Source organism: Miscanthus floridulus, chromosome 4, assembly GCF_019320115.1.
Source record: "Miscanthus floridulus cultivar M001 chromosome 4, ASM1932011v1, whole genome shotgun sequence".
Classification (NCBI taxonomy): Eukaryota; Viridiplantae; Streptophyta; class Magnoliopsida; order Poales; family Poaceae; genus Miscanthus; species Miscanthus floridulus.
Genome location: NC_089583.1, coordinates 8,679,460 through 8,750,733, shown reverse-complemented (window position 1 = coordinate 8,750,733; position 71,274 = coordinate 8,679,460). Strand labels below are relative to the sequence as shown.

Here is a 71,274-nt window from a genome sequence, read left to right as displayed (position 1 = left end):
GTGAGTTCAGGGGTCATAGACCCAAGTGTTTGGAGCACAGTCGGAGCATAGACGGATGGAACGAGTTCGAGGTCGTAGACCCAGGTGTTTGGAGCGTAGTCAGAGCATAGCCGAATGGGGTGAGTTTGGGGTCGCAGACCCAGGTGTTTGGAGCGCAGTTGGAAGGGGTGAGTTCGGGGTCGCAGACCCAGGCGTTTTGTGTCTTGAGCCCCCAAGCCCAGTTGGGCTTTAGTAGGGGTCGGTGTGAGTTGTGTGCATTACCCTATCCTCGGTTCCTTACAACCGGAGGGGCTGAGTTTTGTCGCTTGTCTCGATCGCTCGGGCTCGAGTGACGTGCTCGGTGAGTTTGTTAATGGGTATGATCAAGTGGAATCTAGGTCCATCATTCATGACGGGGTCGGCATAGCCCTCTTATGACATTTCACTACTCCTTTACTTGCAACCCGGCAGATGCCTGGGTCATCCCAAAGACCGACCCGGGTGGCCTAACAGCCTCCCCTCGATAGAGATTCTATGGGCTTGGCAAGAGGTTCAGGATCGAACGAGAAGGTTTAGATGACCCTGTCTGCTAGACTGGGCGAGGACCGCATGGGGTTCATCTATGTTTTTCTCCCCTGGCTCTATTGTTGCTCATGTCGAATGAGGCAACTACCGCTTTGTGATGCAACATGGAGCGCTGTGATGCATTTCGCTGCACGTGCGATGCTTAGTTCTCGAGCCCCCTGGGTGGTTCAGGGCCCGAATCATCTAGGAGGCACATGCATATAGAATGAATGCGCGTATGGATATATGAAAATGATTTAAATAAAGAAATAGTGGGGGTTAGTAGTGTTACCTTGATGACTCGATTGACGGGGTTTGAAGAGCTATAGTTGGAAATGTCCGACCGGGACCCATGCTCGTCGTTCATGATAGAGTCAGCATGGCCTACATGAGGCATCCCTTTGCTCCCTACCTATCTCTCGGTGTGTTTTGCTGAGCCGTTCGATCGACTTTTAGAAAACCCAATGGTCTCTCCTGACGGAGATCCTGTTTTGGTTTTTTCCAAGTCCCGCCTACGTGCGGTGGCGCTTTGGTTCTTGTGCCCGACGTGCTATAGTGGCTGGTGTGCAGTAGTGGTGGGCCATACCCAGGCCATGTCCCATCTGATCAGGAGCTATTCTGTCGGGTAGGGCACGTCTCATCGGTTAGGGCGCGTCTCATCTGCACTAAATGGGAAAGAGAGAAGGTTTTTCGCTCTGCCATTTCGCCTTTTCTGATCGGCGTGCCCTCCCCAAACTGTTGTACCCTTTTCCTTAAGTAGGAGGAGGGAGAAGGTTATCGCTCCGTTCTTTCACCTATTCCTCATCTGTCGCCTCCTTTTCTCTTCCTTTTCGCCGAGAGTGTTCTTGAGAGCCACGGCGGTTTCTAGGAAAGAAAGGGGAGAGTGCGAGGGAGAAGAGAAAAAGAAACTCACAAATCCTTCTCCTATCTCGAAGCGAAATGTTGGACTAGAGGTCGTCCACCGTGCGGGAGTCGGTGTTGAAGGCCTTCATCGTGAAGGGGTTCCTACCGTCGAAGGAGGTGAAGCACTAGAGGGCTCTCGGGAGGGAGGAGTTCCCACAACCTTGGCCTGACGAGGTGGTGTCCTTTCTCACCTTTCATGAGTGCGGGTTAGGATACCCCACGCACTGGTTCTTGTGTGGGCTCCTTAATGAGTGGGGTCTAAAGCTACAGTACCTTAATTCAATGGGGATGCTACACATCACCGGCTTCATCACCGTTTGAGAGGCTTTCCTCGAGATGGAGCCACACGCAGACTTCTTCCAGCGGCTGTTCTCTGGGAGAGCTTTGACGGCGAGGAATCTAGCCGAGATCGCGCCGGTGGGAGGTTTCACCCTGTAGAGGAAACCGAGTGTGGGAGGTTCGTATCCCATGTACATCCCCTGTGACTCCAACTGGGGGTGGCATGGGGAGTGGTTTTATATCAGGAATTCGGCGGAGGCGCCGTTCCTAGCGTTCACCGATGGGAGGCCAGAGAAGCAGGATAGTTGGTTGTGGGGTTGTACCCGTAATGAGAAGAAGAAGGTGAAGGTCATCGAGGAGGAGCTCCGGAAGATCGTACGGTGTAGTCTTGATGGGGTGTGGGTGTTTCACACCCTCTATTGCCGCTGGGTTGTGCCGTTGGTGGAGAGGATGTGGCCAATGTGGATGTACAGCGGCCCGTCAGACCCAGACCATGCGTCGCCGGAGGAGCTGCTAGACAACGAGGTCTGGAGTCGCCTTGGCCAGGTGCTGCAGCTGAAGCCCAAAGAGAGGGTCAAAGGGAAGCCCGCACCTTTCAACTTCATGATCTTGTCCAGACTGGTATGCTCCCTTTTATTTCATCCGTGCTTCTTCCTCTGCTTTTCCTATTTTTTGATTTCAGACCACCCATTCCGTAGGGGCTTGGAGTTTACAAGTTTTGGCCGCACCTTCCCAAGGGACCGGAGGGCATGGCCTGACAAGTCACCTAGAAGGAGGCGACAGATGCCGGGAGGAAGAAGAGAATTAGGGAGGTTCAGTGGAAGCAAGAGAAGGAGCAGGAGATCGCCCGGCGCGTGAGGGCCAGGGAACATAGGAGCGACATTGAGTCAGAGGATCCCACGGATGTGGATGACATGGTTTTCTCCGAGGAGGAGGAAAGTCAGGAGGTCATTGTGACCTCAGCGGAGCGTCGCGACCCTATGGCGACGTCCGCTGGTGATGAACAGGAGGCAGAGCGGTGCATGGTGGTTCCCGCACCGAGAAAGCATGCGGCAAACGCGGACGCCATCGACGAACGGGAGGCGAAGCGAACGCGGTCACCATGCCCCTTGGTGGCATCGCCGGTCCTATCGCTGCCAGTCGTAGACACGGTCGAGCAAGCTAGGCGATCTGAGGAGTGGACTGGCACTTGTGCATTGTCGGGACCGGTGCCAACATGCGACTCGTAGCCGGAGGAAGCCACGCCTGTCGCGGACGCGGTCGAGCAAGCCAGGCGGTCTAAGGAGCGGACTAGCACCCATGTGTCACGCGACTCACAGCTGGAGGAAGCCCCACCCGCTGCTCTGGTCGGGAAGTCCCGAGCCAAGGGTCGTGGCAACCCACAGGCCAGGTAGGAGCCAGTTTGGGCGACTCCACCCCCGGCTGAAGTGAGGGGGCACAGGTCACAGCCCGGGAGTGGTCCTTGTCCTATAGGCCCGTCGACATCGGGTCTTGCCTTTAGAGTTGTACCGCTCACCTCCCGGTATGTTTTCCTTTGTTTCTTTTTTATCTTTTATTGTTGAGTCTTTTTGGAGTTTGACTTACCTACCCTTTTTGTCAGTGGTCGGGCGATGACGGGATTGAGCATCACCCCAACTCCCTTGCAGGAGGCTTGGAGGCCCACCCTGCAGCGTGTCATGGTGAACAGGCGGGGGGAACCGGGCGGCGGCGGTGAGTCCTTCCCTTCTAGGGGTGGTGCCCCCCGGGTCAGTTGCTGGTATGGTGGTAGTAGCGGCGGCGGCATTGGCGACAATCCTGGTGCTGACGACGAAGGTTGCGTCGGAGGTAACTCTCGTGGCCCCTCCTCCACCTGCCGTGGCGGAAGAGGAGAGGGAGACTGAGCTTCCTGCCTCACCGGTCGGGGAGCTGTATGGCTCACCCTTGCCGTTGGAGCCAAAAGTGCCAGAGGGAGACATGGCCGAGACGGATTCAGAACGCTCGGCGGTGGCCTACGCACCCGAGGTGGTGGATATCCCATCTGGTGATGAGGCAGAAGTCATGGTAGAGCCACCAGCGTCATCGCAGGAGCTAGCGGTGGTTCGGTCGAAGGTTAGGCCCTCTGGTGGGCTGCCAGAGGGTGACCTAGAGTGGCCCTGCCCTGAGGATCCAACAAAGGTGTGGTTCGTCCTTTGGGATTCGTAGGTGGGTTAGCTTTAGGACATCCTTAGGGAGCAAGGACATGCCATGGTGTCCAAACTCACCAACCTATCTGCAAAGCTTGGAGACGTCCTAGGAGCAGGTGAACTCCGCTCAACAGTTAGTCGAGGTCGACCTACAGCTTGCCACGGAGGTGAGTTTCCCGTACTTGTCCTTGACCTCTGAATCTTTTGTTGGTTTCCTTAGCATGCTCGTTTTTCAAAGAGTCTAAAGGGGATGTTGTCCCACAAGTCCCACTTCCTCCTAATGGAGCACGCCTGAATGGCTAAGCTTGAGCGTTAGCTAGAGTCCGCTCGCCGCGAGTCCTAGGACCAGGTGGCCAAGGTGACTATGACATGGGCGGAGGGGCAACGTGCAGCAGAGCGGGCGACCGCCGCTGAGCGAGGGCTTGAGGCGTGAAAGGATCTAACAATGCCAAGAGGGGGTGAATAGGCGTATCTAAAATTTACTGCAAATGCTAAGTTCAAATCTGTCAGTCAATATCGGAAGTCCTGGCGTTTGGGTCAGAACTCCTGACGTTGTCAGAAGTTCCGGCGCAAACATCAGCAGTTCCGACGTCTACGTGAACTACAAAAACAATGCCAAATTTAACTTTGCGGATAAATAATTTTACAACCTCACTTCCTAGCGGTATGGTGAAGATGTTGAGTCACTCCCTAGATGCCATAATGCCTCCAAACCATAGATCGAGTCCAAACCCTAATATGGAAGTTTGGTAGAGAAAGAGACAAACAAATACAAGTAATCTCTAGCAATCACAACAACAACAGCAACAAGCACTCAGGACACAAGGATTTATCCCAAGGTTCGGCTACCCCACAAAGGAGCTCCTACGTCCTCGTTGTTGACATGACCACCAAGGTCGGAGTCTCTTCCACCTCCTTGCCTCTCTCAAAGCAACCATAAAGGTCACTTGAGCTTTCCACTAAGAAATCGAAGGGTGATACAAACTTCCCAAGGCTCTTCCACCAGATGGAAGCTCTTGGGCAACGCCTAGCCGAGCTAGGGGAAAAGCCCCAAGAGTAATAGACACAAAATCAACCGGCTTGAAGAAAAAATCAAGTGCTCAAGCTTGCCAAAGTGATGCTTTCACTTAATCCACTCTCCTTTCACTCAAAACCCTAAGGGAATCAAAGATTAGAGCAAAGAGGGAAGGAGAGAGGTGCTTTAGTTGCTTGGGAGCTCTTAAGCATGAAGTGGGTCAGCTATAAAGCAGTCCGTAATGGTTAGAAGTGAAGAGAGTGGAATTTATACTCCAAGTGAAAATCTAACCATTCAGATCTACGTCGAAAGTTCCGACACAGATCTTGGTACTTCCGACGTTAATAGAAAACACAGTTCATACAGGGTTAGAAGTCCACGCGTGCAAGTTAATGTCAGAACTCCTGGCAAATGTTGGGACTTCCGACAGTCGGAACTTCCAATGTACGTCGGGACTTCCGACATGCGCAGTTAAACAACCAGCTAGCACCGCTGATGCCGGGACTTCTGGCTTGGGTCGGGATTTCTGACAATCAGAACTTCTAACGTATGTCGGGAGTTCCGATGAGCGCAGAGAGCCGGCCAGCAGAACCACCAATGTCGGGACTCCTAGCTTGGGTCGGGACTTCCGACTATCGGAAGTTCTAACCCACATCGGGACTTTCGACATCCATAGTCACCGCATAGGCTAAGTGACTGGGAGTCAGAACTTCCGGCAAGAGTCATGACTTCCGACTGTCGGGAGTTTCCGGCTTACGTTGGGACTTCCAACACCGATAGTCACAGAAAAATAATCTACGTGCTCATGGAGTGCTAGAGTATCTCTCTTTTGATTTTATTATTATGATTGAGCACTCTATCTTCCTCAGACCAAGTAAATTTGCATCCCTCTTTATAGTGCGGCGGATCCTAAACTCAAAAACAAAATTAAAACCTTTGGAGAGCGTTTTGAGTTGATCTGCCTTTTCAACTTCAAGAATTGAGGGATACCATTTCATCTTTATCAACTCTTTGATTCTTTCATGGGACTAATAGCTGCGACATGTCTCATTAAGATCACATTAGTCCCTAATTTGGATGTCATTAATACACCAAAACTCACATAGGGGGCACATGCACTTTCAATCTCCCCCTTTTTGGTAATTGATGACAACCAACTTAGGCTTTTATAAGAATGAAAGAATTTAAAGCTTTTGAACCCCAAAATTTATGAAGAGCTCCCCCTTGATGTATGCATGAATTTGAATATCAATTAGAATCATCTATACATGATTTGCATCCCTCAAGACAAAAGCTCCCCCTAAATTTTGCAATCCATGGGGTGCAACAAGTGTGTGTGAACAAATAGATATCCATGAAAAGAAATTGCAATATGACATGTTATTTCACACAACAAATAAAAAGAATATGATGGCCAATATTTCAAAGTAGAAATTTGAAGCAACACATGGCCATCAAAATTCATGTACCATCACAAGTAGAGACAAGCACAAGTTAATAAGATAGATAGATAATCATGACTTGTCCTACAATCATTCATCACAAACATATATAGATATTTGTCCATCACAAAGTGGCCACCACACGACAAAGTGCTTACATGCTAAGGGTTTAAAAAGTCTCCAAACAAAATAACTAACTTATTACAAGATATCAAAGCCTAACAGTCCCCCTTTGTCAACAAGTGCCAAAAGGGGTAGGCCACATGAAAAAAAAACCAACTACTCATCCTCGTAGTCATCATCCTCATCGTGGTCACTGTCATCACCACCATTGTCGTCTTCATCATCATCATCCTTGATGTGATCCTCATCTTCTTCCGTCGCCTTGCCCTTGCCATGAGGGTGAGAAGTTGCATCATCTTTGTAGGCCGCACAAGCCTCATCATATAGAGCCAACGGATCACGGGGAGGCACAAATGGCGGTGGAGGAGAAGAGACAATCCCTGTGTGCTATTCCAACCAATATAGCTGCTCTTGCATATCATGCTCATGTTGAGCACTAGCACAACACTGTCCAAACATGTATGTCATTAGGAACTTGAACTTGTTGGGCTTCTTTCTAGAGGAGGACGAAGAGAGGGGCTCGACACTAGAAGAGCGAGCAGCAGCAGCAGTTGTTGAAGCACCACGGCGAGAGTGAGAACCCGAAGCACCTTTCCTGTTAGCTTTGGCTGCATCAGAATAACCGTAGGAGAAGGGACCGGGCCGAGTAAATGAGATGGTGAAATGGTATGGCGTGGTCAAAATAGACGACACGGCGATCAAAAATCCAGATCTACGTTAGAACTCCCGGCTTACGTCGGGACTTTCGACGATCAGGAGTTCTGGCGTGAGCCGGGACTTCTAGCTATCGAGACTTCCGGCGTACGTCGGGACTTCCAACGCAGGGAAATAGAAAAACACCTCAACCTGCACTCACTCTACCATCTGGGGCAAAAATATGATGGACACTAACATTTTCACAAGTGACTAGATTTCATTCAACCAACACAAAGCAATAGTCACTCATGAAAATTATAAAATAGATTTTGAAAGTGTCACACAATGTTTTCTTAATTCTTTTCTCCTAACTAGATCAAACAAAATGTGTGTGCAAGGGATCAAGCCACGTTACGAGAATCAATGATATTTAATTCACTCCTCAAAGCACAAAATCTTGACTCATCTAGGGGCTTTGTGAAGATATCGGCTAATTGCTTTTCGGTGCTCACATGTTGAATGGCGATATCTCCTTTGGCTTCGTGGTCTCTCAAAAAATGATGCCGGGTGTCTATGTGCTTTGTTCGAGAGTGGTTTATAGGGTTGTTTGCCAACTTAATGGCACTCTCGTTGTCACACAAAAGTGAAATCTTGGTTAACTCACATCCAAAGTCCTTTAGTGTTTGCTTCATCCAAAGTAGCTAGGCACAGCAAGCACCGGCCGCCACATACTCGGCTTCGGCGGTGGACAAAGCAATGGAATTTTGCTTCTTAGAGCTCCAAGACACCAAGGATCGACCAATAAATTAGCAAGTCCCGGTAGTACTCTTTTGAGTTACTTTGCAACCGGCATAGTCCGAATCGAATAGCCAAGTAACTCAAAAGTGGAGCCCTTAGGATACCACAAGCCAAGATTAGGAGTGTGCACTAAATACCGAAAAAATCTCTTAACAACCATCAAATGACATTCTTTCGGATTAGCTTGAAATCTTGCACACATGCACACACTAAGCATAATATCGGGCCTAGATGCACAAAGGTAAAGAAGTGATCCAATCATGGAGCGATATACCTTTTGATCGACGTCCTTTTCTCCTTGATCAAGATCAAGATGTCCATTGGTTGGCATGGGTGTCTTGATGGGCTTGGCCTTGTCCAAGTTAAACTTGTTCAACATGTTGTTGGTGTACTTGGTTTGACTTATGAACGTGCCATCCTTGAGTTGCTTGATTTGAAATCCAAGGAAAAACTTCAACTCTCCCATCATGGACATCTCAAACCTATTTGTCATAATCCTACTAAATTCCTCACAAAAAGCCACATTAGTGCTACCAAATATTATGTCATCAACATATATTTGGCAAACAAAGATATCATTATTGACTTTGCGAGTAAACAAAGTAGCATCGGCCTTTCCTATCTCAAAACCTTGTTTGAGTAGGAAATCCTTCAAACAATCATACCAAGCTCTAGGGGCTTGTTTGAGCCCATAGAGCGCCTTGTCGAGCTTGTAGACGTGGTTTGGATACTTGGGGTCTTCAAAGCCCGGTGGTTGCTCTACATACACCAACTCGGATAGGGGCGTTGAGAAATGCACTCTTCATGTCCATTTGATATAACTTGAAGTCATGATGAGTGGCATAGGCAAGTAGAATACGAATTGATTCTAGCCTAGCCACCGGTGCATAGGTCTCCCCAAAATCCAAGCCTTCAATTTGAGTGAATCCTTGAGCCACCAACCTTGCCTTGTTCCTTGTTACCATGCCATGTTCATCTTGCTTGTTGTGGAAGACCCACTTGGTTCCCATCACATTTTGCTTGGACCTTTCCACCAAGGACCAGACTTCATTCCGAGTGAAGTTATTCAACTCCTCTTGCATGGCTATCATCCAATCTGGATCATCAAGTGCCTCTTCCACCCTACGAGGTTCCAAAGGAGAAACAAACAAGTAATATTCACAAAACTTGCTAAACGAGAACGTGTAGTTACCCCTCATCGAATGCTCCCCAATATGTTATCAACGGGATGATCCCGTTGAATGGATTGATGCACTCTAGGATGTGGCACTTGAGTTGATCTTTGGATAGGGCCATCATCATCATCACGGTCATGATCGATTGGAAGATCACAATCATGAGCTTGTGGAGGGTTGACTTCACTTCTTTCTTCATTGTTGAGTTGAGGGTAAACTTGCTCATTGTTGATACCATCTTCATGAGAATGACCTTGTGCTTCATTTGATCTCCCATCTTGGTTATTTCTTGTTGCAGAAGCTTCACCATGTTCATTTGATGGAACATGATGAATAGTTGGATCAAGATCATCATGCACAACATGGTCTTCATCTTTGTCTTCAATGGGCTTTACTTCACCAATAGCAAGCTTCTTGATTACTTCGTGTGGAGCTTCTTCATTATCTACATTCTCAACATTGACTTACTCTTTTTGAGAGCCATCGGTTTCATCAAAAGTTACGTCTACCGCGATTTCAATCAAACTGGTGGTTTTATTGAAAACACAATATCCATGTTCGTTAGTACCATAACCAAGCATGAAACCTTCATCAACCTTTGGTGCAAACTTAGAGCTTTTGGATTTCTTGTTAAGTATGAAACACTTGGATCCAAAAACTCTAAAGTAGTGCACCTTAGGCTTTTTACTAGTTAGAAGTTCATAGGCGGTCTGTTTTCTTTTCTTATGAAGATATAAGCGGTTGATAGCGTGGCATGCTGTGTTGACCACTTCCACCCAATAGTTGGTTGGAGTCTTCTATTCATCCAACATTGCTCTTGTGGCTTCTATGAGCGTTCGGTTCTTCCTCTCCACAATACTATTTTATTGTGGAGTATATGGAACCGAAAACTCATGCTTGATTCCTTCTTCATCAAGAAATTCTTTAATGTTTGTGTTCTTAAACTCTGTCCCGTTGTCACTTCTAACTCTTTTGATTTTGACATCAAACTCATTTTGGGCTCTTCTTGCAAAATTCTTGAAGATACCTTGGACTTCACTCTTTTCACGCAAAAAGAATACCCAAGTGAAATGAGAATAATCATCAACAATTACAAAACCATATTTATTATCACCAATGCTTATGTAAGCGACGGGTCCAAATATGTCCATGTGAAGCAACTCCAATGGCCTTTCGGTTGTCACAACATTCTTGATAGGATGTTTAGCTCCAACTTGTTTTCCCGCTTGGCATACGCTACAAATCCTATCTTTCTCAAAAGAAACATTTGTTAGTCCAAGGATGTGTTCGCCCTTTTAAAGTTTGGCCAAGTTCCTCATCCCAACATGGGCAAGTCGGCGATGCCATAACCAACCCATGCTATATTTTGCCATTAGACAAGTCTTAGGATTTACTCTATTTGATGTGAAATCAACTAGATAGAGTTTCCCTTTTAAATGACCCATAAATGCAATAGAGAAATCCTCCCTTCTATAGACTTCCACACCCTTATCCGTAAAGAGACAATTGTAACCCATCTCACAAAGTTGTGAAACAGACAACAAATTATATATCAACGAATTCACAAGTAAAACATTAGAAATAGAATTATCATTTGATATAGCAATTTTACCCAAACTGAGGACTTCTCCTTTTCCATTGTCACCAAACACAATATTTCCACTATGATCATGATTTGTTTGGAATGATGTGAACATGTCCTTCTCTCTGGTCATATGATTGGTGTATCCACTATCCAACACCCAACTTGTTTCACCAGAGGAATATTCCTACAAGGACAAATTAAACTTTTATTTTAGGTACCCAAAAAGATTAGGGTCCTAGGGGGTTAGTCACATAAAACTTGGGCACCCAAACACACCTCATAATTTCCTTTCTCTTTTAGGCACCAATATACTTAACCACAATCTTGCCATCCTTGCCCCAACAACACATATAGTCACTAGCATAGCACCATGGAAGTGGTGCTTGTGGCTTGGGGCCATCGAATTGCTTCATCTGGATTGTCTTGTTACTTGTAGGTTGGATCTTTGGAATGTAGACCTTGTTGTTGGCCTTGCATATTAGCTCATCAAGAGCAATGCCCTTGTTGAACTTCACATAAGGCACACCATTGATCATGTTCCTTCCATTGGCCTTTCCATCATACCTATTGTAGCCAATGCCTTCCTTGATTGATGGGTGCCTTGATGACTTGTATATAGTCTTGTTGGATTTCTCTTGACACTTGCACCCATTCTTTAATATCATCTTCGACCTATGAATCTCCTTGTCTTTCTTCTCTAACTCAACAAGGTTAATTGTATATGCATTCACATCAATTTTATAGCATCTTTTACAACCATCACTAGTGGAGACATTAGAGTCTTCGGTTGCCTTAGGAGAAGTTGAAGTGCTAGCCCAAAGAGTATTATAGTTTAGCTCAAGATTTTGATATTTTTCTTCCAAGCTTGTGAGGCTTTCTTGAGCTATACTCTTCTCATTCTTGAGGCTAGCTAATTGATCATTAACCAAGGAATGTTCCTTAGTCAATTTCCCAATTGAGTTATTGGCTAAAGATAATTCTATGGTTAACTTCTCAACCTTCATCTTTTCCTCGGCGATAGATGCTTCAAGTGCAAGATTTTTCTCTCTCTCTCTCTCTTGAGTGATTATATCTCCTTGCATCTCTAAGCATCTATCTCTCTTCTCTAATTTCTTCTTTAGCATTTTTATTTTAGAGAAGGCCTTTTTACCAAATTTCTTTATCATAGTTGCTTTAATTTCTTCTATGTTCTCATCACAACTATCATTCTCATCACTAGAGGAAACGGGTGTAGTATGCACCTTCTTCTCTTTTGCCATGAGACAAGTTGGGGTATAGTAGTCGTTGTCGATGAGGTTGGAGAAGAGCCTCGGTGGTGAAGATTGGTTGGAGAAGAGTTTTGGTGGTGAAGTTGAGTCGGGAAAGATCATGGTCGGTGAAGAAGAGTATTGGATGGCGATGTTTGTGACTTCCTTCTTCTTCTTCTCATCATCACTTGAGTCACTATCACTTGACTCCCATTCTTCCCTAAGATGAGCTTCACCTCTCTTCTTGCCTTTGTTCTTCTTGTCTTCATCCTTGCCATGCTTGTGCTTCTTTTTCTTATTAGGACAATCGGCTATGAAGTGACCGGTTTGACCACATCCATAGCAAAATCTCTTTTTGAACCTTCTCTTTCCATCACCATAGGTCTTGCGGTTTCTTTTCTTCTTCATAAACTTTCTAAGATTTCTAATCACAAATGCAACCTCCGCATTGGAATCTTCTTCTCCACTTGAGGAATCATCCTTCACTTTCTTCTTTTCTTGACTTAAACCTTGACCTTCATGTTGTTGAGTTGCTTTAAGAGCTGCACTCTTGTTGAATCCCATTGCATTAGAATTTTGATTGTGAGCATTGATTGCATCTTCATCTAGACACTCATGATGCTTGAGTTTTGAAAGAACTTCTTGAGGGGTCATCTCATCATAACCGGGCCTTTCCATGATCACGGACGCTAGCATGTTGTTCTTGGCTCTATAGGTTCTCAACATCTTTCAAGCAACCTTGTTGTCATCCCATTCGGTGCTTCCAAGAGCTCTTATGCGGTTGACCAATGCCATGAGCCTATCAAACATGGACTGTGTTGTTTCATTTTGCAAGAATACAAATCTTTCCAATTCGCCATGAAGCAACTTAATGTTGCCTTTTCTCACACTTTTATCTCCTTCAAATGACACTTTCAAAGTATCCCAAATTTGTTTTGCACTTTCCATTCCATTCACTTTTCTAAACTCATCCGGAGCTAGGCTTGACACAAGCAATGCTACGGCTTGTGCATTTTGATGGAGGTTGTGCACTTCTTCCGGAGTTATCTCTCTATGTTCATCGGTAGGAATCATCACACCAACATCCACAACTTCCCAAAGTCTTGTGGCAATGAGATGCATCTTCATCTTGTAAGACCAATCGGTGTATCTTGTTCCATCAAAGTGAGGTGGCTTGCCAATGTTGACGGATGGAGAATGTAGTGTTGAACCTTTCATGAGTTGTCCATAGTCAAAGCTCATGTTTGAATATATTCCCTTTCCATGAGCATGCTCACTAGCTCCAATATCACTAGCGGCATCTTTGTTTATTTCATTCTTGTCACTCATATCATTCTTGCCACTTATTGCATCATCAACCTTCTTGTTCAATTCTTCCTTCATCTTGCTCATCTCATCTTGCATCTTTTTCATTTCATCTTGAAAGAGCTTGGCTTGAGCACTCATCAACTCTTCAGCTATTTTCTTGGCCATTTCGACAGCAACGGCTTGCATCTTGTCGGACTCCGACATTATTTCTTCTCACATGGTGAAGCACAAAGAGAAGACCTCGCTTTGATACCAATTGAAAGGATCTAACAATGCCTAGAGGGGGGGTGAATAGACATATCTAAAAATTTACTACAAATGCTAAGTTCAAATCTGTCAGTCAATGTTAGAAGTCCCGGCGTTTGGGTCGGAACTCCCGACGTTGTCAGAAGTTTTGGCACAAACGTCAGCAGTTTCGATGCCTACATGAACTACAAAAGTAGTGCCAAATTTAACTTTGCGGACAAATAGTCTTACAACCTCACTTCCTAGCGGTTTGGTGAAGATGTTGAGTCACTCCCTTGACGCTGTAATGCCTCCAAACCGTAGATCGAATCCAAGCCCTAATATAGAAGTTTGGGAGAGAAAGAGACAAACAAATACAAGTAATCTCTAGCAATCACAACAACAACAACAAGCACGCTGGACATAAGGATTTATCCTGAGGTTCGGCAACCCCACAAAGGAGCTCCTACGTCCTTGTTGTTGACGTGACCACCAAGGTTGGAGTCTCTTCCACCTCCTTGCCTCTCTCAAAGTGACCACAAAGGTCACTTGAGCTTTCCACTAAGAAATCGAAGGGTGATACAAACTTCCCAAGGCTCTTCCACAAGATAGAAGCTCTTGGGCAACGCCTAGCCAACTAGGGGAAAAGCCCCAAGAGTAATAGACGCAAAATCAACCGGCTTGATGAAGAAATCAAGTGCTCAAGCTTGCCAAAGTGATGCTCTTACTTAATCCACTCTCCTTTCACTCAAAACCCTAAGGGAATCGAAGATTAGAGCAAAGGAGGAAGGAGAGAGGTGCTTTAGTTGCTTGGCAGCTCTTAAGCACAAAGTGGGTCAGCTATAAAATAGTCTGTAACAGTTAGAAGTGAAGAGAGTGGAATTTATACTCCGATTGAAAATCTAACCGTTCAGATCTACGTTGGAAGTTCCAACACAAATCTCAGGACTTCTGACGTTAACAGAAAACACTGTTCACATAGGGTTAGAAGTCCGTGCATGCAAGTTAATGTCGAAACTCCTGGCAAACATCGGAACTTTCGACAGTCGAAACTTCCGACGTACGTCGACACTTCTGACATGCGCAGTTAAACAACCAGCCAGCACCGCTGATGTCGAGACTTCTGGCTTGGGTTGGGATTTCTGACAGTCAGAACTTCTGATGTACATCGGGAGTTCCAACGAGCACAGACAGCCGACCAGCAGAACCACCGATGTCGGGACTCCCGGCTTGGGTCGGGACTTTTGACTGTCGGAAGTTTTGACTCACGTCGAGACTTTCAACGTCCACAGTCACCATGCAGGCTAAGTGACTGGGAGTCAAAACTTTCGGCAAGAGTCATGACTTCTGACTGTCGGGAGTTCTGGCTTACGTCGGGACTTCCAACTGTCGGGAGTTCCGGCTTACGTCGAGACTTCCGACATCGACAGTTATAGAAAAATAATCTACGTGCTCGTGGAGTGCTAGAGTGTCTCTCTTTTGATTTTATTATTATGCTTGAGCACTCTATCTTCCTCAAACCAACTAAATTTGCATACCTCTTTATAGTGCGGCGGATCCTAAACTCAAAAACAAAATTAAAACCTTTGGAGAGCATTTTGAGTTCGTCCGCCTTTTCAACTTCAAGAATTGAGGGATACCATTTCATCTTTATCAACTCTTTGATTCTTTCATGGGACTAATAGCCGCGCCATGTCTCATTAAGATCACATTAGTCCCTAATTTGGATGTCATCAATACACCAAAACCCACATAGGGGGCAAATGCACTTTCAAGGTGGCGAAGGCCCGCCAGGCGAAGACTGAGGCGGAGTTGTGGACATCCTTGGCGGACACTGAGGTGGCGCTCTAGAAATCTTTAGAGACCCTTGAGTTAGAGCGGAGCGCCTTGGCGTCAGAGCGGAATGCCCTAGAGTTGGCGCGGAAGGCCTTGGAGTCAGAGCAAAAAGCCCTGGAGTCAGAGCAGAAGGCCCGATCGGAGGCAGACCAGGAAGTGCTCATGCTTCAGGGCTGGGTGATGGGGACAGAGGAGGCGAGCACCCATCTACGTGAGCAGGTGGCCCGGTAGGCAGAGGAATTCTCCACCCTTGAGAACTTCCGCATTGGTACATACCTTTTCTGTTTTTCATCGTGATGGTTTTTTCCTTCAGCCTGTTTCTGAGCTTGTCGCCCTTCTTTCAGAGCTGGGTGGAAGGGTGAAGACGCTGGAGCAGGACTTGGAGATGATCAAGGCGACTTTCAGCTGGAATGCAAAGGAGCTGGCCAAGTCCCATGAAGAGCAACATGCTCTTAAGGGGGAACTTGACCAGATCCGCAACATTGCCCAGCTCATCATCTCAGAGGTCTTTGGGTCGGCGCCAAGTACTAGTGCGCTCGCCGTCCAGCTAGCGGAGGTCCTAGATGCGGTCCGAGACCCTATCACGAGCGGGCAGTTCTATGGAGCGTCGGAGGTGTTGACTTCGATTGCGATGCGTCATCCAAACATGGACTTTGCTACTATCTGTAGTGGGTATGTTGATGGCTTGAGACAGAGGACATCCAATCAATCAAGGAGAGCTTGCTGCCGTACTCAAGGTCGGTGGTAGAGCAAGTCTCTGCTCAGTGGGTGATGGATGTCCACCATGAAGACATGGCTAGAAGCATGCGTGGGGAGGACGTTGCCTAGCCTACAGATGGCATAGAGCCTGGGTCGGAGGTGGACATCGCCCTGGCTTTGACCGAGCCGAATGTCGTGCCGCTAGGGAGTGAGCAGCCCGTGCCTTCGCCGGTCGCACTAACAGCAGATGCCACTGAGCTAGCCCAATAGCTTGTAAAATATAAGTAGCTTAGTGAACGTAAAAAGTTTAAGTTCATGGGGGAGCCCCCGTGTAAATGTTCCTATGTGCTTAATGACTATAGTTGGTTTCATTTTTTGTGATGGAGTCACTCTGTTCGGGGAAGCTTGTTCCCTTTTGTTCCTTAGTTTTCCCTTAGCATAATTTTGTTTTTTATTCTTTCTTTCTCGTACCTGCCCATTTGTCCCATAGGCTGCAACCTTGGGGGCCCGGGGCATGGTCCATGAGGCTCAGCTGCTCGTAACAGTAGGAAAAGGTGAGGTGCGATCAGTCAGAATGTTTTAAAGCAAAGCTACGTAAGGCAAATTAAATGAACGAACTCCCCTTTTGATCGGGTAGGAAGGAATTTCACCATATGATAGTAAACAAAATAGAGAGGTGGTAGTGTCCCCTAGTGGAGCCACTAAGCGCCTTGGGCCAAAAAGTGTTTGGGTCAGGGTGCTTTTATGTAACACCTCGGGTGTTTAAATACTAAAACAGGACATGTCATCATATGCATTGCAAAGCATTTGGTTATATGGAAAACTTTGATATACATTCACTAAAACAAGTCTACATTTATGTTATGAGTGTTGCCTTGTATGGTTTGAATTGAGTTAAAAATTTGGTTTGGATTTTGAATTTTCAAGAAAACCTTGATTTTTCAGTATTTAAAGCCTACCCTGAAAAACTCATTTCAAAATCTAAGCATATTTTGGGGTTGTGCCTAAAAGCAAAAGTGTAGAGCTTGTCAAGTTATACAAAGTTTGTTTTTGGAGTTTTCAAAGTTGTTTAGAAAAATTTGAAGTAATTTGAAAAGGCGAGATTCTTTAAATGTTCCCTTTTCGAATTCAAATTTGCATTTCAAAATGTAGACTGAATTTGGGTATGGTTATAAAAGCAAAGTTGTAGAACTTTAAATTTGGAACAACTTTTATTTTTGGAGATTTTTGAGTTGTTACATAAATTTGGGAGTAATTTGGATTTTTAAATCGAATGGCAGTTTGGTAATTCTGATGAACAGTAACCGCGGAAGCCAAATCACCGTCTACGATCTTCCTTCTGCTTCCAGACGTGACTGTGGCCGTCCTTGGCTTTGCGCTGGCATGGGAAAGGCCCCTGCGTGGCTTCTCTTTGCTTCCTGGTCGTCCTATAAAGCCTGTGCAGTCGTCGTTCTTCGTTTTCCCTTCTCTGTTTTCTCCCGTCGCCATCGCCGCTGCTCTGTCGAGCTTTCACCGTCGATTCAGCTCCATTGCCATCCCAGCAAAGCCTGTCCTAGCTTCGCCTGATCCTTGCGCACCCAGCCAGCCAGTTTTGGTCACTTGATTTCATCGAGAACCCCTGTTCGTTGCTCTTCTTCCTCGCGGCCGGCAGCACCGCCGTCGTGAGCGTGTCGCCGTGGCCAGAGCTCTTCGGTGCGTATTTGTCCTTGCTCGGCGTAGCTCCAGCTTTGCCTCGATGCCGTGGTGCTTAATACCTTGTTTCTTGATAGTTTTGTCCACCGCAGTCGCCGGAGCACCGCCACCGTCGACGTTTTGCTCCGCCGTGGTTGCTCGGATCGTCGACCTGCTTCACCGTTGCTTCTCCAGCCCTGTTCTTTGCTCCATCGAGTTTAGGGTGAGCTACTGGTGCTTCCTGTGCACGTCGAATCAATCATCCGTTGCTCTTCCGATCCAGCTTTATGCTCCAGTGCGTTCAGTGTGAGCTCCAGGTTCTTTTTCGAGTTGTTTGTGTGAGCTCCAGGTTCTTTTCCGAGTTGTTTGTGTGAGCTCCAGGTTCTTTTCCGAGTTGTTTGTGTGAGCTCCAGGTTCTTTTTCGAGTTGTTTGTGTGAGCTCCAGGTTCTTTTCCGAGTTGTTTTTGTAAGCTCCAGGTTCTTTTCCGAGTTGTTTTTGTGAGCTCCAGGTTTTTTTCCGAGTTGTTTTTGTGAGCTCCAGGTTCTTTTCCGAGTTGTTTGTATGAGCTCCAGGTTCTTTTCCGAGTTGTTTGTGTGAGCTCCAGGTTCTTTTCCGAGTTGTTTGTGTGAGCTCTAGGTTCTTTTTCCGAGTTGTTTGTGTGAGCTCCAGGTTCTTTTCCGAGTAGTTTTTGTGAGCTCCAGGTTCTTTTTCGAGTTGTTTGTGTGAGCTCCAGGTTCTTTTTCCGAGTTGTTTGTGTGAGCTCTAGGTTTTTTTTTCCGAGTTGTTTGTGTGACTCCTGGTTCTTTCCGAGTTGTTTGTGTGAGCGGGTGAGTTCAAAATGGAATTTTTCCTTTTTCAGAAATGATTGAATAGTGCTGTAATTTGTTATTTTTGTGTAGATTTATTTAGAGCTCCAAAAATTATGAAAATTTTTGTGTGACCTCTCTGTGATGTATATTATTTAGGAAAAATATTAAATGTTACTTTTCAGTCATTTTTGAATGTGATAAAAATTGCTCAATTAATTAATAAATGAGTTTTCATGATTTTTCTAGGCTTAATTAATTATAAAAAAAAATTATTATGAAAATTGTTTTGCCACTTAGTTATCATGTGATGAACCTTTACAAAAGTTTTGAGTTCAATTGAAATAAGTTTTATGAATATGTTTAATTAGTTGTTAATCGGCATCCATCATCGAGCATCATATTTTGTATCTCGCATCATGTTAAACATGGCATTGTTACTACGTGTAGTGAACGAAGGTGAGCACGTGGTAGTTAATCAAGTTGTGGAGGAGGTTAATCCGTCTATTGAGGTCGGATCGAATACTTGTGTAACGTCGCAGGAGCCGGACTTTTCCATCAACGAAGGCAAGCCCCGGATGCATACAACCCTACCTTGTGTTTTACAAATTAATTTCGCTTTTGCTTTCCGTTACTGCATTAAGTGATTAGGAGTTAAGTGGAAACCTAATTGGTGCATTATCAACCTTGTTTTTCCATATCTACCTTGTTACCAGTTTTAATTCGAAAATGACTAGATATGCTTAGTCATGCTTAGCCAGGTGATTACCTGTCACCTGCAGGTTTTAAATGGATCTTTGGTTACTTATGTTATCATGAAATATGAGCATGTGGAGTAATAAATCTAGACCGGGTGGACTCGGTGTGTGTAAGCCACAAGACATGGAGGTCTCGTGAGCGGGTTCTTTCCGCCTGGGTCGATTAAGGCACGTCCGTTGTTGAACTGTGTGCGGTGAGACTTTGTAGTACTAACCACATACTCTGGTAAGCCTGAACTTGGCGATTCTATTACGAGAATGGCTACTCGCGCACTGGGAGTGGAGAGATGGCGGGAATAGCATGTACCCACGTGGCAATGGGCTGGATTGGTGGAGTACTATATTCTCGGGTGGCGCGGACCTGTTCTTGTTTAGAGGATCCGAGGGTAGGTTGGTATATGTAGGTCGGGGACCTGCATATATCGTGTGGTCTGGAATTCCCAGCTGGGTTTTTAATTGGTTCGAATCGTCGTTGCTCCTCGGTTATGGAGACTCACTTCTCTGTTCATCATCGTAGTATTAATAACTGGAACTCGAATAAGGCTTGTGAAGGTGTTGGATATGAAGTTTCATGATCTCAACATGGATCATGTCAGCTTTGTATATGTTTTTATGAAGTTTTCTATATGAAGAATTTTGTTAAAGAGCTTTTACGCAAAAGAACTTTGATTATTGTTAAAGCTATACCTTGAATCCCTGAGCCTGCATTCCTGAGTCTTCTCAATTTTGTTTCGGTTAAGTCTTGTTGAGTACTTTTGTACTCAGGGTTCGTTGACCCCTTGTTGCAGGTGAGCCTCATGAGCAGATCTGTTTTGGATCGTGCTGCATGACTATCGTTCGTTCTGACGATGAGAAGTAAATGTGTGATCCTTGGGCAAGATGTTTATTTTGTGTGTTATGTATATGTTAATTATGCCACTCCACTACTACTATGGATTGTAATAATTGTCGAACTTAGTTTGTAAGGTTTGAAACAACTGGTTTGTAAACTATGTTATCGTAAGACTTCCGTTGTTTTTACTCTGGTACTGATATTTGAATAAATATTGTAATACTGCAATGACTTTGTAATGTGATCCTCCTCGGAAATCGTGGATGATTCGGGGTTCCCCGAGGACACCCGACAATCTTTTTAAGTTCATGGAAACATATGCATAGATGTCAAAGGTCGTCAGACAATGACAGGTGCATGTGGGTCCTATAACTTAGGAGGTTCTGCCACATTTTATAGGAGCATACGCTAAGTAAACAATGGTAAGACTAAAACTTAGGGGAAGAAAAAAGACATAGTTGTTCCAAGTGTTCAGAGAGAATGTCGTCATTGTTGCCCTTCGGTTGGTAGGCGTCCGGTCAGATCACTTCAACCTTTAGTTGTCCAGATCCTTGCCCGCTATGCCCCCTTTCTCGGTCGTTGCTTCTTCGCCTTTTTCTTCCTTTGGCCTGTCGGCCTTCCACAAAAGGCGTTTGAGGAGTTGGCAATGCTTGTAGAGGTGTTTGACAGGGTAGTCGTGATTAGTGCATGGGCTCTCCATGAGCTTGTGGAAGTGGCCCGGAGGGTCCTGCTGGGGCCGCGTGCCTGCATGATCAGCCGTGGCGACCAACGCAGAGTTGGCCGGTCGGCGGCGATCCTTTCTGTTCTTTTTTCCCCTCTACGTGGAGGGGCCCTCGTCCTGATCCTAGCGCTTGGCCTTACCTTTGCCCCAGCCTCCGTTGGAGCACGGTGGGAGCAGCACTTGCTGGAGGTGTTGGACAAAGGTCTGTGGTCCTAGGCTATCAAGGCTGGGACTCTGGTCGCTGCTGCGTGTGTCTCAGTTTGGTCTGAGCCATGTGTATATAGGCGGTCGGTGTAAAGCGGTCGTCAAGTCAAGACGAGGTGCCAATGCGGTCTCCTATGCCGCGCTCGGTGGTTGTAGCGGTGATCGGGTAGAGCGACCCATCTGTTGCGTCCCTATTCCCCTGGTGGGGAGCGAGGCCGTGAGTTGGCATCGCGATATGGAGCTCTCTGCTTGTTGAACAGCGGCGGTCTCCACTAGTGCCCAAAGGTTCTGGTGGATCGCCTATTCATGAGGGTCGTTCGGCTTGGACGGGCCACGTAGAAGCATTGTCGTGGTAGCGATGTTTTGATTGGCTTGAGCAAACTATGGGGGATCGTTTCCCCTGTCCATGGTGTTGTGCTGGACCCGACGGGCATGACCCCGGGCACCGCTCGCCAGTCTACGCGCACGAGGCACAGTGTGGTGTGCCGAGCATGCTAGCGCAGTTGGTGGCTGGTGCAGCCACTGTTGTCGTGGTTCCTCGCTATGCTCACGTGTGAGCTTAGGGGTCTCTGCATGAGGATTCGGAGGTGGTTGTCCCAGATCGTCTGCCATAGTGCACTCCCAGGATGGACGGTGCCTAGGCGCCATGTCGCCGATGCTGGAGCCATCACTCTCAACATCATCATCCATGAGGTCAAGGAAACAGGTGGGGGAATAGCTCACCATCCCCGCGAATTTGGATGTGAGAGGGGGCGACGTCGGCATCCTTCGGAGCCCCCGAGCGTACGCTTCCACAGAAGACGCGAGGCCGTAGGGGAACCGGTCGTATGGCAGTTGTGTCGGGGACAATGGGGCCCCTCTGGGTAATCAGTAGAAGATAGAGAATAGTAAGTAAATAACAATATGTATATTACTCACAGCGGGGTTTGAGCAGAGAGTTTGCTCGGAATAAAGCGCGTATGCCATGTCCTCAAAGTCGTGCGTCCCAGAGTCGATGGAGGGCGCCCATCTGACAGGTGCCGGAATGAGTGCCTCCTCGCAAAGGTGTAGTACACCGAGCTGGTCGGCGATGAAGTCTAGGCTTCCAAGGAGGAAGGCCTAGGATGGCTCGAAGATGGGTGGAACCCACATCCCAACAGGTGGGAGTGTGGGAAACACCAGTGAGCCGAAGCGAAGCGAATCATCAGAGCCCACCACAGCGAGGGTGGTGGAAAAGTGGGCCATCCGATGACCAAAAAAGTGTTAAACGTACAACGTCTTCTCCACGGACGGCACCAACTGTCGGTGCAGAAAGTGACCAATAAGTAAATATTTGTAGTTTTGTTGTACGTTGTGATCGGAGGTGGCCTAGCACTCAATGACATAGGGTTTATACTGGTTCAGGGAACGTGCCCTACATCCAGTTCAAGTCGGTCAGTGACTTTATTCCTGAGCCTAGGTGCTCGAAGTTTGCAGTGGGGTTATAAACGAGAAGGAGAAAGAGGGGGTGCACGAGAGGTCTGGTCGGCTCTGGTCGAAAGGGCCAAGAGTGACAGGAGCTCCTCTATGAGCTAAGTGTTCAAACGTGTGCTTGAGATCCGAACCTAGTAGTTCTGTGGTTGTGAGCTAGTGAACTTGATCGATCTAGATAACTGGAATCACCTTTGTCTCTTGGGAGAGAGCACATCCCCTTTTATAGATGAAGGAGATGGCCTTACAAGTGAGAGGGAGAGAGTACGTATGCTTCTAAGTCTTGTTGCCCATGCCGGTGGGTACAGGATGATGGTAGGCGCCCACAACACTGTTGGATGTTAGATGCACGCGGGATGTTACATCATCTTGTTTCAGGTATGGCAGATGTCGGCACCTACATATACCGTTGATGCCCAGAGGCATATGAGGAGTTTTACCATGTTCACTCGGTACGGTAAATCTCGACGCCCACAACACTATCGATGCCCAGAGGCATGTGAGGGGCCTTACCATATAGGAGTTAACGGCGCCCACAATACTGTAGAGGGAAATGTTGGCGCCTACAATACTGTTTGTGTCAGGGCGGTTGTAGAGTACTATTCCTATTGGTGTATAGGGTACGGTCCCTGGTATCACGCTTTGACTTGAGCGCATTGCCTTGCTTTCTCCGTTCATTCCTTGGTCCTTTCCGGGTGGGCGTCCCCGGTCGATTGGTCCCAGTCGGCTCTGGTTGCGCTAGTTGGAGAAGAGCAGTGAGCAGGGTCTTTGCATACCCCCAGTTGGAGACGTGGGGTCGGAGTCGGAGGTAGTGCTTTGCCAGGCCTTCCGGTCGGAGAGACCGTCTGGAGGTGGCTGGAGACTGAAGTGAGCGCTCTGGTCGGAGAGGTGGGCCGGAGTCGACAAGCGAGCACTGTTCCTCCTCGGCTAAACCTTCTGGTCGATGACTGGACCGCCCTTCTGGCTTGTTGTTTTTAGACTCTTGGGCTGGCCCATGAGTTGCGCGCTGTCTACTTGGGCCGAGTTTTTGCGGGGAAGCCAGTCTGTGAGGGACCCTGGGTTTATGAACCCAACACCTTGTTTTTCTAAATAAAGTATAATTTGACTTAACTTAATGAAGGTATTTCTCTGAAGTATCTTATACATGTTTTATATAGCTAAAATAAATAAAGCCTATAGTTTCTTTTCGAAGCAAATCTATCGGTAGATGTATCTTTTTCACCGTAGCTTCGATTAGCATGCTTTTCGCGTTTGTGTGCTCATAGTAACGTGTAGAACATCTTTAAAACATTTTCACTTGTTGTTTCTTATGTTTGGTGTACTGTTCTAATTTAGATCTATTGTTTGCTTCGTGTATGATTGCATGGATGCTTGGGTGGTGCTTTATGATCTTGTCCAGTCGGTGAGTTTTATGTGGTGATCAAGAAGCAGTTCTTTGGAGGCTATGAATCAATAGAAGAAGGATCTAAGTTTAAGGCAAGCATAGCATGGGATCTTCCTTGTTGTCCTATACACCTTTAATCATTTAACTCATGCTACATGTGTCTACCTTGATTACAACTAAGGATTTTCTAGTACTGTGTACCTTGTTCCTTGATACCTTGGTGTATTGCATTGGGTAGTATGATGCTAGGGCTCAAACTAAAGCCATGATCTTGTAACTTGACTAATGGTATATGCAATAAACACTAAAAGATGCTTTTTAGCAACATGGAACAAGGGGGCTAGAGCATTGGGCTATTTTTATGGTGCTCTAGATTTCTCTCTCTAAGGACTTATCTGTAAGTGAACATTTGGGACTTACATTACAACTGTGAGGGCTACATGGCTCTGGCTTTAGCTCAGTATGAAGACCTTTTCTAGCTTATTAGAGGTTACCTTTATGGCATAAGAATGGCTTACCGAATCGGGTATAGGACAACCTCTACTCTTATGTGTATAGCCGTGATGGAATTGTGTCATTCGACAGGGGGTTCCTATATCTGTTTGCCAAGTGAATCTAATGGCCCTAACTTGTTAGATGAACCTTTGAAAGGCTTCATAGTGAACCCTATCGACCTTTCTTGGTAGTGGGTCAAGAGGTTGGCCGCCTCGGGCGAAAGGGTAAATCACGACTCACAGTGAAAGTGTACAACCTCTGCAGAGTGTAAAACTGGTATATCAGTCGTGCTCACGGTCATGAGCGGCCTTGGAACCCTTACGGAATAGATGATGGACACTGATGATACTAATGAAGATGCTCACTAACGATCACTATTTATGCTATTCATTATTCATGTTTACCTGATCATGTGTTTATATGGGCTAGAGGATAAACTTGCTGCCACCTAATTGCTAAAAGATAACTCATTAAAAGCTAATTGTAGTTAAACCAGTGTCAGCCTTTTGAGCCTTATGAACCCCATGTTATATTTGTTCAGTACAACATGTACTTACGTTTGCTTTTATTTTCAATTATTTGGATAAAAAAACCCGGATGGGTACCAGATGGCTAGAGTTTGGAGGAATTAGGCTTGTGAGCAACCAGTCAGTTGTCCCTGTGGAATTGGAGTCTTCACCCAAAGATCGAAGTTATCTTTCCACTGTTTTGCTATTTAAGGTTATATTCTTTATACTAAGTACATTATATATTGAGCATTGTCTATTGATATTACCCTTATTTGTAGTTATATATGAGATTTAACTTTCTAGGCTCATATATGGTGTGTATCTGGTTTTGTTGTTAAAACCGGGTGCTATAATCAATCACAATGAATACTACTGAAATCTTTAGAGACAAGATGATACAGTGATTTTTCATCGAGTTTTACTTACTTACCAGCAAGCTAGTCTCCGTTGTGGTGATTCACCTACTTAGAGGTTCACGCGCTAAAAGACATCACACGCCTAACCCACAATCGAGTGTTGCACAACCAACACAAGATGAGGATCCACAACCCACAAGTAATCCACTAGAGTACCTTTTGGCTCTCCACCGGGAAAAGGTCAAGAACTCCTCACAATCACCACGATCGAACCCGGAGACAAGCATCTTCCTTCGCTCGACGATCCTCACTGCACCAAGCCATCTAGGAATCAGTAAACTCCAAGAGTAACAAGCGAATCACGCAGCGAAACACAATCACCAAGTGCCTCTAGATGCAATCACTCAAAGCAATGCACTTGGATGCTCTCAAATCTCACTAGATGATGATCCAATCAAACAAGGTGAGTTAGAGAGTGTTGGCTATGCTCACTAGGATGTATTCTCAATATAAATGGCCAAGAGAGTGAGCAAGAGATGGTCATGGGGCTTAAATAGGAGTCTCCACAAAATAGAGCCATTGGGCTCAACACAGAGTTCAACTCGAGGTGACCGGACGCAGGGCCCCCAACGTCCGGTTGCAGATCTCCATCCACGTGTCCCCCTGGTTCAACGTCAATCACTGATCTTCAATGGTTAACTCGTTTGCACCAACGGTCAAGTGATGACCGGACACGCCATGCCAAGACCGGACGCACCCGATGCCATGTCCGTTTGAGCCCACGCCCGTGTGCTTAGTGCCACGACCTAACACGCTGCTCACATGACCTGACACTGTGCTACCACGCGTCCGATCATTTCTAGAGATGATCCAGAACCGCATATTTTGGATCAGACGCGTTAGATATCCAACCAGACCGGATGTACGCTAGCGTCCGATCTTTCTCCCGCTGCACGCCAAGTTCAAACGCCCTCACGTCATCATACGTCACACTCGACCGGACGCACCATCATCGCGTCCGATCAGCTTCTTGTGCCAGCGTCCGGTCACAAACCGACGTCGCACCCTTCTCTGCACCATTGACCGGACGTGCAGGTCCAAAGTCTGGTCCTGCGTCCGGTCACACCAGTGACCTCCTCGACTTCACAAGCTTCGCCACCCTTGCTCAAATGTGCTAACCACCAAGTGTATTACTTTGTACACGTGTGTTAGCATATTTTCATAAATATTTTCAAGGGTGTTAGCATTCACTAGAATCTAAATGCATATGCAATGAATTAGAACATCTAGTGGCACTTTGATAACCGCATTTTATGATGAGTTTCACCTCTCTTAATAGTATGGTTATCTATTTGAGATGTTATCACACTCACTAAGTGTCTCAATCATCAAAACAAAAAGCTCCTATCAAGTATACCTTTGCCTTGAGCTTTTTGTTTTTCTCTTTCTTCTTTTTCAAGCCCGAGCACTTGATCATCACCATGGTCTCCACCATCATCATGATCTTCACCATTTGCTCCACCACTTGAAATGTGCTTCCATATCTCATGATCACTTAGAGCAATGGGTTAACACTTGGGATTTTATCAATTCACCAAAACCAAGCTAGAGTTTTCACCAGACGGTGGCTCTGCCCCCACTTGCAAGCACATATAGTATTATATACTCTCTGGTTCCAAAATATAGGTCGTTTTAGTTTCGATCTAAGTCAAACTTCTCTAACTTCAACCAAATATTTATAAAAAAATACACTAACATCTACCTAATTATTAGTCTCATTCTTTACTGAAATATGATTTGATAATGTATTTATTTGCCATCATAGATATAAATACTCCATTCGTCTCACAATACATGTAATCGTGCAATTCAAATCTTGTCCCAAAATTCATGTAATCCTAAAGTTCAGGTTATCTTTTCGGATGAACCCACCAATAAAAATCATTGCACCTTTGAAAAACCAACTCATCCTATGTTGTATTTTGAAGGAACATTCTAGAATGTCCTCTGAGTTCTAGCACATGAGAAGAAGAATGTAGAAGGGGCACATGCATAATTTTACACTTCCACTAAACTTGCCTTAAAAAGTGAGATTTATATGTTGTGGGACGGATGGAGTATATTTTTCTATAAATCTGGTAATGTTGCCATGTTCGCTTGTACTTTTTCAGCGAAGGAATAGTATTTTTCTCTCGCAACAAATCAACCAACAATACTTTTCAGCTTGTCTTTTCAGTGTACAAAATTAAAACGAACTACATTCAGAAACAGATATCGGGTGTAACGAGACTTCAAATCTGTAACAACACCCTTCTAACAGCGCAGCGCGGCTCTCAGCCTTCCTTCAATTCTACCTAAGAATACACCTATTTTTGTGAACATTTCATCCTGTAAGGCTGTAACTGAATCGTACAATGCTACCCTACCGTGGAAAGAACATCATCAGCTGTGTACTACCATTGTTGCCAGGTCAGACAGCAGCACATGTTTCTCTCCTCCGATCATCAGATGAGAACGAGGCAGCCTGCCCCTATTTGACATCACTGAACAGAGGCCGATGTGGTGCGTACCAGTATTAATGTATTATAATGTCACTTGCATCTGTAAGTTGTACAGAGGACAGGAGGAGGTAAAACCGTAAAAAGGAGTCACAATGGGATTTACTAGCACATAATACTGTACGTACGTACGGCTAAAGTTTTGGGATATGGTGAATCTGAGTGAAAATTACGTGTAGTATCCCTTTTCACCATTTTTTGTTGCAAAGTTTTTTTCATTAAAGAAAGTTTTTTTGTTGATATCAAAACACAATTACATCAAGGTGAAACAATATCATGACATCACTCCCGGCTTGTGCACAGTGTGCAAGGGAGCACACGTACAGCCTACAAATATTGTTGCAAAGTAGTTGCAGTGAATCTTCAATACAAATATATATATATATATATATATATATATATATATATATATATATATATATATATATATATATATATATTACAGCAGTGAGTGAAACTTGCAAAGAACTGAAGCTATATGTGTGCCCGGGCGGTGGTAACTTAATTTCTTAGGAACAAAACTACCACATCCATGTAATTCCAAGGGAATAGTTGTAAGTGTACCCCCATTTTTTCCTCTAACAAAATATATGCTTCATTTGATCATCTAGAGCTGTTCATTTTGGATATATTTTTAGACATGTGAGTCTTTAGCTATAAATATTTAGGTTGAAAATTTGAAAATAAATTTATGAGTAGTTTTTGTCTCAAAAAGTGTGCATTCTTTCATGAATTTGTAATTTATTCAATTTTATGAACTTGTTATATTTCAAGTTAGTGGTCAAAATGTGTGTTTCATGGACTATGTTGATGTCCAAATTGAAATAATTCCCATCCAAAAAATATTACTGCCCTTATCCCAAAATCAATACATTTTTGCATCTCGAGGAGCCAAACAATTTTAAATTTAACCAAATCTAAAAAAATGTATACTAATATTTATGATAACAAATAAATATTATTAGATTTATTATAAAATATACTTTTATAGTACATATATTTACTTATTTAGAGACATAAATGTTGATATTATTTTATTTAAACTTGATCAAACTTAAGGAAGTTTAATTTACCCCAAACATAGATCGAATTGCAATCTTTTTAGAACGAAGGGAGCTAGTATTTTTTTTTATTTTTAAAAATCTAGAATTGTTTGACTCAGGACGAACTTAGAAGTCATTTATGTGTTGGGATGTGGGGGTAGATGGTTTTATAACCTGATGACGGTGATATTTATCGAATGGAAACTTCGTGAGCTGTGATTCAATTAGCTCATCTGATATCAACTCAACGAGAATGGAACAAACATAGGCAATGTATGCTATCTTTGAATTCGTGCTCGTGCCTTTGCATCGCCACCGCCCTCCAGTATTAGTTCAAGTTTAGGCAACAAGAATACAACTAGCTAACCACACAGCGACACTTAAGTGTAGGTCTAGTGGACTGCATTTGGATCTGAACCTACACTGCCATAGAAAATTAAGCCTTCAGGTTTGCATGCAGCAGCATCTTAACGGTCTTAATAATTGTTAGTTATAATTAACTTGACACTTGTGAGAACTATCAACCCCTAGCTACCTGTGTAAGATATTGTTTCAGGTGATGTTAGGTTCTCTTTTCATTTGTTTATGGTCACACATGAATGTGCATGCAAGGTGTAGGAGTGCCACTTTTCTTGTAAAGAGGGCCATCGCACAAATCTCCAAGCACTTTATCAATCGCAAAAGAATAAGTAGTAGCTACTAGATAGCAAACCCTATTCATAGGTTCCCATCTAGAAAGCATCTAAAATTGCTGGAATACAACTACAAAAGATATATATACTAGCTGAATACGCAGGGAAAAAATAAAAACAAAAAAGCACCAATGCTGGATGCAGTATATGTCCACAATTGCTGATTGTGACTCAGTTTTTTATTTGTAGTTGTACGCGTTCTGAAGTTATTATGATGTCTCAAAAATGTCTTATCAGAACATAATAATGTTCAATTACCATATTTATAATTATATATACACATATGCTACGTGTGTGTGTGGGTGGGGTGGGTGGGGGGGGTGGGGGGGGGGGGGGGGGGGGGGGGGTTACTGATTCTCCTGCACTACTATGCTATTACTACTCCCTCCGGTCACAACTCACAAATAAGTGACGTTTTCAAATTGTCTTTAGTCAACTACCCAAACTTTTGTTACCCGCATAAGTATAACTTTTAAATATTCTAATAATGCATGCATAAAATATATCATAGTGATACTTTTGTGGAACTTTTTCCCAAGACAGTAAAACTCTATTAAAAAAAGCAAGTTATATTCAAATTTTTAAATATATATGGTCGATTTCAGACAACATCAATACCAACTTCACTTTTTTGTTACTAGAGGAAGTGTATATTAACAACACGTCTATACCTGCCTAGTGGCAACAAGGAACTTATTTGGTTTAAAAAAAATCTAGCGCTTGCAACTAAAGCGTAAACATGACAAGCATGATAGTAAGTAATATCTGGATTGATCTTCACATATTAGTTTTGAACTGTTCGTTTTGGCTTGTTTGGCTGATAAGCCATGGTTGAAAGTATTGTTGGCTGATTTGGTGTGAGAGAAAAACATTGTTCGTTGGCTGAAAAAGTACGGCTTATAAGCCAACGGACACGGCGTTAGTTTGTTGCGTCTTACTCTATCAACAGATCACTTCAGAAAATTAAAACAGATTCCAATCCTACACCTCCAATGGATGGATGAATGAAACCTTTGATGAAGAAGCTAAGAGGGAGTGAGAAACAAATTTGACAAGCGGCATTTGTCCGTACAAGATAGGCATTGTAAAGATCGCCAGCTCTCATGAAAAGAACGCTATCCAAAAGCTGGAGATGCGGATTCTCGTACACTCTCTCACTTACCCATGACCACGAGGTTGTGTGCCCTAACAGCACCTAGCTTATTAATGACTATCTAGACTAGCCCCAAATCCACCTAGGGCCTCAGTATTATTATTAAGCCCTTTCTCGCCTCGCCGTGTCTCGCCTCCTGATGCAAATCCACGGCGCAGCGCTGTCACCGGAGCACCCGGCTAACTGCCGAGATTGGGCGCCCCGGCGACGCGTGGCCCGAGGTGCGGTGACTTTGCCGGAGGAGGAGAGGCCAGGGGGTGCGGAGGAGGACTAAACAATTGCTTTCGATTGATGGAAAAAGCTTGGCTCCAAAGCCTGCGCCTAATTTTAGATTAGATCCTAGAGGGAGCAGCTGGCCCGTGCACCCATGCACGGGTGGCATCATGAATTCATGAGTAATAATGTTGTTTAATCCGTGAGCAGATCCGGCGCCAGCAGGCTAAACATGCACACTCGATTAGTCTAATCGTCTGTAATTGTGTAGCTGCGTTTAACTAATGTGACAAGTGGGGCGTGTACAGTCTCCTGGTGGCCTCGCGCCACTTGTCCAGTTCCGGTTTGCTCCGCCGGGACACGTTTCGGGGAGCCAGTGGCTGCCTGCTGGGTACTGCGAGTTTAAAACTGGAGGGAAGCTATCTTATTTGGTGTGTTGCTGATGTTGGTTGTTAACTCTAAGGTTTAGTTTTGTGTTTGTAGCACCCTGCCGGGACCAATTACGAGTCTTAGTTAAAGGAACTCGGCACTTAATTAGGAGCACACATTGAAGTTTTGACTAATTTATAAAGTGGTAAAGGGTCGACTCTTTTTTGATATTATACCTATGTTTTTCCTCATAGGCTCTGTTCGGCTTACCTCATATTTGGCTTGTTCGGCTTCTTTTTTCAGTCGGAACTATGTTTTTCTCTCACAACAATTCAGCCGTAACAGTGTTTTCAGCCAGTTTCAGCCAAGTTCCAGACCAGCGAACGGGGCCTTAGTAATATAATTGGCTAGTATATACTTGTGGACTAATTACAAATTTTGGTTTCTTATTTACTTCTTAACCTTTTTTATGCTTACAATTTGTACACAGCTACTACCTCCCTCCAAATTCCATTTCTAGCATGTGTTTCGAGTCGAGCAACTTGAGCAAGGCTCTCCTACTTGAGCTCTCACCTACTTTTAAAGGCCATTAAGAAAAAAAAACTTAGCAAGGCCACTACTTGAGCCCTCAAAATCATTGTCCATGCCTCTACTCTTAGGGGATCCAACCCCCCCAAAAACCTTACTTTTATTTGTTTCCCCTTCTTTTCACACCCACCCCTGCATGTAAGCGCTCCCGCATATTGCAGCCACTTCGTCTATCCCGTCATACATATGCATGTGATGACTATACAATTGGTGCATTGGCCACCAAAATAATTTATGTTTTGGAATCGAGAAAACTTGATAGAGTCAGCTAAGTTTAAACATTAACAAGTCAACACTCCTTTTGACCTTTGCTCGCGGCCATCATATGTTTACCATTGTTAGTGATGAAGCAATGTGACACACTTTTTTGTGTGTTTTTATTTGGTTTTAAGGATATTTCAATCAAAAGGATGTAAAATAATTCAAGAGGTAGGTGTAGTTGATGCTAGTACAGGCGATGGCATCGGAGGGGAAAATTGAGCATTGTGGTGTTTTACGTTGTTTGTGGATAATGACGCGTGATGACTATATGATGTGATAAACTATATTGTCTAAATTTTAAATTTGAATTTTTGTATTCGAGCTCGTAAACCACAATGTAGTTAACTTGTATGATCCATAAGCATTTTTTGAATAGTTGCGGTGTCAAATAAATAGACTAGTTTGCAAAAGGAGAGAAATAGAAGCAGGGGGTCATAATTTATGGGCTCTTGTTGGAGTTTAGCCGCAAAAATAAAAGCATGCTTATGAAAGTAGGAGAAGCCCTCAAGTTAAAAGTAGAGACCTGATTTCAGTGATATTACTGAAAAAACTCAAAAAGAAGTTCTAAGCGTTGAGATTGGGCATCATAATATTTTCAATATGTATTTTTTCGCGACGTTTAGTGGTATTACTACCATTTTTTATTTTTCTATGCTTCGTGAATATTTCAATATAGATATCACGTGTCAAAGTTAGGTTTTAACTATGTCGATGTCGACGTCGACGTGCTGACGCCCCTTTAATTTTGCCACTAGATGATGCACAGCCATTTTTTTTACAAATGATGAGCAGTGATTTTTGTAGTAGTATATATTTGAGCAACCAAAAGGAATGGGGAAAAAAATAAAATTACCCTTTTTTGGTGCCCCCTCTTCGTGCTCAATGAGTGAGTGCGTGACCATGCGTGAAGTTAATCATACACGTATCAATCACTCACTCAATCAATCAAGGAGAACACACAGGGTCTTGTAACTGTAATCCGACACACTGAGTCCTGTAACCATCCAGTTATCAGTTATGATCAAATGCATCTCTCGATTTTTCAGGTAAAATTGGGATGGTTTGCCCCTACTCCGTTTTATGGTATTTTGGGCTCAAACTTTCTTTAATGATTGGGTGTGAGCCCATGAGCCGCAGAGCATACATGTTCAGGTTTTCAAGTGCTGTGATTGTGGCGAGCAAGTGCGCGGGGGGCAGCAAGTCATGGGCTGACCATAATTAAGTCTTCTGCCGCAGCGCGTCATGGGCCGTTTTGATTTTGCACGTCGTGGGCCGTTGCGGAGTGTTTGAGTTTGCTTGTAGTGTATAATGTTTAGACTGTTTTTGCAGTAAAGTATACGGAAATAATGTTTGTGCAGATTTTTTCTCTCGACTCTTTCATATAAGATGACCAGTCGGTATGCCCGTAAAAGTTCATACGTACACTGACTAGTAAAAGCGGGACGACCTCTCCACATGCATATGCCTACAAAAAGCGTGCCAAGCTTTTGTGTCAATAAAGCTTTAAAAATATTTAGTTGCTAAACCAAGCATCGAAGCTTAAATTTTGATCTCATCATTATGTTTATTATTACAATAAATCCATCAAACCGAGACCCCATATAGATATATTTATATGAAAATTTATTAATGAAATCTATCTCGTGAAGATAGAGTATTTTTTAAAGTACAGGAGATGTTCTAGGTCCAAGATAAGATGTTCCACACTCATAAAATAAATGTTCTAAATTAAAAAAAACAAATATTTCATATTTAAGATAAAAAACATTCTAGGTTCATAAGGAGGTATTATAATATCCGTGAAATAGAAAAATAAAACAAAAGGTATAAAATATAAATAAATAAATGACATAAATAGAATAATTAATAAAAATATAGAACAAAGCATAAGGGAAAAACCACACAATAGGAAAAAATTAAGTAACATCACGAATTCACAAATTATTTCTCCAAATGTTTTGGTATGTGAAAGTAAAAAATGATTCAAATATAAAAGGAAAATAAAATAAAAAGAGAAGAAAAGATTAGTAAAAGTAAAAAGAAAATAAAATAAAAAGGAAAATAGAAACAATAAGAGCATCACAAAATACATAGAACATCACATGTATACTACATGGACATCACGAAAATACATCATAGAACAATTTATAGTACGTGAACATCACAAAATATATATTAGAACATCAAATATATACTACTGGATAAAAAAATACATCATAGAATATTACATATATACTACCTGAACATATAAAAATACATCATAGAACATCACATGTATATTACATGAACATTATAAAATACATCACTAATCATCACGTGTAACAAAGAAAATAAAAATCACTAATCATATAAAAAATAATATAACAATAATCTATAATATACCTAATAAATAGTATGAGAATGGTCTTATTATGCTATAGAAGAAATCGTTTAAGTGAATATCACCACAAGATCATAAAAAAAGAGTTCCGCCTTCATACACAAATGTTCTAAGTTCACGACAACAATATTTTAGATGTAGGAAAAATTTCTAGGTGCATATGAATGGTATCATAATATCCGTGAAAATAGGAAATAATAAAAAAAACTATGAAATAGACAATAAAAGTTAAATACATAAATGAATGAACAAATAATATGAATGGAAAATGACAAAATATAGAATAAAGCATAATGGAAAACAAGAAATAAAAATCCACATAATAGAGGAAAATTTAAAAAAACATCATATGGATACTAAAAAATAATTATAGAATATCCTATTTATATTATGTGAAAATTATATATGGAGCATCATACATAGAAAACAAAAAATTCTAAAAATTAAAATTAAAAATAACTATAATAAAATGAAAATAAGAAAATATATTAAATACATAAAAGGAAAGAGAAAAGAAAAAGAAATAGAAGAAAAGAAAGAAAAGAAAAAAGAACAAAACATGGAAAGAAAAAATGAAATAAAGAAAATAATTAATTACTAAAAATAAAAAATAAACCACCACAAAGAAAGGAAAGAGAAAAAAAAGAAATAGAAAAAGGGAGAAAAAAAAAGAAAAACTCACCTACGTGGAAGGCGCGACGAGGTAATTGTAATGCGTACAGGGTAGGAATACGACGCTCGACGCGCGCTCCTGGGCCGCCGCGTGCCCACATGGGCCGCCCTCTGCCGCTCAGCCATCGCGCGTGCGTACGCGCTCGCATGTCCTGATGGAAGTGGCGAAAGGGAAAGAAACAGCTCTGAGCCGGGCCGGGCCATTTTTTATGGGCCAGCCGGCCAACAGCACCACGCGTGTAGTAACCCTAGCAGCCGCATCTTCGACCGCCGCCCCCGGCCCCTATCTTCTCCCCTCGCTTCCAACGCCGCCTTCTGCCACCCGCCACCTCCACTTTAGCGCCGGCGACATGCTTTCCGCGGCGACAAGGCTCGGGCTCCGCGCCCGCGCCCCCGTCCTCCTCCGCGCTCCCGTTCTCTTCCGCGCCCCCGTCACAACCATCGCCGCCGACCCTACCGCGAAGCCCACCACCACGGTCGCCCCGGACGCCACCACCGCAAACGTCATCTCCATGGAGAGGGCGGTCTCCGAAGTCGCTTCCTCACAAGCCGCCAGGTTTGATGTTCTTCATAAGGAGACGCTCAGCATGTCCACACAACTGAAGAAGGTACAGGCCGATCACGCGAACAATATTGCACAGTGTAAGCGTGACGTCTGGAGCACATCTTGGAGGGTTGGGATTGTGGGGGGCTCGTTCCTTTTCATCGTTCTCCATCTGTTCGATGATTAGTGAGTGTGAGGGATGTTGTAGGTGTACGAAGGATGTCTTTGTTTGATTGTGGCATGTCCTCGTCTTGACTATCGTTATCTGCAGGTCTGTGGTAGTAATGTATGTTAGGAGGTATTATTTTAAAAAGAAGTATTAGAAACATTATGGAAGGTGGAATTACATTTGTTTATGACGTTTAGGAATATTTCCAGAGGTTGATACATGCTGTTCTGAACTGCATTGAGATAAAAATGATGGCAGTATTAAGGAAACTGAATGGTTAGATATATTAATATGTATAAGTGCTACTATTTGTGGGGGAAAAGGTTCTTTCTGGTACAACACTAAAATTCAATGAATGGTTGTAATGAGATATGGGTAAATAATGGCATACCTGGGATCAGTGTTGTCTATATCCTTTTGGAAATGCAAGGTTCTCTTTGCAGTAGAGCTAGGTATACAATAAAAATTAAAATACTAAATTAGTAGTAAGTTCTTAGAAGGGTGGGCCTGGTGCAAGCGGTAGAGTCTTGCCGCCTGTGACCGGAAGGTCCCGGGTTCGAGTCGCGGTCTCCTCGCATTGCACAGGCGAGGGTAAGGCTTGCCACTGACACCCTTCCCCAGACCCCGCACAGAGTCTGGGAAGTACTAAGTTTTTTTTTTAGTAGTAGGTTCTTAGTAAATTCGGTGGAAAGTACTAAGTAACATATTAGTGAATCTGTTGGGAAGTACTAAGTTTGATAGCTGATGAATAACCTTGAAGAGTTTAGGTTGCTAGAATCTGGAAGTGGTAGAATAGGGCTGACAAGTGTAGATGGGAGCTGCAAAGTTCAGTGTGTTTATTAGCTGAATATAAGGAATAATGATATCTGAAAACAGTAGACTAACCTTTGTACTTGGCGGCATCAAAGATTTCGTTGTATTATCTACTTGAAAACTCTTGCGCAAGACATATTTGAGAAATTTGAGGATGAGTCTGGGCTCATTCCTATGTAAAAGAGTCTTGTTTTTCCAATTGCTGTTTCCAGAGAGACTGCTTGATCTGCCGCATCTATCTTCATGTTTTGAGAAGTTTTGGAAGCAGTACGCTCAACCAAATCTTCAGCTATAGATGAGAAAGCTATTGCGTCTATGCTTCCTGTATCATCATAATTGTAAGTGGAAGTTTGTACCTATGTGGTGCATTATTTGTTAGTTGTGTGCCAGGTATATATGTTTGGTGTGTTAATTTTAAAGTATTGAAGAAAAACTTATCACATTGGCACTGGATGTGAAACTGGACAGTCACATCGTGGTTATTCTATACTGCTGATGTATCCCATTTTGTGAAACTGGACAATCACGGCGACAGGCTTTGTAGTACCATTTTGTGGTTGTTATTATTGCGGTTATTTTTGCAATGCAACTATATGTAGCACCTCCCTAGTTTTATGGAAAGAAGAAAAATGAAGGAATTAGTAATTTGCTTTTCATATGGAGAGTAGATATATAGACTGAATTTTATTAGGAAAAGAGTTGAGAAGGTACCTGGAAAGATGAATTTGGTAGATTGCATATTTGATCAACTTTGTATAGTTTCCCAGCAGCTTCAATTGGTGGTAATTGCAACATTTGAGGTAAATGATGGCGTAGAGTTGGAGTCTCCCATTTGTAGCTGCAAATATATGGATACTTGAGTGGTATGTTGTTAAATAAGATAGGTGACAGTTTGTATATGGAGTACTATTAAAAACTGGTAGTAACCTGTCTCGGAATTTGTTAACTTCAGGAATGTCCAAGTCAATATATACTTGAGTTGCAGAACTTGATGCCTCTGTTTTGCCTGTATAGTTCATATAAAATTAGGGAATGCATAAGCATGTTACTTTGTTTGGTAGAGATTGGTAAGTTTAAATAGGTGACCTGAAAAGCTTCCGACAGTTAAGCCAGCAAATATTGCTACTACAGTTCCTTGCTGAGATTTTTCAGACAGGCCTCATCAAATGTTTCACCATATTCGCCCCACAGAAGCAGTTGTGTTTGTTCTCTGCAAATGGGTCTAAAGTTATTTATGCCAAAAATAATATCAGGTTACTACAAATTAGCTGAGCTGATGATACTAACTCTTGGTCTTGAATTTGTATTTTCCGTAATTTTTTCTGTGAGATGTTGCGGTTACAAAGGCATATAGCCCTACATTGCTTGTGACTCCTATTAAATCTGTAAGATGGAAGCAGGAGCAGGTCATATGAGTTAAAAAAATTAGAGATGAAATAAAAAAATGTAGGTATCTGTCTAGTGGATGGTAGCTGATCAAATGGGCAGAAATTGAATGCAAAGAGTGGGATGTTTCCTCTTGATTCTAGTCGGTGTACTTTAGTGGTGGACTGAAATTGAAGGATGTACTTTTGATGGTGATGGATGTAGGCCTTTTTTTTGGTGTCAACAGCACTGACATTTGCCATTTTGCCCTGCAAAAGAGGGCAAAATTACTGAGATATGGAAGGAAGGTAAACAATTGAGTAAGAAAAGTATACTTACGTCTTCATCCACAACATTCCATCAATGCTGATGAAAGGGTCTACAGCTCTGGAGTTCATGTTTTTGGAGTCCCAAAGTCTCGTAAGGCGTCCTAAGACCTTGCAGTTTTGCTGGCCTAACTAATGTCTTCTAGCTTCATGGTTGCAGTCATGTCTAAGGTCTTGCTGAAAGAGTATGATAAAGTTGCATCAGAAAGTGAAAAGAGTGCATGGCAGTTGATGGAAACAGATAAAATGACAAATCCATATGAAGGGAAATAAATTGCATGTACAAAAATGAGCACAATAACGTATGAGAGGAAACATGACAGAAGGCATAATAGAGTGGTTTTTTTAACAATATACCTGTGTACATTAACTTCTGTTGATATTGATTTGAGAGAAGACCTCAGCATATACTACATTGTGTGTGCAATCCTCAAAGGAGGAAGGACTGTTTTCAATTAGAACCCCCAAACCTTTTGGGGAAGTAATTTGTGAAAATGCAAAACATACAGTTGTCCATGCGAGAATACCGGAGATGGCAAGTAGACACCAACTATGTTTAGTGTTTGCCCTTGGTTTTTATTGATGGTCATGGCATAAGAAAGTCGTATTGGGAACTGGAGAGGGCCATTTGGTTTGAGCTGACGTTGTAACAATGCGCGGAATGTATGCTTTTGAGCCATTAGCTTTTCCTGTGATGATTTCACCCTCAAATCACACGACTTGTGAGTTGTGTTACAATTAGTCTAGTTCCATTGCAAAGTCCTCTAGAGGGATCTAGACTCCGTAGAAGCATTATAGGGACACAATTTTTCAAATGCAACACATGGTCTGGTAGGCCATTTATTGAGATTGAGTTCAGAAACTTAGTGGGATATAATGTCTCAAGAGTAGACTGGTTAGCAGAACTGTCATATATTGAATCTGAATTGTAGTATGACATTTCAGTCGTTGTTAGCTGAGCAATCATTTTTTTATTTATTTCCGAGACAATGTCATTCGTTGGAGCTAAAATTGCATGATCACAGAAGTATGATGTCATATTGGTTGGTTCAGAATTTGCTTTTCCTTGAGCACCGACCACAGGGAGAAGAGCGAGTGCTCCCTCGACAAGGAGCACAAGCGATGCAACCAACGGAGGACAAGACAAGCCCTTCCGAAAAGCTCATTTGCCTTTCATGTGAGCGAAGTGATTCTTCAAGGTCAGGTTAAACAAGTGAATCATCGGTTGCAAGCACGAGAGCAAGCGATCAAAAAGGGCTCATAAAGGAAGAGTAGCGCGCTAGCGCGGCTCGCTTCGCTTTTCGACGCGGAGCTCGCAGCTGTCGGAGCCTACTTCAAAACTACATGGCGTGTGTTAGCACTACGGCTTTTCAGCCTCCCTTTGCTGGTTCCGAACTTCATTGATCCCGGAGATCAACCTTCAAACCTTTTTCTTTTAATCTCAGGAAGGCTTTCTTGGGGAGAAAGCTGACTGGGGAACTGCTAAATGACCTAAAAGAAAGAGGATACTGACTCTGACCTTTCAAAGCCCTATCTCATCTGGTTGATAGTAGAAGGTACGTACGATGGTAACATGGACATAAACAAGGTCGAGCATATCTTTTCAAACTAAAGCGTACCTAAAGCCTGCCCTGGATATGAAAAAGGGATTTGAGCCAGAAGAAGATGAGGATCTATCACCAGATGAGAAAATGGAAACAACTAAGTATTAGTTAGGCTTAGGTTCCGGAAATGGATATGGTAACAGCGGCCCAAAACTAAAATGGTAAGATTTTCTTTACCTCTCCTTCCAAACAAACACTCTGATCATCGGCTCAAAATCGATCTGTAGGCATAGGAGAATGAATCGGATAGGGTCCCTTGTTGGAGTTTAGTAGAAAAAAAAACATGCTTATGAAAAATAGGGGGAGTTCTCAAGCCAAAAGTAGAGACCTGATCTGAAGGACATTGCTGGAAAAGCTCAAAAGAAGGTTTTACGTGTTGAGTTTGGGCATCATAGTGCTTTCAATAGGTCTTTTTTTGACAACGTTTCATAGTATTAATTACTGCCTTTTTTGTATGCTTCGTGAATATTTCAATTTTGAAATCACTAGTCAAAGTTAGCTTTTGATTATGTTGATGTTGACGTCATGACGCCCCTTTTGTCACTAGATGATACACTGCCAAAGTTTTTACAAATTAGGAGCAAGTGATTTTAGTAGTAGTAGTATATTTTTGAGCAACTAGCAGGAATGGGGAGAAACTAAAATTACCGTTTTTGGTGTCCCCTCTTCGTGCTCAATGCGTGATCATGCGTGAAGTAAAACATACACGTATCAATCACTCAATCAATCAATCAGAACACACTGTTTAATCCAACACTGCCGCCCAAATAAAGTGACCCATCAACAGATGATTTGCTTCGAAGACAAGACATGTCATATATGTGCAAATGCTCGCGCAGCAGCAGGACACTGCATCCATCCATTAATCTGGATGGTTTGCCCCTACTCCGTTCTATACAGTAGTGTTTTGGGCTCAAACTGTCTTTAACTAAGGGACAATTGGGCCGTGAACCCATGGGCCACAGAGCCAATGTGTTCTAGTGATTGTGGCGAGCAAATGCGCGGGCTGTTCTCTGTCCATAGGACTGCATACACAAGGGCTGAGAGCCTGAGACTGAGATAGCTTAGGATTCAGTTTCAAGGAAAAAAAAAGAGATAGCTTAGGATTCCAAGCGACAACTGAAACTCACGTAATGCTTCTTTGTTCTGCTAAAAAAATGCTTCTTTGTGTGCTGCTTTAGAAATTGGAATAGTGGAGACAAGAGAACACCAATGCGATTGCATCACTGCACCCAACCACGGCGCATACATACCCTAACACATGCCAACCAGATTAAGACTAAGTATAGCAATTCTCTAGTTTTGGACATCTTCAGCTCAAAAAGTTTATGGGAGTGGTGGTCCAACAAGATTGTTGTGCTGTAGGACAGGTTGCACTCTTGCAGTTCGGAAAGGTTGACGAATGATTAGTGAATTCCCCCTTCAAGCTCATTGTTGTTCAAGCGCAGTAGCTCCAAGAACTCCAAGTTTCCCAGCCGTGGCGGGATCGGTCCAACGAGATTGTTGAAAGACAGGTCACACTGAGAGAGGCCTGTAAGGTTACCGAATGATGAGGGAATTTCTCCTTCAAGCTCATTATTGTTCAAGTACAGCGCGTCCAGCAGCTCCAAATTCCCTAGCTGTGTTGGGATCTCACCTGACAGCATGTTGTGGCTGAGGTTTAGAGTATATTGAAGGCTGTTCAGCTGGCCAAACTCAACCGGGATATGACCTGACAGACGGTTGCCTCCGATCTGCAGGTAAATGACACTGTAGTGTACAGGCCTCCAAGTGTCCTCGGAATGGTGCTACTCAGAGAGTTTTCAGACAGGATCAGCTCCTCCAGGTTCACTAGTGCACCGAGCTCCTGTGGAATTTCTCCGGTGAGGGAGTTTCTGCTGAGGTCAAGTCTCGAAAGCTTTGTACACCGTGCTAGCTCCCGAGGAATCGGTCCGTTGAGCTGGTTCGACGAAATGTTTAAGAAACTGAGCTCTGTCAGGTTGCCGATGCTGGCAGGGATCTGTCCAACAAAGAAATTGCTTGACAGATTTAGCCGCTTTATGCTCCTCAAGCTACCGATCTCAGGTGGTATCGGTCCGGAGAAGCGGCTAGTGTCAACTTCAAGACACCACAGATTCTGCATCAGCGGCAAATCGAGGGGTAGGCTTCCGTTCAGCAGGTTATCCGACAACAAGAGCTCCTCTAGAGTAATGCAGGCCATCACTCATGGAGGGACGTTACCGACGAGGTGGTTCCAGCCGAGCCTCAAGGATTCAAGCTTCTGGTGCTTGCAGAGGTGAGGAGGGATGCTCCCCGTCAGCTGGTTTGCCGACAGGGCGAGCATGGTGAGGTTGCTAGCGTTGGCCCCCAGCAATCGAGGGATGCTGCCATGAAGTTGGTTGTCAGAGAGGTCCCAGTACTCCAAGCCTCTCAGGTTTTGAAACCCTATCGGAATGGTGCCAGACTGCCAGTGAGGTTGTTGCTGTAGAAGGCAATCCTTCTTATGTTGCTTAGCTGGGCGAGCTCGACGGAGATCACACCAATGAGGTTGTTCAGGGACAGGTCAATCACCCTTATGTTACTCAGTTGGCCGAGCTCCGGCGGAATTGTGCCATTGAGGTTGTTCAGGGACAGGTCAATCACTCTTATCTTGTTCAGCTGGCCGAGCTCCTGTGGTATGGTGCCATAGAGACGGTTGGCGCTGAGATCGAGGACCTCCAGCGAGCGACAGGGGCGGGGAGGCCTACGGGGACGCCGCCCGAGAGCACGTTGTCGGACACGTTGAGGACGGCGAGGCGCGGGAGCACGCAGATGGTGGTGGAGAGCTCGCCGTGGAGGTTGAGCACTTGAGCCCTTGGAGCATGACACCGGTCACCTCGCCGCTACTAGATTCCGCAGCAGCGCTGCCCCAGAACGAGAGGTGGTTGTCCACGTCCCCAAGCTTTCGCTTGAACTCCAGCAGGGCCGTCGCGCCGTCCTCCACCAACTTCTCTGCCGCCTCCGCTGCCAGCAAGTTAAGAAGAGCTAAGAAGAGGATCACCGCTGTGGGAGCAAGAATCGCGGCACGGTTGACGCCATGGTCCCAACCGCCACCGTCCTAATAAATCACGGCAAAGCAGGACCAGACTCCAGTTGGAGGAAGTCGTCTGTGTCCTGACACAACAGCCACTAGGACGGACACGGACAGGACGACGATGGTGGCGGTGGCCGCGAACTTTAACAGGGCGAGCATGGTGGTGTAGGCAGAAAGGCGCGCACCCGCGGTGGGGGCGAGCATATATTATTCCTCCACCGGTGACCTATTGCATATTTTCCTGTTTATTTAATTTTTAGTTAACATAATAGATACTCTGCAGTTACTATAAATTATGGTAAACTTGCCGGTTACTAAACTATACTCCCTCCATTCCAGACATGATTTAAGATACCAACAAGTAATTAGCTAGAGTATAATTTCTCTGTTTAGCCTTAATAAATAGACTCTTGAGCATCTACTAGACAAATGTTCATCTGTGTCCTACCGGTTACCGAGGCGGGCTCTTAGGCGATCTGTCGTGGTACGATCCCTCGTTCCAGCTTTTTTTTGCGCTCGCCCGCGTCCTTTTTAGCATCTATATTCATAGTTTTTGCTTTTCAGGTCACCTCTGTGTAGTATGCATTTAGTGAAACTTTAGCTTAAATTATAGATGCTCTTGTGTAGCCCATATTTAATAACATTACGAATCTAAATTTTGAATTCCAAATTTTAATCTTATTAATTGCTATAAGTTTTTCGTTCTCAAGTTAAGTTCAAGATCTTTGTGCCTATATTTTACTAACACTCTTTTGTATTTTCCTGAAAACAAGGATTTTGGGTCGTAGATCACGCACTCTTCTCCTATGAAGACCTAAATAGTCATTTGAAATATACACCAAGTCATCTAAGATCCTTGGAATTTAATTCATTCTAATAATTATAATTTAGGTATAGATTAACTAAGCTAATATATAGTTGTATATGAAATATATTTGTATATTTATTGTTAGGCATACGAGAGACATACTTATATGTTGTGTTTCCATTGTAGGGAAGTGAGTTGAAGAGTGTGCTATAAGTTAGATAATAGAATTATAGTATAGTAATCTACAGAATCCATTTCTATCTCTCACCCTATGAATTTGAGATAGCCTTATTTGTGAGCTTGAAAAAGTTATGGAATGTCAAATTCCAAGCCAAATAGCATAATCCATTATGTAGATTTCAATTCCTCCAAAATGAAGGGATCCAAACGGCCCAGTACGGTAGTGCTAACCTCACGAGGATATTGATATTTAATCCTAATAATGACTGTTTACTCTAAAGTAATCTCAAAGGATATAAAGATATAGTCACCTGTGGTGCACTAGCCTACCTCATTTCTTAACATGTTTGCATTTTCTTATAAAGAAATTAGATATATGCAATTATGGATATACTATAAATATAGATATGTCAAATGCTTTAGTTAAAATGTATAAATATACATAAACTAACAACTTACTCTATATAAATTGTAGTTCATGGTTATTAGTATAATTTTAAATAATTTTGAAGTATCCTTAGTATATGATAATTTGTTAAAACAATATATGTATTTATCTTCATGCATGCATGTGTACTTGATGTGCATGATGGCACAACATATTTGTTTACTTTAATTTATTTTAATATTTTAATATTAATGGAAGCGGATAATGTTGAAACATATATACTCTCTTTGTCGTCGTGGGATACATTTAGACTAGATTTGTAGAAAATATTAGCAACATTTGTATCTCCAAACCTCCAAATAAATTTACTATAAAAATAGATTCAAAGATGATACTAATTATGTTCCATAAATATTAATATTTCTAATATATGTTTAGCCAAAATTAAGTACGTTTGACTTCTCAGAAAGTGAGAATGACAAATAAAAAGGGTCGGAGGGAGTATGCCTTATTGTTACTTAAATATTTTTGTAACAGAAGAAGTTTATAATTTAGATGTAGCTTTGATGGGGTATTTTAGATTTTACAGAAGTAGTAATTTAGTTGCAAATTTAAGAGGTTTTATAATTCTTTGTCATAATAGCACGTGAATAATTAGATGCAAATTTAGTTCACTTTAGACCATGTTTTCTAATGGTATAGGTGGGTAATTAATTTAAATATAGATGTACGAGCTATTTATGTTGGTTTATACAATCGCAAAGGTAGATAATAATTATTTTTAGAAAATACATCCAATGACCAGTACAGTCCTACCCTATAACCCTATGTAAGGCTAGCTACACGGTTGACTAGCCTCCTTTATAAAGCAACGATATTCCCCTTCGTTGGGCCGGCTTGAGACTAGGAGCAGTGTGGTTTCCACATCTTTAGCTCAAGAAGTCCAACAAGATAGGCTGCACTCTAGCAGTTCGGAAAGATTGACGATTGATTAGGGAATTTCCCCTTCAAGCTCATTATTGTTCAACCGCAGTAATTTCAAGTAGCTCAAGTTTCCCAGCTGTGGACAGATGCCTGGCTGCCAGGGCGCGCCATCTGCAACTTCGCCCCCAACCTCTTCCAGGCGGTGGGACGCCGTCGGCGTTCGCGAACTGTCAAGGACACCCTCGCCAACCGGCAGTGGGCGAGGGACATCTCCGGCGCGCCAACGGCGGCAGTCCTTTGCGACTACGTCACCGTTTGGGACATGATGGACTCCGTCGTGCTCGTGCCACACACAGCCGACCGCTTCATTTGGAAATGGTCTGAGACGGGTAATTACATGGCTTCTTCGGCTTACCGAGCATTCTTCACCGGCATGACCTCACTGGTGGGCGCTAAGCACGTCTGGCGGGCTGCAACACCACCCAAGGTCAAGTTCTTCTTCTGGCTCGCGCTCCACGGACGCCTGTGGACGGCCGAACGGCGGCATCATCATGGCTTGCAGCCAGATGCAAGCTGCGCACTCTGCGACCAGCAGGAGGAGACCACTGACCACCTACTGGCCTCGTGCATCTTCACGCGTGAAGTGTGGCATCGCCTATTGATGCGAGCTGGTGTGCCGCACTTAAGTCCAAACCTGGACTCTCGCTTGCCCGACTGGTGGCAGCAGACCAGAGCCGGCATCCCCGGAAGCTTACGCCGCGGCTTCGACTCACTCGTCCTCCTCGCTTCTTGGTCGATCTGGAAAGAGCACAACAGGCGGACGTTTGACAACCTTGCTAAGTCGCCAGCCGAAGTCTTCCCTTTGATCGGCGACGAGGCGGATTCCTGGATCTCCGCGGGGTATCGATGTCTGGCGGCGCTCTTCACAGCGGTGAACTAGTTTGGGCTCGCCGCTTCAGCTTTGTCGCAACAGTTATCTTCTTAGTTAGTACGCATGTTTAGCTGCACCGTTATAGCCGGTGATCTGTGTCAGTGTGCAGCCGTGCAGCGACCTCGACATCTCGCCGTCGTTCGCAGCCGGTTTGTGTTGTATGAACTCTAACCTCTCTTAATGAAGCACGTGCAAAGCACGCTTTCGAAAAAAAGTTTCCCAGCTGTGATGGAATCAGCCCAACGAGATTGTTGTAAGATAGGTCGCAGTGGGACATCATTGTAAGGTTCCCGAATGAAGAAGGAATTTCTCCTTCTAGCTCATTATTGTTCAAATGCAGCGCGAATCCAGAAACCCCAAATTCCCTAGCTGTGTTGGGATCTCACCTGACAGCATGTTGTAGCTGAGATTTAGAGTATGTTGAAGGCCATTCAGCTGGCCAAACTCAACCGGGATATGACCAGACAGATGGTTGCCTCCGATCTGCAGATCAGTGACAAAGGACAGGTCTCCGAGAGTCCTCGGAATGGTACCGTTCAGACAGTTGTCAGACAGGCTCAACATCATCAGGTTCACTAGTGCACCGACCTCCTGAGGAATTTCTCCGGTGAGGGAGTTTCTGCTGAGATCAAGATTCAAAATGTTTGTCAGGTTGCCGATGCTGGCAGGGATCTGCCCAACAAAGAAATTGGAGGACAGACTTAGGCACCCTATGCTCCTCAAGTTGCCGATCGCAGGCGGTATCGGTCCGGAGAAGCGGTTATAGTCAGCTTCAAGCAACGACAGATTATGTAGCTCGAGGGGGAGGGGCAGGCTTCCGGTCAGCATGTTATCTGACAACCAGAGCTGCTCTAGACTAGTGCAGGCTATCACTTGTGGAGGAATGTTGCCATCAAGGAGGTTCGAGCTGAGCTCCAAGATTTTGAGCTTCTGGTACTTGCACAGGTGAGGAGGGATGCTCCCCGTCAGCTGGTTGTACGACAAGTCAAGCACCGTGAGGTTGCTGTTAGCCCCCATCAATGGAGGGATGGCGCCATGGAGGTTGTTCATGCAGAGCTGCAAGTATTCCAAGCGTCTCAGGTTCTGAAACCCCTTGGGAATGGTTCCGATGAGGTTGTTAATCGACAGGTCAATACTTCTTATGTTACTCAACTGGCTGAACTCTGGCGGGATGCTTCCTTGTAGACGGTTACTGAAGAGGTTGAGCAGCCGGAGCGTGCGTATCTGGCCGAGCTCAATAGGGATTACACCGATGAGGCTGTTCACCGACAGGTCAATCTCCACTGCACTCTGCAGGTTGCCGATCTCCGGTGGGATGGTGCCGTCGAGGTGGCTCTCATAAATGTAGAGTCTGGCAAGCGACGACAGCGCTCCGATCTCCCTCGGGACGCCACCGGTGAATTTGTTGTTGTTCAAGGCGAGTGTCTGCAGGTTGGTGCAGTTACCGAGCGCCGGCGGAATGGTGCCATTGAGGTTGTTTGTGGACAGGTCAATCACCCTTATGTTGCTTAGATGGCCGAGCACCGGCGGAATGATGCCGCTGAGCTCGTTCTTGTGATTTGTGAATGAATAGTTTGGAAAGCGATGACAGCGCTCCGAGCTCCCTCGGGACGCTACCAGTGAAGTAGTTGTTGTTCAAGGCATGCAAGGGTCTGCAGGTTGGTGCAGTTACCGAGCTCCGGCGGGATGGCGCCGTCGAGGCTGTTCACGGACAGGTCAATCACTCTTATCTTGTTCAGCTGGCCGAGCTCCGGTGGGATGGTGCCGAAGAGACAGTTATTGCTGAGGTCGAGGACCTCGAGCGAGCGACAGTCGGCGAGGCCTTTGGGGACGCCGCCCGAGAGCCCGCTGTTCGACACGATGAGGACAGCGAGCCGCGGGAGCGCGCAGATGGTGGTGGAGAGCTCGCCGACGCCGTAGAAGTCGAGCCCTTGGAGCATGACGCCGGTCACTTCACCGCTATTGGAGCAGGCAACGCCGGTCCACAGGCACGGGTCGGTGCCCGCGCCAGTGCTGCCCCAAGTCGAGAGATAGTTGTCAACGTCCCTAAGCTTTCGCTTGAACTCTAGCAAGGCCGTCGCGGTCGCGCTCGCGCCATCCTCCACCACCTCCTTCGCCCCCGGCGTCGCCACCATGTCAAGAAGAGCTAACGAGAGGATCGTCGCCGTGAGCAAGGACCGCGGCACGGGTGACGCCATCCTAAATCACGCACGGCAGAACAAAACTGGGATTGATCTCCACCCGGCTCGGTCCAACGACTGAGTCAGACCCTGACTCGCGCTCTGATCGGGGGACCGAGCCGGACCCTAACTCGCGCTCTGATTGGGCACTACCAGATTCAGCTTCTTTGTCGAGTGCCCCAAGTACTCGGCAAAGGCCGATATACACTCGGCAAAGCCTTTGCCGAGTGTTACACTCGGCAAAGGGCGCTCGGTAAACAGTTTATCGGCAAAGACCTCTTTACCGAGTGCACTTTATCGGACACTCGGCAAAGCCTTTGCCAAGTGCTAATCTGACAATCGGCAAAGAAAAGTCGCCGTGACGGCGAGCGCCACCGTGACGGCGGCTTTGCCGAGTGTCAAGGTCAAGCACTCCGCAAAGGTCGCCGCTTTGCCGAGCGCCATTGGCTTAGACACTTAACAAAGGTGACCACTGTGCCGAGTGTCACCGGCAAGACACTCGGCAAATCTCCCCTTTGCCGAGTGCCCCCGATCTGGCACTCGGCAAAGTATTTTTTAATTTTTTTAATTCTCTGCCGAGTGCCACCTGGTCCGGCACTCAATAAAGACGGATTTTTTTTTAAAAAAAATCTTTGCCGAGTGTCCCCGATCTGGTACTCGGCAAAATATTTTTTTAATTTTTTTTAAATTCTATGCCGAGCGTCACCCGGCCTGGCACTCGACAAAGAGGGTTTTTTTTTAAAAAAAAATTAAAATTCTTTACCGAGTGCCAGCCGTCCTGACACTAGGCAAAGAGGCTCCTTTACCGAGCGCCAAACGCAGACACTCGACAAACCATTTTTATTTTGTTTTTCTTTCTGCCCCCAAACTTTTTTCTGTAGTCCTCATACAATACCTAGTACTCCATGTTCCAATGTAGCACATTTTTCGGACTTTTTCTATATTTCTGTAATTTATTTCATTTAATTGAATTTTCTTGGATAATTCAAATTATAACTGCTAGTCATTCGAATAATGAAAAAATGAATGGGAAAATGATATTCATGTTATTTAGTATAATGTGAGGCCGTATCCAGGAACAGACCACCAATTTTGAACATCTTGTTCACGAAACATGACCATGAACTTACGGTCGAGTTGTTTTTAAATTTTATAAAAAGCAAACGAAGACCAAAAATGTTAAAACTTATCAAGATATCATGATATCATATGTGGAGGTTGTGATAAAAAATTGAGGAGGTTTCGCACAAGTTTGTCATGTACGATGCTTACCACCTCGTCGGCCTCTTCACGAAATCATGAAACTTCTTTGGAGATTCTTCGGTTTGCAAGCATCGTACGCGACAACTTGCGCGAAATCTTCTCAAATTTTTATCACAATCTCCACATATGATATCATGACATCTAGACAAGTTTTATGATTTTCGGACTTTGTTTGCTTTTTATAGAATTTAAAAACAACTCGATCGCAAGTTCGTGGTCTTGTTTCGTGAACAAGATGTTCGATTGGTGGTCTGTTCCTGGATAGGGCCTCACATTATACTAAATAACATGAATATCATTTTTCCATTCATTTTATTCATTATTCGAATGACTAGCAGTTATAATTTAAATTATCTAAGAAAATTCAATTAAAGAAATATAGAAAAAGTCTGAGAAATGTGCCACATTGGAACATGGAGTACCAGGTATTGTATGAGGACTGCAGAAAAAGTTTGGAGGTCAAAAGTAAAAAAAATATGGTTTGCCGAGTGTTAGGAGAAGACACTCGGCAAAGGGTTAACAGCGGCTGCCAGCCGTTAACGGCGGCGGCCCTTTGTCGAGTGTTCTGGTTTGCCGAGTGCCCGACACTCAGCAAATCACCTCTTTGCCGAGTGCTAGTTATTTACCGAGTGCTTTCTCTTTGGCACTCGGTAAATAGCCTCTTTGCCTAGCGCCCGATAAAAAACACTCGGCAAAGTCTGGGACACTCGGCAAATAAGCCGTCTCTCGTAGCGGGGGGCGCCCAGTCGTACTCCTGGTTGGTGGGCCCCCATTGTGCAGTGCTATAAATAGGAGGTGGGGGCTGGGGGGGCTCGTGACACGAGGTTTGCTGCCACCCACAGAAGCCCACCTAAACCCTAATCCGATCCAGAGTGTAGCGCTGAAGGCGACGGGAAGCTCCACCGGTGTCGCCCTAGATCTCGTTGCCCCTGCTCTCGCCGGACACCGCGAGCCTGACATCTACACTCGCCGGACTCCACCAACACTCCACGCCACCGATGACATGGCTTCCACCTCCGCCAAGCCCGCCGATGGTCGGTACCCTTATCTCTCTCTCCCTTTCTCTTTGGTTTGTGCTCTAGGATGGTCTACATGCTTATTTATCTCTTTGGTTTGTGCTCTAGGATGGTCTACATGCTTATTTATCTCAAATTGAAAGAATACACCCACTAGATCTATGCCTAGATGATCTTAAGAGCCAACAATGGTATTAGAGCATTCACTAGCGTTTATATCTAGACTGGGGAAGAAATTAGGAGACGAATCAAATTTGAGATTCGAAGATTCGGACTAACCCTAACCCTAACCCTGGAAGAAGAGAAAGGAAAGGAAGGGGGTTTCCCTACCTGGGAACCACCCGCACCATCACCACCGCCGGCCGTTGCCTCAACGCCGCGCGGGAAGTCACCCCGAGCCACCGCGGGCGTGAGGACTCGCCGTCGTGCGGTCTCTACCTCAGGGTTGGGCCAAGGGCACCGCCCAAGGGATGCTCGACGACGGCGCGCTCAACCTCCGGTGAGCGTGCACACCGGCGAGGGGCCCCACGGCGGCGCCACCATCCCTCCGGCCACCACGAACGACCACAGAAACCCTGGATAGCACTCGCTCGGTAACGGGCTTAGAGAAGAAGAAATGGGAGCAAGAAAGGAAGAAAAGGGGAGCTGGTCGGGACTTGTCCGCCAACCATGGCCTTGGGCGTGCGACCCAGAGAGAGAGAGAAGGTAAGGGAGAGAATGAACCTAGGGTTTAGGTAAACGCCGACCGGGACGCAAATGGATGGCCACGATCGGCCAGGCTGCTTTCGGCCAAGGCGGGGAAGAAAAATCCTGGCCCATGCCCACGTTGCGGCCTGGGCGTGGGGGAAAGCCACGCGCATAGCTGGGCCGTTTCTGCCAAAGGGCTGGCCTGCTTCGCTGCGGCAAAGGCCTGTTGGGCCGCATAACGCGCAGTAAAGAAAATAAGCTGGGTACTTGTGACTCAAAAGATGAAAAGTGTAAGTTCTGTAAGAAAGAAGGCCATTGTGTAAGGGACTGTGTTCTCCTTAAAGAATGGCTTGAAAAGAAAGGGATTCATGGATATAATTAATCCAAGAAAAGGAGACAAAGCAATAAGAGTCACAAATGGCGTCAAAGTTGATAAGGAAGTTGTTGATCAACTCCCATTAGAGCTTAACAGCGGCTTCACACTTAGTTTAAGAAATGTCCTTTATATACCCTCTATGAAGAGGAATTTAATTTCAGTTTCAGTCTTAGACGATGATGGATTTGATTGCCATTTTGGTAATGACTAGTCAGATTATGTTTAATAATAAATATGTTGGTCTTGTCTTTCGACAAGATGAGCTTTATTTGCTATCACTTTGTGAGAATGTGAAAGTTGTGAATACTAAAAATGAGAATACCTCCTTGTCTATGAATGCAAGAAATAAGCGGAAGAGAATTCATGATGTATCATCGAAATTATGGCACTGTCGTTTAGGCAATATTTCGAGGGGGAGAATCGAACGATTGATTAAGAAAGCAATTCTTCCGTCATTAGAAGTTTTAGATTTAGAACAATGTATTAATTGTATTAAAGAAAAGTATGTTAAGAAAATAAAGAAAGACGCCAAACAAAGCGCAGAAATTTTAGAAATAATTCACACAGATATCTGTGGTTCATTTCCTGTGAAAAGTGTGGATGGTTATGATTCATTTATAACATTCGTAGATGATTATTCTCGTTATGGCTATATTTATCCAATTAAAGAAAGATCAAAAGCATTGGATAAATTTAAGATATTCAAGGCTAAAGTAGAAAATTAGTATAATTTAAAGATTAAGATAGTAAGATCCGACCGTGGGGGAGTACTACGGCCGACATACCCCATATGGCCAAGTTCCTGGACTTTTTATAAAGTTCTTACAGAAAAATGGCATGGTTGCCCAGTACTCTACATAGGGCGATCCTCAGTAGAATGGTGTAGCTAAAGGATGCAACCGTATATTAATGGATATGGTAAGAAGTATGATAAGTTACTCCACTTTACTGATAAGTTTGTGGATGGAGGCGTTAGAAGCCGCCATTCATATTCTTAATCGAGTACCAAAAAAGTTGATGCCCAAAACATAGGGAAGCTAGACTCCAAGACAGTCCATTGTCATTTCATTGGCTATCTAGATAAGTTAAAAAGTTATCACTTCTATTGTCCTAACAGACATACGAAGTTTGTAGAAATAAGACACACTGTATTCTTGGAGGATGAGAAGGTTAGGGGGAGTATGGTAGCGCAAGAAATTAACCTTGAGGAGAAACAGGCATACGTGCCCACTCTGATGGTTTAGGAGCCATTCTTCTCGCTACCTATTGCGGCTGCACCAACAGTGCAAGACATTATAGTGACAACACCTGTTGTTGGTTCTCCCATAGCAACAATAAACGAACATGAGAAACCTGTCCTTCAGGATCCTATAGAGCCCATTGTCGCACATGAGGAAGAGCAACAACAACCCCATATGGAACAAGTGCCAACTAATGAGGCCCCAGAAGGTCTTAAAGAGCTAGAAAATCAGCCATTCCTGATGACTACGAAGTCTATGTTAGTGAAGAATTTCAAATAGAGGGTGATCCCACCTCATTTGAAGAAGCCATGAGAAGCGATCACTCGCAGAAGTGGCTTGAAGCCATGGAAGATGAAATAAGATCAATGAGCACCAACGATGTTTGGGACTTAGAAAAAATTCTTAAAGGAGTCAAAACAGTAGGCTATAAATGGGTCTACAAAACCAAATATGACTCCAAAGGAAATGTGGAAAGATTTAAAGCATGACTTATGACGAAAGGATTCACGCAAAGAGAAGAAATAGATTATAATGAGTCTTTTTTTCTCTAGTCTCATGCAAGGATTCTTTTAGAATCATAATGGTGTTAGTGGTACATTACGATTTAGAGTTACATCAGATGGGTGTAAAGACGACATTCCTCAACGGGGATTTGTATAAAAACGTTTACATGGCACAACACAAAGGTTTTGTCGTAGAAGGAAAAGAACATATGGGATGCCGCCTACAGAAATCCATTTATGGGTTAAAACAAGCCTCTAGACAATAGTATTTAAAGTTGATGAAACAATAAAAAAGTTTGGATTTAAAAAGAATGAGAAGGACAATAGCGTTTATGCAAAGTTCTAGAATAAAAAATTTATTTTCCGCATCCTGTGTATAGATGACATCCTACTCACTAGTAGTGATATTGATCTGCTATTGGAGAAGAAGTTCTTGTCCTCAAATTTCAATATGAATGATCTTGGTGAAGCGTCATTCGTTCTAGGAATTGAAATTCACCGAGATAGAAGAAAAGGGGTATTAGGACTATAGCAAATGCATACTTAGAAAAGATTCTAAAGAAATAAAATATGCATGCGAGTAAACCTATACCTGCTCCTATAGTCAAGGGTAATAGATTTGGAAACTTTCAGTGTTCTAGAAACCAATATGGGATCGATCAAATGAATATGGTTTCATATGCTTCAGCTGTTGGAAGCTTAATGAGTGCACAAGTAAGAACTTACCCTGATGTAGTTCACATGTCCAGGATGTTTTGGCAGAAGTCCAGTCCAGATATAGATCATTGGAATGGAGTTAAAAATGTCTTGCACTTTTGCAAAACATTAAAGGCCTCATGCTGAGTAAGGAAGAACAAGTACTCTCAAATAGTTGTGGCTACAAATGTTAAACTTTGGCGAGATGTGTAGTGAAATCCACAGTAGTTACTAACACTCGCAGTTGGAGTTTTATTGTGGAAAAGCTCCAAAGAAACAGTTGTTGTATCATCAATGATGCATACCCATAGTATAGCTTGTTATGAGGCTTTAGGGACAGGCAAAAGTGGTTAAGGGAATTTGTATCTGAAATTAACAATGGTAGACAATAGCAATAACCATTTAAAGTAAATCACTCCTATGACAACAGGTCAAGTATGCTGCCAAACACATTGACATTAAGTTACATGTTGTATAGGAGAAAATCCAGAATCATTTTAAAAGCATTTGAGCGAATAAGCACCGAGCAAGTACTTGCGGATCTGCTTACCAAGGGCTTACCACCCAGTGCGTTCAGAGAACACACAGTCGACATGGGTTTACGGAAAAGCCTATGATTTCTGGATACTAAGGGCCTAGTTGAGAATCTATTTTAAAACAGAGACGTGTATTGTAGATGTTAATCTAACAGTACTAACTGTTATGACGAGGCATGATCTATGCACTAATCTGTGATGGAATGGGAAGAAAGATAAAGTGAAGTAAGTTTTAAGTCATAAGGTGAGATCAAGGGGGAGAATATTAGATTGATCTCCACCAGGCTCGGTCCAACAACCGAGTCGGACCCTGACTCATGCGCTGATCAGGGGCGCCCAGCCATACTCCTGGCTGGTGGGCCCCCATCGCGCAGCGCTATAAATAGGATGGGGCTAGGGGGCTCGTGACACGAGATTCACTGCCACCCACAGAAGCCCACCTAAACCCTAATCCGATCCAAAGGGTAGCGCTGAAGGCGACGGGAAGTTCCACCGGTGTCGCCACTAGATCTCGTTGACCTTGCTCTCACCGGACACCGCGAGCCCGACGTCTACACCCGCCGGACTCCACCAATACTCCACGCCACCGACGACATGGCTTCCACCTCTGCCAAGCCCGCCGATGGATGGTCTATACCCTTACCTCTCTCTCTCTCCCTCCCTTTCTCTCTGGTTTGTGCTCTAGGATGATCTACATGCTTATTTATCCCGAATTGAAAGAACACACCTGGTAGATCAATCTTAAGAGCCAACAGGCTCCAGTCGGAGCAAGCCGTCCTGAGTCCCGACCCAACAGCCACTAGGACAGACTTGGACAGGACGACGATGGTGGGGGTGGCCGGGAACTTTAATGGGGCGAGCATCATGGTGGATTAGGCAAAAAGGCGCGCCCCCTGCGGTGCGGTGGGGTTTCAAAGATCAAAAGCGGTGGCGCTCGCATTATGTCGAGCAGGTGGTGCGCGGGGGCGCAGGTTGACGAAAAGGGAGTCGACGCGTGGAGCCGTGGAGGGAAGTGCAACGGAAACGGAATGGAGCATATATATTATTCCTCCACCGGTGACCTATGCGGGCACGCGTGCTGCATTGGTCTCTGTCTCGCCTTGCTTTCGTTGTGGTCAGGTCATGTGACGACTCAAGAGTCAAGACTTCTAGACAAAGCAGAGAAACCGACGCATGCCGCATCCAAATGACAATATTTTTTTTAAAAAAATAGTCCATAAAAATACTTTTCTTTTTGCAACGACGACGATCAAAGATCAGCGTTATGTGGTTAGCACAATTTAGTTTAAGGCAAATTCTAATATGCGAGGCGTCACACAATGCATCGAACGCGCACTCGCGCCTGCGTCCAAGACCGCGCTAGAGAGGAAGATGGAGACTAGGGTTCTAGCAAGGAGGTCGCCAACGTCGGAGATGAGGACCTCGCCAGAGTTAGGGTTCCGGCGGATTAGGGAATCATATCCCAGCAGGCTTAGAAGGGGGTTTGAGGGGAGGTGGCCGCGACACGGCGGTGGTGGCGGGCTACTGTGGTTAGGGTGGGTGGGGTTGCGGCGAGGCGGCTTGCGGCCGGCCTCTGGTGGTGGGGTGAGGGTAGGGCGAGGACGGCAGAGACGCATCGCGGTGGAGGTTAAGGTGGTGGTGGGTGGGTTGGGGGGGGGAGGGTGTCGACGAGCAGGGGTGGGACGTGGGCGGCGGTGGCGGCAGCAAGGGTGGGGGTGAGGTCGAGCGTGAGGTAGACGACGGTCGTGGGGGTAGGGGCCAGGTCACGCGCTTCAAGAGAACACGACAGGTCGTGCTTTAACGCGGTCGTTAGTTTAAGGGTACTAGTGGAATGTGCGCGCCATCGTGCGCGTGGGTATTTGGATGGCATGTAAAAATTGTATGAGTTATATTAAACACGCTACACTAAACAACATTTCATCAAGTAATTTGTAACACATTTCCTCACAAAATGCTATATTAAATGGGCGAGAAAGGGTACAATACATGGGTTAGACTCAAGTAGACAGAGTAGGAGGCACAGGGTACGCTCCGCTGCGGCCGTATGTTTATGTAGATACTATACTTGAAGGGAACTGGGTTGCTTATACATACTATAATGATTATGTTACTTACACTAAAGACTGAGAAAACCCAAATGAAAGTTTGCCCATACATCAGGAATTTCATAAGAAAACCGACTGGCACACATGAGCTCATGTGTTCGCTAAGAAACGGTTGCACGTATACATATAGTATCCTTCTCTAGTTGTTGCACGTATACATGTATTGCTCCTACCTGCTAGCTATTAGTGGGGAAATAGATAGAAGTTGCTTATTGTATATATACATGCTTCTAAGTTTTAAAGTTTACAATACAAATCTAGCTAAAGTTCAAGGAAGAGCATATATGAACAAGAATAGAATCTCAAAGTCATGAATTTGAGAGAAAATATGAGGCTGCATAAGCATTTTGTTATAATAAAAAGAACGTAACCTATGCACAAACATATATATGCCCAATGCTATGTTATTTTATACTACTACACCATTTCTCGTTATCCAAAATAGACTGCATAGTACTACAGTATGCCAAAGGCTCATCATACACCATTTCCTTGGACCATTTGCTGCAAACCATCTGTGCAAAGGCTTTTTGCTCGTATATGTAAATACTATCTTAATTACTATTGCTAATTAGAGGCCCCAACGAAGGCACCACGTTAACTCTCACCAGACGCGCTAGAAAAAAAAAGATAAATCCTAGAAATTCTCACAATAATTAGAAACATCTAGCCTTTAATTTAGTTGACTCTAATCATCATCTTCGATAAAAGTCATTGGATCTATTTATAAAAGAAATTACTCACCACTGCCATTATGAAAATACTTAAAGTAACCCCTAAGTTTGCATTTAAATTACCCACCTCGACTATTACGAAAGATAATTCAAAATACCCCCCCTAAATTTGTATCTAAATTACCCATTTTTCATTATGAAACATAATTCATAATAACACCCTCACATTGCATCTAAATTACTCACCTCTCTCAAATCTATATGTAAATATTAATATATGCTATTACAAAAAAAATAATCAATATTCATAAAGTATGAGACATATGTATTTCGAAATTACAAACTTCTAGAACTATGAAATTAAATAATCACAATGCTATGTTTGACCATGTATATACAAGACATATATTTCTAAATCACAAACTTCTGTGAAATTAAATAACCATAATGCTATGTTTCACCATGTATACCAAGTAAACACACACACACACACATATATATATATATATAAGTATAAATATTTATTTTAATAGCTTATAAGCATGGAAAATGTTTAATTAACAAACCACATAGCAATAACATAACACCGGTAATTCCCTTTAAATTATATTAACACTCCTTAATAATGAATTTCATAAGTTATTTTTAAATAACTTTATAAGTTTTAACTGAAACATTATGTCATCTTAAAAATCGTAATTTAATTTTTATTACTCTATGATATATAAAATAATACTACACATATAATTCTATGATATAACAAATTGAACAAGTTGGGTGCTAGGGTGCAATCTGACTTTCAACTTAATTAACATGTGGAAAACAATATTAATAGGACCTAAACTCTTTTTTATAAAAATAAATTTAGAATAAAAATAAAAAAACACTAGAGTTTCTACTTAACATGTGGAAAAACTATACAACTTGGTTAAAAATCAAAAGCTAAATTATAATTCGTGAAGTCACAAAAAGGGATGCAAATAAGAGTTTATATATCTTAATGATTAGGTTTAAACTAAATGCATGTCATGCTACAAAAACGATAAATAATAGAAATGCTAAGTAGAGGTCCTTAATGGAGCCTCCACGTTAATCCTCACATGACACAATAGAAAAATAAAAGATAGATCCTAGAAGTTTCTCACAAAAATATGAAATATTTGACCATCTATTCAGTATAACCTAATCACCATTGATAATAATAACTATTGGATCTATTTTATTTTCAAAATAATTACCCACCTTTGCTATTACTCATGACTCTATATTTAAACTACCGACATACGCCATTAAGAAATATGATCTAAAGTAGACCTAAATTTGCATCTAATCACCCATGTACTCCTATTACAATAAATAATTTATGTAACCCAATTTTCATCTCATTACTAAGAAAATTAAATATCCTCTCAAAAATCTAAAAAATAATCAATATCTTCTATTAAAAATTGTTTAAATAACCATAGAACATGTAGATGTTTGTACATTATGCGCTTATATCAATATTAATATATTAATATTTAATTAATGTAAGCATACACATTGTGTCAACATGCATGAGCGATAAATATATATGTTATGTTTCATCAACAGAATATTTCCTTAACAACTCATATACTAATGATGCTAACAAATTTTTTAAAACCATATTAGGAACCATGACATGATTTATATAGGTTGTTACTTTATCTATATTTATATATTTTAACTAAATGTTTGAGACATCTATATTGATAGTATAACCATAATTGCACATCTAGTTGTGGGAGACCACTGATGGCTATATTTTTTTTTTACCCTTTAACACTACTCTAGAGTAATTCGATCATTATAAGGCTTAATAAGATTTAAAATTTTCTTGAGGTTAGTACTGCTAACCCCATCTGAGATCTCATTTCAAGCTCTATCACTTATCTTAGGTGATATGGTGCAAGTTTCAAATGATTGCATATGCTATTGCAGTATTTAGGAATGCACTATACGACCTAAAATCCTTATTTTAAAACAGTCCAAAATGAGAGTTAGTAAAAGATACAATAAGCACAAGAGTTTTAACTTGAGGAAAAAATCTGTAGGAGTCAATAAAAATAAAGTTAAAAGATCAAAATTCAGATTCATGACTTCATATATGTGATGCAACGATAGTCACCATAGTTAATGACAAGGTTGCAAACTAATTGCATATTAAAATAGACAAGGTGCCATGCAAAGTAAAAATATGAATATGCATGAAAAATATATAAGTCAGTCCCTTGCAAAAAAGTTTCTGATCATTAAATATAGACTACAAAGTTTCTATTATGTCTATTTTGTAGAAAATAAACATATAAGTATTTTTTATTAATCAAACATATTAATAGTACATCTTTTAAAATTCAGTTCTAACCCGTGCGAGAGCACGGATTGATGGACTAGTATAGTTAATGTAGTAGCGACTGAGCATGCATCTCAGTTTTTTTTCGAATACAAAAAGGGTTGTGCATCATTGTATTTTAAGGTAGAAAATTCAAGCATTCGAAAATATATCAACACGCGAAGCGCTCGCTCACGCCCTTGAGGCTCCCTCGGCGAGCCGAGCCTTCAAGGAAAACCAAAGTGCAGGAGTTTAGTTCTATTGCTAAAGTACTAGGCAACCTAAAATGACACCGGCTAGACACCGGCGGCGGCCTTTCGGCACCTCGGTCTCGGGCGGCTGTGCATCTGAAAGTTGGCATTGAGAGATACAAGCTTAGTATTTGAGATACAATATGTATGGTTGAGACACTTTTATGCTTTCTCGTCAGCTTTTAATTTATAACGTAGAAGATCTCTTCTGTGTATATATGTGTACCATCATATGGACCGAATAGCACTATGAGTACCTTTTTTTTTTACTTATTAGGTATACAGGTTTGATGTAAACCCACACACATATCTTAGACATATCGATGAGGGAGCGAGCAAACAACAAGATTGCTCGCCCTACAAGCTTCCGGTCAGCATGTTGTTCCCCAACCAGAGACGCGCCAGAGTAGTGCAGTCCTTCACTCCTGGAGGGATGTTGCCGACGAGGAAGTTCCATTCGAGATACAAGAATCTGAGCTTCTGGTGCTTGCAGAGGTAAGGAGGGATGCTCCCCGTCAGCTGGTTGCCTGACAAGTAGAGCCTCCTGAGTTGGCTGTTATTAGCCCCCAACAATGGAGGGATGACGCCATGGAGGTTGTTGTCAAAGAGATACAAAAGTTCCAACCATTTCAGGTTCTGAAACCCTGTCGGAATTGTGCCACTGAGGTTGTTGCCGGACAGGTCAATCATTCTTATTCTGCTAAGCTGGGCGAGCTCCGGTGGGATGCTACCTTGCAGATAGTTATCGAAGAGGATGAGTACCTGGAGGTTGGTCAGTCGCCGAGCTCCGGCGGGACCTCGCCGGAGAGGACGTTATTAAAAAGGTATACTGCGGTGAGGTTCTTGAGGCGGGAGAGCTCCCTGGGCAGCGTCCCGTTGAGGTAGTTATGCGCGAACCCGAGCATCTCGAGGCTTGCGCACTGGGTGAGCTCCACGGGGATGGGGCCAGTGAGGTAGTTGAACCCTGCGCGGATGCCGCGGAGCCGCTGGAGCGCGCCAATGGAGGTTGGGATCCTGCCGGTGAGCTTGTTGCTGTAGATTTCCAGCTCCTCCAGGGCGGTGAGGTTGCCGATGGCCTCCGGGATCATACCAAAAAGAAGGTTCTCGCTGAGGAAGAGCCGGCGCAGGCTGTGCACCGAGCAGAGTTCCGGAGGAATGGCACCATGGAGGGAGTTGGTGCTGAGGTCGAGGATCTCGAGCGCGGTGCAGGCGGCGAGGCCAGCGGGGACGGGGCCCGTGAGCGCGTTCCTGGAGACGTTGAGCACGGAGAGGCGCGGGAGCTTGCAGACGGCGGCGGAGAGCTCGCCGTGGAGGTTGAGGCCGTGGAGCGTGACGCCAGTCACCTCTCCGCTAATGGAGCAGGCAACGCCGGCCCACTCACACGGGTCCGCGCCCGTGCTGGACCAGGTAGAGAGGTGGTTGTCCACGTCCAGCAACTTGCGCTTGAACTCCAGAAGGGCCGTCGCGGCGCCGCTCTCCGCCGCCGCCGGCAAGTTAAGAAGAGCTAAGAAGAGGACCGACGCTGGGAGCAAGAACCGCGGCACTCCCGACGCCATTGCCCCAGACGCGGCAAAGAAAGAAAGAACTAGACTCCAACAGATGGACAGTGGCACGGCGCAGAGTGCTACGGAGTATGGACTGAGCTCGCGCAACCTAGGAAGCCGAAGCCGTCCCCCACCCAACAGCCACTACCCACTAGGACGGACAGGACGACGACGTTGGTCGCCGCCACGAGCTTTAAGGCGGCGAGCATTGTGGAGTAAAAGCGCTGGCATTTCGTCGAAAATGTGGTGCGTGGTGACTGGGTTGACGAAAAGTGAGTCGACGCGTAGACGACTAGCCGAAAAGGCACGCGTGCTGCGTTAGTGTTCTCACGTATATGGATTAGCACAGAGAAACGTTTGAGAGTGACCCTCATAGGCTCACAGAGCTACAGGCTTATGGTTACATTGTGGTTAGGTCACTGAAAGCTCTGGTAGACAGAGATTGGACGACGCATCCAATGACTGACAATAGAGTTTCTGCAATGACGATGGAAACATATGCTGACTGTTTTGTGATATTAGGTCACTGCAAATGTTAGTATCAAGCATGCTGTGATGATCAACAGCATGTCCTCCACATAATTTAGTTAATTAAGGATAGTAACACCAAAGTTGCCACGGCTTGTGAAGCACACATCTCCTGTACAAAATTGCATGCAGAGTACAAGCCTGGATCCATGCAAGATGATAGCTTCCCAGCCTGAGAGAGTCAGCTTGTCCTAACACAAAGGCAGACAACCTACAAGGCTGAGGGATAAGAGAAACATGTTACTAGTAGTACCTTTATTATTTTCCTACAAGAAAATGACATCCGGAGTGATATTTTGATCTAGAAAAAAGCAAATATTTGATGCAGCGGAAATACCTACTGATTGTCAGATCCATCCACTTCAGTCTACTTCTGCAAGATTGCACCCACAACCTACTCAACAATAAGAACAAAAAAAAAAGAGGTTTCTTTTTAGCAGACACCACACAATGTTATTTCACATTTCACAATATAAGAAGAAAAAAGGATACTTCTTTCACAAGCATGGTCTCATTAGAATCTGATTTCAGTGTTTACCAATGCATTCAGGAAGTCAAGCTCCCATACTGATGATTGCTTCTATACTGCTTGTTATCAGAAGTGAAATAAATTTTTGATCCGCAATTGGTTGCAGTTTTATAAATACAAGTGCACTACTAGGCAGTAGAAGCAGAAAAAAAAAAACCCCTCCATAGTCCTTAACATACATATGGCTAAGGCAAATTAATGCAAACAAACTTCCCCAGTGATGGAAAAGCAAGAAATCCAGAAGGCATGGCAATCTTAATCATGAGTAATGACACTATATAAAATCCTTTATGTTGGTTCAAAAATAAACATACAGTAAATACAGTTAATGGTAATATCAACTGGGATCACACCTAAGCATGATGGTTTGTATGGCTGTTACTTATCCAGACACATTATCGCCATTGCTGTTACTGTGAAAAAGTCAGTTCTTTTCATTTGCTTTCTAAAAAGCAGAGGTAAAACTCCTTTTTTTTAAAAGTCAGTTCTTCTAATAGATTCAAAGGTGTAATGCTATCGCCACATTATGATGCTTACAAACCTGTGAAATATGATCTTTAATCTTCCCACTGATGGATTCATCCAATGCCCTCTCGGCAAGCTCATACATCATGAAATGGCCTTCTGGTCCAGCAACTTTCTCCTTCAGCAGATACCTGCCTTAAGGGAACCAATAAAGCAACCAAATTTTTTGCAGTGAACTATAGATTCCACAGCATACACCAAACCAACCTTTGCTGCACTAGGTGTTCGAGCACCTGCTTATTGTTACCAAGAACAGGATGAGTCTCGTCATTCTCATTCAAACCCACCCGCTTCAACTGATGCCAGAGGTCCTCTGAAATGTGATCGAAACAACTTAGGAACATCAGAGCATGGTGTTTTCCTAACCAAACATAATTTGATCTCCTTTCCTTACCTTCAGGCATTTTGCCACCAGCAAGATGAATAGTGCTAATGACAGCGAAAGCAAAGCCAGACAGCTGGGAAGCGCCCTTGTCCTCGACGTACTTGCTGTACACCTCAGGGTCTAAGTTGCTGATCAGAACATAGCTCTTGGCCTCCACGTTAACTAAAGGACATTTCTCAGAAATTTCATCAGTCATTGCCAGCCCGTAACCACAGTGATGACAGATACAGAGGAAAGGAACAAAAGATAAAACAGGAAGAAAGAAAAAAGGAGGCCTTACGCTGCGGCTGTGATGGGCGGCCAGAGCGCGTGGCCGGCGCGCGGGTCCTCTGCAGCTCCCTCATCTCGTAGCCGAAGGTGGTGGCGAGCCTGTCCTTGGCCTCATTGATGACGAGCGTGGGCAGCGCACGCTGGCGGTAGTTCTTGGTGACGATCCCGGTGAGCTCCTCCCGCTTGATGGGGCAGTCGGAGTTCTGGTGCGTCTTGAAGAGCATGTAGCGCATCACCTCCGCCACCAGCTTGTCCTTCTCCTGCAGGACCGGTGGGTCAGACAAACCGTCGAACACCTCGCGGGCGGGCGTTCCGCAGCGCGGAGGGTAGGCGCGCAATGACGTGCGTACCTCCTTGGAGATGTCGATCTGGGCGAGCTCGTCGCTGGTCGCCATCCGGAGGGCGCGGCGAGGCGAGATCTTCGCAGGGCGTGCTCACTGATCCGATGGGAGACGAGAGGGGAACCCCGGGCTCCGTCGCTGTGGGGAATTTGCGCGCGCGCCTGGGCGGCGCCACCGAAATAGAGGAAGCTAGCTGGGCATGGCTGTCTGTTGGGCCATGTAAGGCCCAGTTTAGAGGCCATTTGGGCTTTGAGAAAGCTGCCTTGTGCTTCTTTTCACTTTTCTTTTCTTCAATTCAAATTCAATAACCATCTCATCTCAAGACGTTTGTCAAAAAAAATCTCATCTCAAGACTGGCAAAATTGAAAATACAAGTTACTAAGTCCAATAATCGAATCTAGTGAACATGTTACATCACAAGAAATTAATACACTTTTAATATACTTTATCAAACCCAATATGATTTGAAAATATAGAGTGCTTAGGTTTTGTTTGGTACAACTTCTCTAGCAGTTTCATAAGTTGTTTGTAATTTTTTCTTTACCAATCTGATAATTTTCAAAAAATTCCACAAGTAGAGTCCCTGAAAATAGGAAAAGAGGAAAAACTAAAGAAACAAGAGAAGGAAATTATGGTTATTTCATTCTTTTTAGCTACCATAGGGAGTTGTTGCCAAACATGTTATCAAAACAGTTTTGCTTCGCTAGTGGAGTTGAAGTAAAAAAATACTACTCCGCCAGTAAAGCAGAGCTATGACAAACAGGTTCTTATAACCAAGAGTTAGAAGTGGGACCGCGTAAGAAGAAGTGTGAGCCGCTAGATGCAAATCCAACAATTAAGAAATTCTGGTGTTGATCGTGGGTATATTTTTTAGAGCTAGCTTTTGTAGGTGTTTCTCCTTTTCATTAAGTAGAAAGCATAGTTTGAGTTACAATATACAAGAAACAGGCTCTAGAAACACAAAAATGAGAAAAGGAATTCGACGCTACTACCTAATACTAATACCTACTGGAGTTCAAAGCTTCAAATGATGTCGTCGTTGAAATAGAGGAAACTAACTGGGCTTGGTTGTATGTTGGGCCATATAAGGGCCAGTTTAGACGCCATTTGGGCTTGGAGAGTGCTTCTTTTTACTTTTCTTTTCTTCACTTCAATAACCGTCACATCTGAAGATTGGCAACAATGAAAATATGAGTTACTAAGTCGAACAATTGAATCTAGTGGTCAGGTTATGTGGGGGTATGGCCCCCAAGACATGGGCCGCATCATCGGAGGTGGCCCGGCCCACAAGATCAAGGCGTGCACGGCGCTGCTCGGCGTGCACCGCAAGACATTGTATAGTACCAAATATGATACTTTACTTGTAACCATGCCCCTCCAGAGTATATAAGGAGAGGCAGGGGTCCTCTACTCATCATCATGTATTCAATACAATACACCAAAGACACAGGACGTAGGGTATTACGTCGATCAGACAGCCCGAACCTGTCTAAATCGCTGTCTCTGCGCCTTGTGTCACCATCTGGTTCCTGATTATGCGCATCCCCACCGACAAATCTACCATCGCGGGATACCCCTCGGTGGACTGCCGAGCATATTCTGTCGACAGGTTAACAGTAAACTAATACACTTTTAATATACTTTGTTAGTAAAGCCTATATGATTTGAAAGTATAGAGTACTTAGGGCCCGTTTTGTATAGCTTTTCTAGCAGTTTTGAAGTTTTCTTATCAATTCGATAATTTCCAAACAGCGAGTCCCTAAAAATCCGGTCTCACAGAGGTTGTCGTCAGATGGAGCTGGAAATACCAACTTCTCCTAGCTCCCTCTCACTCTAGTGGTCATAAGCATCCTAGGTGGTCGGATTTGCCCCTAGGCCGAGCGGGGAGGGCACGATTGAAGCCGCAGGGCGTCGGGTCACAGGAGCAAGGCACATAGAGGGATGGCCGCCAGGTCTCCAGGGGCTAGGCAGACGCATCGGGGTAAGAAGAGAGAAGATGAAGAAGAAATAGGTAAGGAGGAAAAAAAAAAGAAAAAAAAGAAAGACATTATGATCATTTCGTTCTTTCTAGCTACCGCGGGGATTTGATTTTTTGCCAAATGCTTTACCGAAATAGTTTTTCTTCACCCGTGGGAAAACTTTTTAGAGCAATCTTGGCAGGCACTCTGCGTTTTTGTTAAGTAGAAAGCAGAGTTTGAGTTACAATATACAAGAAACAGCCTCCAGAAACACAAAAAAAAAATGAGAAAGGAATTCGACGCTACTAGCTAGTATACTGGAGTTTAGAGCTTCAAATAATGTCGTTGTTGAAACAGCTCTGCCCGTCTTGCATAGAAGTTGTCACGTACGAGTAGTAGGTTTCAGCTAGATTGCGACTGCATCGCACGGTGCAGCACAAGAGATTGACATAGTAGAAGGCAGGAGAAGAAATTGTACACTGTCCATGACCAGAAAATGGATGAACCAAGCGCAGAATTTCACGAAGTTGTCGTGTCAGACGGCGTCTACTCCCAAAATGTACTGCCTAGTGCTCTCGAGCAAACAGCCTCAGACGCCAGCGTTCTTGCCACTCTCCTTGCCGTTGCCATCTGTGTCGGCGTCGGCGTCGGCGTCGGCGTGGCGTCGTGGGGCCCAGAACCTGAGCCTGAGCTCGCGGCGCTCGAGCATCTTCTCCACCGCCTCGATTGGGAGCCCCTTGGTCTCCGGCACGCAGACGAGCACGAAGGCGAGCGCGGCCACGGACAGGCCCCCGAAGATGAGGAACGTCCACGACGTCCCGATGGCCTCCGTGAGCGACAGGAACGACTGCGCCACGGCCAGGTTGGACACCCAGTTGGCGGTGGCCGCCGCGCCGCCGCACACGCCGCGGTACCGCAGCGGGTAGATCTCCGAGTTGACGATCCACGGCACGGTGCCCATGCCGGGGGAGAAGAAGATGATGTAGAGCGCCAGCCCCAGCAGCGCCAGCCAGCCGTACCGGCTCGGGCACCCGCGGGTGTACCACAGCCGGCCCTCGCCGTGGCACGCGTCGCGCACCGTGTTGTTGGACACCAGGCACGCGCCCGGGAGCAGCTCGCCGGCGCCCGACGCGCAGAAGCCGCACTCGCTCGAACCCGCCGCCTTGAGGCACCGGGTGCAGTCCCAGAATCCCCCACCGCCGGCCGACGACGAGCGGTAGGACGGGCACGTCAGCGAGCCGTCGAAGTGGGCGGTCTCGGCGGCGCTGACGGCCGGCGAGTGGGACGTGGTCTCGTGGAACACGGCGGTGAGCACGCCGAGGGAGAGGATGACGCCCACGAGGCTGATGACCAGCAGCTTCTTCCGCCCCGTGCGGTCGATGAAGTAGATGCTGACGATGGAGCCGAGCGCGTTGAGGCCGGAGGTGACGAGCGACAGCGCCAGCGCCGTCTGGTTGGACGCGAACCCGGCCAGCTGCACGATCGTGGGGCTGTAGTACATCACCGTGTTGATGCCCACCAGCTGCTGGAACACCTGCAGCCCCACGCCGGCGACCAGCGCCCGGCGCACCGTCGCCGTCCGCACTAGCGCCGCCAGGCTCACCTTCTCCGACGACCCCCGCTCCGTCACCTCCGCCGCCACCGACTCCTTCAGCTCCTCGATCTCCCGCTCCACCTCCTCCGCCGAGTAGATCCGCCGCAGGATCGTCTCTGCTTCGTCCGCCCTCCCCTGTTTCATTTCAATTCAATTCGGAGCAAAAATTGCATCTTTCTTGCTGCAGATGGAGAGAAGAGAAGACAAATGGGAGCTATACCTTTCTGTAGAGCCACCGGGGGGATTCAGGGAGGGCGAGCATGAGGCCGAACTGGACGACGGCGGGGAGCGCGGCAACGCCGAGCATCCACCGCCACGTCCCCGGCGCCTTGGTGAAGGCGAGGTTGATGAGGTAGGCCAGGAACTGGCCGCCAGTGATGAGGAGGGCGTTGGTGCTGACGAGCGCGCCGCGGATCCTGGCGGGCGACGCCTCGGAGATGTAGAGCGGGGAGGTCATGGAGGCCATGCCGACGCCGAGGCCGACGAAGACGCGGCCCACCACCAGCTGCGCGGGCCCCGTGGCCGACGCCATCACCACCGCGCCCGCGAAGAAGAGGAAGTCGGCCACCAGGATCGACGTCCGCCGCCCGAACCGGTCCGTCGTCCACCCGCCGATCGCCGCGCCGATGATCGCGCCGGCCACCGCCATGCTCACGATCATTTCCTGCGCCAGCGATCCTCAGTCCGCATTGTTTCTCGTCGCCAATTGGTCGAATCGCGCCAGGATTAATTTTTTTTTCTTGATTATCTTACCTGCAGCCATGTGTTCCTGTCTACTGAACCGAAGTCGTCACGGATGTAAAGCAGAGCTCCCGAAACGACACCTGCACTCACCCACGCACACAGACACAGAAGCACAGCTCACGTCACTGGTCACTTGCTCACTCACACACGATCTTGTCGAACACTTTTCCTGCAGATACTACTGAAAAATAAAACAGTTCGGCCACCAATAGCGCACTATACGCGGGCTGTTCGTTTTGGTTAGCCGTGCCTTTTAATATTATTTTTCTTTCACACCAAATAAGCCAATAATAATTTCAAACGAACATGATGCTAGTTGGACACGGTCATCATCCGAACTCCTAAAAAGGTCTCGAACTCGATTTTACATACACATGAACAAAAAGGGTCATCTTTCCTTCAGCTGAATTTGGCAGGTGAAGAAATGAAAGTGCAGTGACAAAGGCAGGCAGGCAGGCAGGAAGAAGGACGGGCGCACGCACGCACCGGTGTCGTAGCCGAAGAGGAGGCCGCCGATGCCGGCGGAGAAGGCGAGGCGGAGGACGTAGGGGTTCCTCCACGAGAGGGAGAAGCACTCCTTGAAGGCGGAGCCGTCGAACTCGTGCGCGCCGCCCTCCATGGCCAAGGCTGACGGCTCCTTCCTCACTTCCCCTCCCTCCGGCGGTCCACGTCCACCCACCTTATCCTTCTTCTTGGACTGCTCAATCAGCTCCCAATCACAAATAAGGTTTCGAGTTTGGACTGGTATGCGTGTGTGCGTATATATGTATGTATGTATATATTTACAAGAGAGACTGATAAAGCCGAGAAGATTCCGGGGCCGAATTGACCCCAAGGGCGTGCTGTCCACTTGCAGCTTTGACTACATGATGGGGACGCTCTGATGATGATTAGACGGAAAATAACAGCCACCGATTGGTACTACTGCTGCGTGGTGTTCGGTTGTTTACACGCTTCTAAAATTTATGTCATATCGAATATTTATATATTAATAAAGAGTATTAAATATAGATTAATTATAAAACCAATTACATAGATGGAGGCTAATTTGTGAGATGATTTTTTAAGCCTAATTAATCTGTCATTAGCACATGTTTATTGTAGCACCACGTTGTTAAATCATGAACTAATTAGACTTAAAAGATTCGTTTCGCAAATTAGTCACAAATTATGTAATTAGTTTCGTAATTAGTCTATATTTAATACTCCATATATGTATCTAAACATTCGATGTAACAGTAATTTTAGGAGCACACGTAGAAACCGAACATGACCTATAGCCTACTGTATATACTAGGATAAGGCATCTCATCTTATTTGCTGCGGCCCCGGCTGATCTGCAGACCAAATGGGACTGCACCTGTTTTTTGTGCAAGCAACTCCGGCAAAAGTGTCAGTTTACTTTATATACTAGCAACAAAACATCCATCTTGAGAATATATATATAGGGAGAGTATCTAGCTATAGAATAAGTTATTCTGTAGCTACCTCTATTTATGATAATTTTTATACTTAATTTGTGATAAAGTAAATGCATATATGCGATAATTATGTTACTATAACACATGGGGATATTTACCGTAACATTACAGTAAACCACTTAGTAAGGAATTACTATAATCATGTAAATTAGCATAATAATTATCGTAACTCAAAGTGACTACGGAATAAGTTTTTTTATAGTCAACTACAGAGTATTTACGATAGTTTATATATATATGGAACTACTATCCTGTAGCTGGCTGCAGAATAACTTATTCTGTAGCCACTTTGAGTTACGATAATTACTATGTTAATTTACGAGATTATAGTAACTCCTTATTAAGTTGTTTAATATAACGTTATGGTAAATATCCCCATGTGTTATAGTAACCCAACTATCGTAAATATGTATTGACATTATCGTAAATTAGTATATAAAATTATAGTAAATGGAGGTGGCTACAGAATAACTTATTTTGTAGCCGGCTACTGAATAGCCTCTCCCTATATATATATATATATATATATATATATATATATATATATATATATATATATATATATATATATATATATCCCGTAGCGACGCACATGCACGAAGATAGACATAACCTCCGCCGCGGCCAGTCCCGCTGGCCGGGCAGCAAAACGGCCTAGGCGTCGCTCCCGCTCCCGACTGTCGCCAAGCACGCCGGCTCCCGCTCCCGACCGTCGCCAAGCACGAACGGCGGTAGCCCGGGCCTCCATTGTCGCCTCCCTTCCTTCCCTTCCATTCCCCGGCCGCCTCCCTCCCTCCTCATCCTAGTTCAAGGTAATGACACATATTTTATTTTCGTTTAAATGGTGGATAGGATATTATGAATGGAAGTTAAGGTAACTAGGAAAATTATGTTTGGGAACTATGGTGAAGATATTAGTATGAGTTTATCAATGTTAAGGTTAATTATTTAGTTAGAAGTATGTTTGCCATGTATATTTTTGTTGTTATAATTGTTGTTTATAATATTTTAGTTGCATTGCAGATGATTACATTTTACATTAATTTGCGTTGTTTTGATTGGTGTTTAATTTGAACCATTTTATTAGATGGAAGACATGTTTTGGGAGCAGTTATGGCAAAAACGGGGTCGTCCTAGAGAAATGTACCCCGACGAGTCTAGCAAAGATGCCCCCGTCCCTCCTGAACTCCCTGTCCCTAACTGTGACTGTGGTCGTCCGGCCGACGTGTTTCAATCAAGACATTCGGACACAGCGGCTCGTTGCTTCTACACGTGCAGTCGTTTTAATGTAAGTTATTG

At 44.4% G+C, this 71,274-nt stretch overlaps 3 protein-coding genes and 2 pseudogenes across 4 annotated transcripts; all 5 read right to left on the bottom strand.

Moving 5' to 3' along the window:
• Window positions 1-35,351: 35,351 nt before the first annotated feature.
• Window positions 35,352-38,825, bottom strand: LOC136548027 (uncharacterized). Its single transcript, XM_066539685.1, has 5 exons — window positions 38,816-38,825; window positions 37,592-37,623; window positions 37,329-37,523; window positions 37,145-37,223; window positions 35,352-36,939 (listed from the first exon to the last, which is right to left on the bottom strand). Exons 1-5 carry the CDS (start codon window positions 38,823-38,825, stop codon window positions 36,728-36,730), a joined length of 528 nt encoding a protein of 175 aa, XP_066395782.1. The 3' UTR covers window positions 35,352-36,727.
• A 2,493-nt stretch (window positions 38,826-41,318) lies between these two features.
• Window positions 41,319-43,123, bottom strand: LOC136548026 (leucine-rich repeat receptor-like serine/threonine-protein kinase At1g17230; annotated as a pseudogene).
• Window positions 43,124-46,274: 3,151 nt separating this feature from the next.
• On the bottom strand, window positions 46,275-61,822 carry LOC136548025 (leucine-rich repeat receptor-like serine/threonine-protein kinase At1g17230; annotated as a pseudogene).
• A 169-nt stretch (window positions 61,823-61,991) lies between these two features.
• LOC136550898 (uncharacterized) lies at window positions 61,992-64,392 on the bottom strand. Of its 2 annotated transcripts, none has more exons than XM_066542482.1 (7): window positions 64,208-64,392; window positions 63,868-64,117; window positions 63,597-63,749; window positions 63,410-63,515; window positions 63,219-63,333; window positions 62,490-62,542; window positions 61,992-62,367 (listed from the first exon to the last, which is right to left on the bottom strand). In XM_066542482.1, exons 1-6 carry the CDS (start codon window positions 64,250-64,252, stop codon window positions 62,516-62,518), a joined length of 696 nt encoding a protein of 231 aa, XP_066398579.1. In that variant the 5' UTR covers window positions 64,253-64,392; the 3' UTR covers window positions 61,992-62,367; window positions 62,490-62,515. The 2 variants fall into 2 exon arrangements, with proteins under 2 accessions (XP_066398579.1, XP_066398578.1); XM_066542481.1 differs by having other exon boundaries at window positions 61,994-62,367; window positions 62,486-62,542.
• A 2,214-nt stretch (window positions 64,393-66,606) lies between these two features.
• On the bottom strand, window positions 66,607-69,249 carry LOC136549389 (probable inositol transporter 2). Its single transcript, XM_066540633.1, has 4 exons — window positions 68,981-69,249; window positions 68,504-68,574; window positions 67,971-68,414; window positions 66,607-67,885 (listed from the first exon to the last, which is right to left on the bottom strand). Exons 1-4 carry the CDS (start codon window positions 69,111-69,113, stop codon window positions 66,746-66,748), a joined length of 1,788 nt encoding a protein of 595 aa, XP_066396730.1. The 5' UTR covers window positions 69,114-69,249; the 3' UTR covers window positions 66,607-66,745.
• Between the last annotated feature and the right edge of the window lie 2,025 nt (window positions 69,250-71,274).

Bases quoted from the DNA above. Each gene is read 5' to 3' on its own strand.
- LOC136548027 (XM_066539685.1), bottom strand. The intron at 37,524-37,591 runs GTATATATTGAC...AGTTTTTAATAG, and splicing joins CATCAAGTTCTGCAACTCAA to TACTCCATATACAAACTGTC. The intron at 37,224-37,328 runs GTACCTTCTCAA...CCATAAAACTAG, and splicing joins TACCAAATTCATCTTTCCAG to GGAGGTGCTACATATAGTTG.
- LOC136550898 (XM_066542482.1), bottom strand. From the start codon at position 64,252: ATGGCGACCAGCGACGAGCTCGCCCAGATCGACATCTCCAAGGAG. The intron at 63,750-63,867 runs GTAAGGCCTCCT...AATGTCCTTTAG, and splicing joins CCGCCCATCACAGCCGCAGC to TTAACGTGGAGGCCAAGAGC. The intron at 63,516-63,596 runs GTAAGGAAAGGA...ATCACATTTCAG, and splicing joins TGGTGGCAAAATGCCTGAAG to AGGACCTCTGGCATCAGTTG.
- LOC136549389 (XM_066540633.1), bottom strand. From the start codon at position 69,113: ATGGAGGGCGGCGCGCACGAGTTCGACGGCTCCGCCTTCAAGGAGTGC. The intron at 68,575-68,980 runs GTGCGTGCGTGC...GGGTGAGTGCAG, and splicing joins CCTCTTCGGCTACGACACCG to GTGTCGTTTCGGGAGCTCTG. The intron at 67,886-67,970 runs GTATAGCTCCCA...GAAATGAAACAG, and splicing joins CCCGGTGGCTCTACAGAAAG to GGGAGGGCGGACGAAGCAGA.